We start from the raw sequence: 71,379 nt of genomic DNA, 5'->3' as shown, positions 1-71,379 counted from the left end.
AGCCCCTGTGCTGGCAACCAGGGAACCTTGTTATCCATCTGGGTTAGTTCTGCTCTGGCTCAGCCCTGCAACACAGTGCCTTGGGCAGTGCCTTTCTGCAGCTGTTTACTATGTAAAGGGATTGGATTGCTCCTTCTGTTGAGTCTGACATAGGGTGCTTGGCGCCCATTGACTTTAATATGTTCTGTGATTGTCTTTGGATCTAAGATTCCCCTGATGGCTATTACTACCTATCAGCATCACAATATGTGTGTATGCGAAAATGCTGCCCCCCCACCCCATGGTATATGAGAGGGAGTTCTCTTAGCTCTCCTAACCCTTGTTAAACACTATTATAGACTAGTCTTCTCCTTCCTGGGGAGCGGCTAGAGCTGTGCTGAACACCTAAATGCCAGTCCTGTTCCACCTCTCTCTTTGCTGGAGGTGGGAAGTGGCTCTGTAATGGTTGATAGTGCTCTGTGGATCTCATTGGATGGCACTGGAGAAACACTTTCCTGCTCTCAAGCCAAACTCTCCAACATTAGAAATAAAGATGTAAAGTAGGTTTTGCCCTATGGCTGGCCAGCATCTTTCCCTGATGTCTCCTTCATGACCCCGCTGTTTGCTCACGGAACCCCTGGCAAATCAGGACAGTGGCTTGTACGTTAAATGCTGTCATTCATTGGTGTGCCTCGATTTTTAGGTGCCCAATGTGGGCACACAAAATCAGTAGCGGCTTCTGAAAATGTTGCCCTCTGCTAACAACTAAAAAGAGAAGTGAAAAGTAACAGTTGTGCTGCTAACTCATCCAGCCTTTCCTCAAGCTAATTGGAGATGTATTGAAATGCATGTAAAATGGATCATTTCAGTTCATATTTTAGCTTGTGGGAAAATGGTGGAATTTAGAGTCAGATTCTGCAAACCCAGGTCCACATAAGTAATCCTTACACCAGTGAATAGGCCTACCCACAAGAGGAAAGTCCCCTTGTGTGAGCAAGAGGTTTTCAGGATCATGCCCCTGCGACACAGAGGCCCATTGGTGGTTCTCTACTCTGTGTCAGCAACTCTTGTAAGGCCTGACATACTCAGTGCACCTCACACACTGTTATGATATATATGCAAAAGGTGGCAGTCATATATCATTGGAAAACTAATTATTCACTGATCACTGATATTCTTGAGTGATGTATGTACCATTAACCTACACAGAATTATACAGATGTGCTGGTAATATGTGACTCAAATGTGTTTAAACCAGGTATGTCAGGGGAAGTTGATAAACAGATTTTTCCAGACAAAGGAAAGTGGCTGACACCTCAAGGCAGGTCTGGCCAAGGACAGGGGGTTATTCATTTGTATCAGAGCTTGCAGGAAGATCATTTGCATTATAAAAATCACAAGCGGGGAAAAGCCAGCGAGATGTCTGCACCAGCCAATGTGGTGTCTGTACTCAGTGGGGGAAAGGAACTTGATCATAGATTCATAGATACTAAGGTCAGAAGGGACCATTCTGATCATCTAGTCCGACCTCCTGCACAGCGCAGGCCACAGAACGTCACCCACCCACTCCTATGAAAAACCTCACCCATGTCTGAGCTATTGAAGTCCTTAAATCATGGTTCAATGATGTGATCCGGGAATACACTTCAGAAGAATACATTTCAAACTTTTATTGGATTATCACGAGAGAGGGAGAGAACCCTGAAGATATCCTTCACCAGAGAAACGCAAGTGCTTTATGATTGGATCCTGTCTAAGGACTAGCCAGCCATGCTGGAAGAATGACTAAGGTGAGAAAAGACTCTAGTTTGTTAAGTTGAGTTTCAGTCTTAGTAGCATATTTTCACATTTGTTTGCTTGTAACATTTCTATCCCTATTAGTTCTATTTGGCATCTATGTCCCTATGTTAATACATTATTTTACTTTTACTACCAACCAACTCAGTGCTGTGATTGAAGGGAAGGGCATGTTAATCCCAGTTAAGTGTACTGTCCCGTTAAAGGAGCAGTGAACTTTGTGGGTACCACAGTAAGAGAGGCTGAGCACTGCAGAAAGGCTGTTTGGAGAGAACTTGGGTGGTCGGGTTGTTGAGGTCACTGCAAGGAGTAATGGGGCGGTGGGAGCCTGGGTGAGATCACTAAACTTGTAGGCGGGCTGTTGGTGTCTGGGCTGTGAGTCACAATAACAAAGCATTCTAGGCACCCAGAGGTGCAAAGCAGGGGCTGACTGAATCCCTTACTGGCCGTGAGGATCCCTGTAGCATCTCAGCCCCTTCAAAATAGTTTATGGCCCACCAGCTTGGCTGGAGCAAAATTGAGGCGTGCAAAGGTGAGTTTAAGCCCTAACCTGAATTGGCAGGATCTTTCTGAGCCTGGTGCACCTTGATATAGTCCTAGCTTACACCTCAGTGCTGGGGAAGAATTAAGAGGGAGAGTAACTATGACAGATGGTGACAATAACTAGGAAAAATATAATTATGAACAAATATTTCAAATCCTGCCTTTCCACTCCTGGGTCAAATTCTCTGCGGGAGCAAACTGACCTCAGTGGAGCTGCACCTGTTTACACCAGCATATAATTTGGCCCCACCTCCTCAAATAGCTCAACCCCTTCTTATCATTGATTGTCCCCAAACCCTCACACTCCCAGAGTGATGTGTTTTGTCTTGTCTTTATTTTTCTTCTCTGCTTTTGGTTTGGATCCTTCGGAGGCAGGGGCCGTGTCCCAATCTCCGTTTGAAAAGCACCGAGTCCATTGGTGGTGCTGGAGCAATGTTACCTAACAGCAATAATTAAAATATCAGACTAACAATCAAACTCTGCTCAAAGGTATTCAGGATCTTCAGTGTTAGGGATGCAGAACTGGGCAAGTTCCTTCATTCTGATTATTTCTAGTGTCCCTCTCCCCTTGCTTACCAGTTTCTTCCCATGTTTGAGAAGCCTTGGCCCTGGGAATTCTTTTCCTTTTGCTTCTGTGGAGACTGCATGGGCTGCTGTTTGATGGTTTAACCCAATTAGGAGCTGAACTGTATGAGATTTACTGCTTCCATTTCATTGAGAAAAAAAGGCCATTTTCATTGAAAAACGTTGTTCAACGAAAAATTTCAATCAGCTGTAGCTGAGATGTTTCCATCACACACATTACTGTTTGTTTCCAGCAACTCACTGTTCTAACTTACTGGACTCTTCTCCACTAAGATGTAATGTAAATCATTCCTCCTAAATGTCCAGTGGTGACATTAGATCTGGTCAAAATATGGAATTTCCATCTCAAAATTTATTTTCATTTGGAGTTGGAACAAAAAGTTGAAATTTCAAAATTTACTCTGGAACAAAAATTCCAAAAAAAATTTGATTCTGAAACATTAAAATGTTTCCTTCTGATAACATCAACAACTTATAATAATAATATTGAAATATTATGATATGAAATATTAAATGTAATATTAAAATTAATATAATAGAAACATCTAAATGAAGCAATAAAATGTTTTCACTTTATCAAAACAGAAATGTTTTGACATTAGGCAAAAGAGAAAGTCCAAATGATTTAATTCAACGCTTTTCTGTCAAATTTAATTGAAACGAACATGTTCCTGCAAAATGGTTTAATATTAACAAAACTGCATTTTCTGAGAGAAACTGTTCTGTCTAAAAATTTTTCGACCATCTGTAAGCATAATTATTCATAAGAAGGCAATAGATGGCTGTAGAAAAATGTCTTCTCCATAGAAGACTAGATACAAAACTGAATGTAATGTAGGTGGAAGAGCTTACATGTATGGGATTCTGATGGGGACTAGCAAAAAGGGAACGCTCTTCACCCAATATTCTTTCCACCCTAGACCTATAGTGAGTTGTTAACATACTCTGCCTTTGTTCCTGCTTCGTCTAACCTTGGATCTTTTATACAAGTCTGATGCATTTATACTTTGTGTAGAGAGGAAAATGTTAATGAGGGCTTGATCTTAAATACTATCCTGAAACTAGGTTTCAGAGTAGTAGCCGTGTTAGTCTGTATTTGCAAAAAGAAAAGGAGTACTTGTGGCACCTTAGAGACTAACAAATTTATTAGAGCATAAGCTTTCGTGAGCTACAGCTCACTTCATCGGACGCATCCGATGAAGTGAGCTGTAGCTCACGAAAGCTTATGCTCTAATAAATTTGTTAGTCTCTAAGGTGCCACAAGTACTCCTTTTCTTTTTATCCTGAAACTATTTACATTATATTGAAATTTCCATTTGTTTTATTCTACATTGGCCAAATGTGATGGGGTGGACTAGGCCCAAATGCCCCCTCCTGGACGCCTCAGGGTTCTGCCATACCCATCCCAGGGAAGGAGCTGTGGAGAGATCCTCCAAGCAGGCTAGAGTGGCTGCCAATCAGGGCCCAGGAGGCCCATATAAAAGCAGCTTGGAGCAGCAGAAGAAAGGATTGCATGCCTGGCTGCTTGGAAGAGCAGCAGGGCCACAGATGGTTTGCTAGTACAAACCAGGGAAGCATTGAGGGAGCTCCTGGCTGGTTGCTAGGACTGAGCAGGGACTGAGCCTGGAGAGGGCTGCAGGAAGATAGTGTCTCCAGGGAGGAAGCCCTGAGGATACCACCCATACCAGGGCTGGACTACTTAAAGCCAAAGCCCAGGGACAGCTAGAGAGAGAGAGGAACCACCAGAGGGATACTGAGATAGGCCCTGGTGGACTGTATACCCCTGAAGGGGTTTGTGCTGGTTAACATGCAGACAGTGACTTTGCCAGAGAGCTAAGTTGCTGAAAACCCACTTGAGGACCGCTGAAAGGGGTCACCAGAACTAAAGAACGCAGATACGCCCAACCAGAAGGGGGCATTCACGAGAGGTGGGTGCCAATCCCATTACACCAAAATATTTAAAAATCTTGGCCTGCAGTTAGATTTCTAAGTCCATGTTTAGGTAGCTAAATTAGTGGCTTAATTTGCCAGTGAGTGGCCCATCCCCCAGCTGCTGTTGTCATAAATGGGAGCTACAGGATACTCATCACTTCTGAAATCAGGCTAGTTGTTTAGGTGCCTAAATGTGGACTTAGAAGCCCAACTTTAGACTCCTACTTATGACAGACATGACTTTTAATGTATATCCTAGGAAATACATGGCAGAGCTGTATGATGAGCTTATTTTATAATAGCTATTAACCAGAAATAAAAGTGGGGAAAAAATCTGTAAGGAAAATAAGCCAGATCAAGGAAAAATTAGTGTAACAATGAGAATATAATAATAGTTAATGCTTTTAATGTAAAATTATCCCAAACAAAGTGGGACTTGTAATTGTTGCTGGAAGTTGGTCTGATTGGAAAAGCAGGACAGAGATAGTTAATTAGTCATAATGGTTCTTGGATATCTCAAGAGGCCAGTCCTTTCACATCTGACAGGCAAGATGGATTTTAAAAGCTAATAAACAGCTTACTTTCACATCAGTAAGCCATTTGGTGGTTATGTAAATGTGTTCCTATCTCAAGATTGTGTCCCAAAGCAGAAATGGAGACCAATGTCTGCTCTCAACTGAATGGAGACAGACATCTGCTCTGTACATGATTACACATCTACTAATCTGACCTACGCTATGGACCAAGTTTTGCTGTCAGGTGTATGTGGACAATTTCCCCTGGGTTCTGATGGGAGCGGTGCTGGGCATGTCTTGAAAAGAACTTGGCTCCCAAGCATGACACAGAGTTTCTCCGGGCTGGATGGGACAGTGAGACTAAAGCGTATTGTTTCACCCACAAATCTGGGGAATTGTGTCAGAGACACAAAGGGGAGGGGGCATTGCAGCTTCTTATCTGAACTGAGGAGAAGGATGAGTATCACGGAGAACACTGGCCTTTGAGGGAAGCATTTCTGCTGAAACACTAGAGTTCGGAGAGCTTTATGACCTAGGAGGACTAGGAGGAGGGTTGTTATTAGTCTCTGCGTTCGTTGGTCTTTCCGTTCCATACCAATGTCTAGTCTTTCGGCCGTAGGCCTGGGAAGGTAAGTAGGCCTGTGTGGGAGGCCTTTCTTTTTAAACTTGAATAGTCTTACTGCTTCTTGCCTTGTTTTAATGTTCTTCTTAGAGATAAGGAACCAGGCCCTCGGTGCCACTTTGGGGGCTTAAAGAGCTGAAAAGCCATCATGACAGACCAGCAAAGGATGCCTATCCAGTGGGAATCCCTGACTGACGTACAGCAGTGTCCAACATCCCCCTCCACCCACCTCACCCCCCATTGACACAGGGCACTGCTACAAGAGTGCTGTGTCTGATACAAGAGTTCTCTGTCTGTGTATATGTGTAAATAGATAAGGTGCCAGTAGATGGCACTCGAGAATATGTAGCATAGTTCCTGGGTTTAGTAGAACAATAAAACTTGTACACTGTTCCTTTGTGCAGCAATTTATATCCGCTCCAATGTATTCACCAGCTGGTGTGCTGCTCACTTGGGTCCATAATTACTTGGCATAGTTCAGAGCAGCCAGCATAAGCCAGCCTCAGAATCTGGCAGTAACAACTGGTTCCTTTGTGACTACTTGTGATGGGGTGTTCACCCCACACCAGCTCTGAAGGGGTTAAGGTAGTGCAGATAAGGGCCAATTAGCTGTATAGCCTGCACCTGGTGGAGAGTCTGGCTTGACTGAAAATGACTGATAAAGCCCTTTTGGGGAGGAAGCTGGCTAAGGTATAAAGCCAGGAAGTTTGCAGCAGAAAGGGGCTGCAGTGTGAAAGCCAGCAGTCTCCCTCTGGACTTGGAGAGGGAAAAGGAGGAAACCCAGGGAGAGGGAGGAGCCCTGGGATCCTGGCATTGAGGGAAGGGCTTACCCAGAAGGGAATCTGTTGGAGGCAGAGTAGGAAGTAGCCCAGGGAAAGAGCAGTGAAGCCAGAAGACAGAGACTATACAGAACTTAGCTGCGGATTGTAGGATCCCTGGTCTGGAACCCAGAGTAGTGGGTGGGCCCAGGTTCCCCTGCCAGCCACCAGGAAATGGCAGAGGACTGTTGGAGATGACAGGCGGACAGCTGGTCCGGAGGGACTTTGGTACTCCAGAAGGGGGAACTATATTGTGACCTAGCCGGAGGTCTGAGTCATGAAGAGAGGGAACACCCTGAGTCTCACAGAGAGAGAGAGAGAGAGAGGGGCTGTGGGACAAGTGAATGACAGAAGGAGGTGCTCTAACACTGTGTGAACCCTGTTACACCCCTTGCCCCTGCTACATCCAGTGTCTAGTGCACTGAGCCCCTTGTATCTGTAAAGCCAAGTGTGAATGTTTCAATTGTGCTAGCCTGACTGAGCCATATTCATCCCTGGTATCACCAGCCCAAGTTATGAAGCTGCACCAAGCATTCATTTAGCCCATTTGCTGTAATTATTGCTTGCTGTCTATTATGCATAGAAGGAGCCACAATTAATTTTGCCTAGTCCAGATCTGGAAAGAGACAAGCAAATAGTTGTGGTTGGAACAATAATACAACTAAATATTAAATTAGTAATAACTCAGTATAAAGTGTCCGGAGGCTTGTCAACATGCATTCTGCAACCTGAAATCGGCTTTATTCATAGCCCCAGTGCTGTTGTGCCTCTACCTTCCTCATTTGGATACTACAGTGAATTACAGCTAATTACAGGAGTTAAGACAGGAGCATACTATTCATGGCGAGGGAGTGAGGATGGTATAAAAAGTCATTAAATGGTGCTGTGGAAACAGTCTGAGCAAGGGAGAGCTGTTTATGGAAATATTTGGTGAATAATCTAGCAGGCTAGGTCCTCAAATGCTGTCAGGCGGCGTGGCCCCGTTGAAATCAATGGAGCTCTGCTGATTCTCACCAGCAGAGGGTCTGGCCTTGTGTCTCTTTACGATAGCACGTTGGTTTTGAACCTGTTTATTTGCACGATTCTCTCGTATGATTTATCCACCCTTCTTGTAGACGCAGAGTAATCCCCTCCCCTTTATGCCACTCTGGAGCTGGGAAGTCAGCACGACTGGCCAGCATGGGGCAGGCCTTGGGTAGCATACAGGTGTCTCTTCTATTCACCCCCTGTTGGCAGTTTTGTGCCTGTGTAGCTCCGCTGATGTTGGTGGATTATGCTGACGTACAATTGGATTGGTGCCGTGGTGGGTCAGGGCCTGCCTTTACAAGAATCCATCCGTATCGAGGGAAGTGGATAACAGATCTGATCGCTCTGATCGTGTTCTTGCTCACTGACTTCCCCAGAGACCAATCAGGCAATGCCTAGTGCGCTTGCTGGTGTTCCCATCGTTTGGGGCTAGCTACCTGCAGGCTGGCAGGGCCCAACAGCGTTACGACCACAACTGGTCAGAATTTTTCAAATGAAAAGTTTTTGCACGTGAAAACCAGATGTTTCCTCATTGGAGAGGGTGGATGCAGCCATGGTAATGCAGCCTCGGGGGAATGTGGGTAGCATTGCAGGTGGGGGCCTCATGCAATCCTCTCCCACAGATGCTGGTGCCAGGGAGGCCATGCCCGAAGAGGAGAGAAGTACAGCACATTTATGAGTCCTACCTCCTCTCTATCTATCCTAGGTACTCTCATGGCTCCTGTTACCGTAACCTCACCATGTTCTCCTCCTCCCTGTGAGGTGAGGCAGGGCTGTTACCCCCTTTTTACATGGAGATGGGAAACTGAGGCACAGAGCGACTAAGTGACTTGCCCAAGGTCACACAGGAAGTCTGTGGCAGAGTGGGGAATTGAACTGTGCTGTTCTGAGTTCAAGGCTAGTGCCCTACCCACTGGACCTTCTTCCTCTTTTCCACCTAGGACAAAGGAGAGCTCCCTGCTACAACCTGGGCCCCTGTGTGAAATGAGCATCCATTGTTCCCTTTGCCTTCTTTCTTCTCTACGCTCTGTTGAAATGTAACTGTTTGTGCAATCTGGTTAAAATCAATGCCTCTTCATGCATGTTTGATGAAGTATAAATGTAACCGGCTATGGGGCGTGAACTGTGGAATTATTTACCAGAATGAAAGATGGCCTTTAACATCAATTGGTTAGTAAGTTGCATTATTTTTTTACTTGAAAAAGTCACTGAGTTTTGGCAGCCTTGTTGTTGGTATTGAAAGTCTGATTCCTTAAATGAAAGAGACCAAACAAAAGAAAACCCTGCCCCTGGGAGGGAAGAGCTCTTTCCACTTCTCAGACTGCTGGGTGGGGGTGACAATCTCATTTGAAATATCCTGAATATTTATGGTTTGCTGTGCAAAACAAACTCCGATGTCAGATGCTCTTCTAAAAGCCACATCAGTTGATCACAATGTCGTGGCTTTCATTTTAAATGAAGAATTCAGTCCTGTCTTCCACCCCCACTTCCTGATGACTTTGGGCCTAACCCATAGCCAATGTATTCACAATAGGAACTGGGAAAGTTCTTTGTTTCCCCTTGTCTGGGGGCAGGATCTACAACCCTTATTCGTGTGAAGAGTCCTGGCACAGTAAATGGGATGATTACTTGTGTGCATAAGAACTACCGAACTGCCTTGTTTTTCGATCCAAAGGAAACAGTGTAAAATCAAAAGCTGGTACTTCCACAATAATTACAAAAGCACTAATCCAGAATACAATGGAGTAGAGAGACTATTAACCACTCAGTCCAGCATAAATCATCTCCAGGGAATCATAACCACAACACATCCAGCTCTTGCAGCACATAAGAACCTTCTTGCTTTACCCTCTGATGAGAGGGTTCCTTTCTTATACAGGTTTCAGAGTAGCAGCCGTGTTAGTCTGTATTCGCAAAAAGAAAAGGAGTACTTGTGGCACCTTAGAGACTAACAAATTTATTAGAGCATAAGCTTTCGTGTGAGCTGTAGCTCACGAAAGCTTATGCTCTAATAAATTTGTTAGTCTCTAAGGTGCCACCGGTACTCCTTTTCTTTTTTCTTATACAGGACTCCAGCGTAACCTTTGTGACCTTGAAGCACTTTCTTTAATTGATTTCTTTTAGAAGCTAACACCTGTTGTGTATCAATCCACCTGCCTGATGAAACGTGAAATGAAGTCCCTGATCTCTCATGCTCATTAAGGATCTAGCAGTACTTTTTACAGGTGTCTCTAGGCCCTGCGGAACGGGCAAAATCGTGGCGTGATTTCTTGGATTTGGCCTGCCTGCAGTTTCAGTTTGAAAGGCCGTTTTTCACTCCCACTCCTAGAAATTGGTGTGCAGTGATGCAGGTAGGTGGGTGGCACCTTTGATGTGTTTAATGGCTAGAGCAGAGGACTGGAAATCAAGAGACTTGTGTTGCATTCTTCACCACTCTGCCAACTCAGTACATAAGTCAACATGTAGCAGTGGGCACCCTATCTTCACGTTGCCTAATACTTTCCATTATAATTATTTGGGCTGAGTTTTTGAAGAGTGCTAGCTCCTCCATGGTTTGCAACAAGAACTTGAAATTTGTCAGGCAGGGTAACCGTGAGGACAAGAGAGAGCTGTTCAGATTTGGACAAGTTGTGATCTGCTAAAACAGATAATTTCCTGTCTGTATTTTCTTCAGTACAGGTTGTTCCTAGCTTGTTGACCAAACCCATCAACGTTAGATTAGCACTGCACCTGTACTGTCCTGGTGTCTCACTTCATTTTAACGCATACAACTAAACCTCCTAGATGGGACATGAATAAAATGGAGAAGGCTCCTCCATTTCCCCATCAGAATGTTTGGATGTAGGGGAATGTGCATTGAGCTAAGAATCAGGAGACCATAAATTCAAGTGTCCCTTCTACTGACTGATGTTAATAATTCTGTGCCTTTCACAGGCATTATTATTGCAACCAGCCTCATTCACCACAAAGAGTTTACACAACCTGAGAACAGAACCCAGATCTCTAACATAGCAGGCTTATGTCCCAGAGACTTGGCAACTCCATCTCTCAGAATGAATGTGTCAACTCTATGGACTCAGCTAGGCTGTCAGTAAACCTGTGGGCTACTCATGCAACCTACTGACTCAATGTTAACCGGTTTCCTCTAGAGACTGTTCCTCATAAGAGAACAGCCTACTGCTCCTGCCAGTTTCTGTATTGTAACCTTTAACTCAGATGGTAGAGGTTTGGTCTATAGGATTGAAGATCCAGGTTTCCAACCTTGCAGGTGTGTTTGTTTCACATCAGAGAATTTTTTCTTTTAAAACAACCTTAGGAATGATGTACAAGAAGCTACGTTAAATGAATGCTACTAAGGTTGTGAAGTCAAGCACTGAGGAGTAAGAAAATGCCAAAAGGTAGGTTGCTTGTGCACTCTTAACTCTGCTCATTGTGTATATGCATTATGATATGTGGGGCATTCAAAAATTTTCTAGCCTGTCAAAGAAAAAATATAATTTGTGTTTAATTGTTTTTTTTATTTTTCAATCTAATCCCCCTTGGCATCAATGCACTTGGTCCAGTGCACCTTAGCTGTACCTTAGCTATGCCCTTCTTTTAGAAGTCCTTGTCCTGCATGTCCAGAAACTCCTTGAATGCTGCAATCACTTTATTATTTAAACTCTTCCTACAAAGGTCTTCCTTCAACCTGTGGAACAGACAGAAGTTTGAGAGAGGCAAATCTGGTGAATATGCTGGCTGGGGAAACAGTTGAAAGCAACATTAGGTTACTGCCACCTGGGATGTATGGGGTGATGCATTGTCCTGGAGAAACGAAGTTCCCAGACTTCCCTGGAAATGTCAAGTCAAGCTCTCTTCTGATTGGCATTCAATGTTCTGGTCACCAACTTTGCTGACACCTTTCTCACGCCCAAGTCTTCACTGGGGACGGCATGCACGGCCCCAGAGCTGATGTCCATGATTTCAGCTACATACCTGGCTGTCAATCTTTTGTCATTTGTCACCACCTTGTGGACTGCATCAATGTTTTCTGGTGTGGTGGCCTCTCTGGAGTATCTTGACCTTGGCTCATCCTCAGTGATGATTCTCCCTCACATAAATTCAGCAGCAAGTTTTGTACTGTGGCATATGAAGGGGCATCATCCCTCCGTGTTGCCACCACCTCCTCATGGATTTCCTTCCTGATGGAGGTACTTGTTCACTTTCATTCTTCTCCAGTCTTCAGATCTTCCATGGCTGGCTCACTTTGACATGCCCCAGTATAAATTCTGCACCAATGAAAATATGGCTCCTCACAAAGGAACATGTCCAAGTAGCAGCACTTTGATCTGAGAAATCTATTGGGCCCTGGTGTAGCATTAAATAGGTCAGGGGAGGCCCTTTATGAGTGACCATCATACAGTGTCTAATTACAGGATCACATACTGTTCCTTCCACGGGCGCAGGAGCATGGGCCGCAGCATCTGCAGAGTGCCAGGATGGGACTACGGGATGGGGGAATGGATAGCAGGTTTTTAAGAGGGTACAGTGTATTGTGGGCAGCAGGCAAGAGACTGAAGGGAGCAGCAGGGCAGCAGAGCAGGTGGTATGTCCATTGGGCTGATCAGACACAACTGGTCACAGCTTTCAGGGTGTTAGGGGCTGTCATGGGACTCAGTGATCCAGCCTGAGCAAGGGACACTCAGTAGCTGTGCTGCCCCAGGAATCTGGCTATGCCTCCTGACCAACTAGCAGCATGCTTGGCAAAGGACTTCTTCCTGTTGGTGGCCATTACAAATGCAGGAGAGGGTTCACTCTGCTTACGGCTCAGTGGTCAGAATAAAATAGACAGGTTACATGCCTGCAGCTGTACTTGGAGCAAGGGGCAGCCTCAACTGGTCAGTCTTGAGATAGACAGGACAAAGGCCACAGTCGCCTGGGATTATGGGATAGTGTTGTTGGACTCTTAGGACCCAAGCTTGGGGAAGCTGGGCCCAAGATCTGTCCACATTGCAAAACAATGGAGTTCGGACCTGAGTCCCCATGAGGCTCAGGCTCGAACCCTCCACCCATGCATGGCTCTGTGGCCTGGGATACAATCAGACTGGATTGTGTGTCGATGGAAGGGGGTGGGGTCTGAGCCTGGGCTTACAAATGTGGTGTGGACATACTGTGAATCAGAATCTGGCCCCTGCAAACTCCTGGCGGCAGGAGGAAGTAGTCTAAACCAGCCGTTTTGCTAGTGCAGCTCATGTCCTCCTTGGTGCCAGCTCAGCTGCAATAAGCGGAGAACAGTGTGGGCGGATCTCCATTCCCCACCCTCTGACCACCCACCCAGGCCTGGTGGCAACTGCTCCCCATTCACCCAGGGCAGTCTCTGGTAATGTGGGTAGCTGGGAGAGGAGTAACCTGAGCATCCCCTGCCCAGCTACTCTGCTGGGCATACAGCTCCAGCCCAGCATGATGTTGCCTCCACACTACACTAACTGGTTATTAATTTTTAAAATATTCGTAATCAAAGGGTGACAAAATCTTGAAATCTAATGGCCAAACAAGACAATCGGGCTCTATTCCAGAGCTCCTTTACTCCCAAACGAACCCCAGGACTCCCAGCACACGTTACTACTCAAGGAGAGGGTTGCCAGCTGTCCAGCTTTTGACTTGAAAGTCTGATCTGACTGGCCACCCAAAGTCCGGTTAGTGCGGGCGGGAGAGATGCTGAGTCATCACCCGCGCCAGCCCCTACTCAGCCGGAGCTGCCTCCTACCTGCCTTGCTGGCTCTGCTGGCAAGTCCCTCCTGATCCACGCAGGGAGGGAGGGGGAGGGGAAAAGCAGTGAGTGATGGGGGAGAGGGGCTCGGAGGAAGAGGTGGGGCAGGGGCATGTTCTTGGGGGTGGGGTGGGGGGAAGGGACGGGGAAGGGGAGGTTCCGTCACGCCTGCCGGCGTGTCCGTTCTTTAAATATTGCAAAGTTGTCAACCCTAATCAAGGATGGCAAGAAGATCCCACCCCAGGCAGGAACCTGATCCAGGAGAGATCTGGGTCAGTGCAAAGCCAGATAGCATATGGGCTACCATGGACAATCCGGATCTGAAATGTGATCAGCCAGCTAAGAAGAGCTGGAACTGCCGCACCAGGTGGATGTTGCAAAGTAGAAAATGACTGATCAGAACAGTGAAAACCAAATATTTCTCTCACTCCTAAAGGAAGACAAATGGCCAAATGCTGATCTGGAGCTGCTGGAGGAGAAAAGGAGATTGCATGGCGTGAGAATCATTGGCATCCTGGGGTGAAGAGAGCAACAACTGCATTAGGTTCTAATAATGTGGGCACGGCAAGTGAACTGTGGGAGCAGGGTCCAAGAGGAGATCAAGAGACAAACTGAAGGGGAAATGGGAGACCAGGGCAACATGCTAACCCCATCCAGCTCTGCAATCCTCTGTATTTCAGAGCTGCCAGGCAAGGAGAGTCTATTAACACTACCCTGGAAACAAAAGGACTTGGCTTAAAAAGCCCATCAAATGCTCCTCTCGCCAACCTGGGGCCAATTACATCGGCAATAACAAAAGAACTTTTCTCACCCTAAAACATAGCTTTTGTTGACTGGAACAGTGAGATAGCTCTGCTGCAACTCGGCAAGCTGTAAATCCACTGTGGGGATAAGCACATTTCTCTGTTGGGAGACAGGAAGTGCTAAAGCCTTGCTAGAGACAGATGATGATCAGAAAGAAACAGGTCTCTCAGAAGAGAAAGATGATTAGCTGAGCTTTGCCCAGAGCAGGCAGAGGCTTTGCTATCTTGCTTTGCTTGCATATCCTCCGCTGGGATGGGCTCTCTCCATCCAAAGATGTTTTATGTTATTTTGATATCAATTATTTACATTTTATATGTAACCCTTCTGCCAGGGGGAGCCAGCAGCATCAGGGCTGGGTTCAGGATCTAGGGGTTCCTTTTCAACAATACAACACAAAACTGGCTCAAGCCCCCACCCAGTGACCTGGGACAATTACACACCGCCCTGTGGGTGCCTCTAAGAGGCAATACTTCCCCTCTCGCAAGCACAGAGTCCGAGTGTAGCAAAAACATTTAATAAAAGGAGGGAAGTAACTCAGCATTAATTTGGGAAAACACCACAACCAGGGTTCATAAACACAAACATGAGCAAAACACCCACCCCACGTAAGTTGGGCAGTGTCCTTTCTCCCTCAAGTTCTTAAGTCCAGCAATCCAAAAGTCCCTTTAATGTGCCTGTCCCTTCTCTGCACCCCACTCACAATTGCTGTCCTTGGCCAGTGCAGCCCCAGAGTTCAGATGTTAATCCGCAGAGTTCACCTCCCATCCTGTGTGGAAAGAGAGGGGCACCTTACACACACTGCTGCTTGGGCACTTGCTCGTTGCCCCAGTGGCCATTTGCCACACCTCTGCGGGGCTCTACTCTGGCCCTCTCTGCCAGCCACCCTGCTGGCCGCTTGCCACACTCTCCACCAGCCACCTGGCTGGCCACTCACCAAGATGTCTTCAGGGCCCCCCACTTAACACAGCTCTCGGTGATTTCAGCTGTTAGTGGGGAGCCTCACTGCTGGTGCACACTGAGCAGGCTTTTGCAATAGAGACACTGTCCTAAAGTAGGTCTAATACTTAGACCTAGGTATCAGTGACTTCAGCTCTGCAGCGTGTAACAAGATGCTCAATTGAGTCTAAATTAGCTCTTTTATTATACCATGGAGAGAGGAAGGGTCAAATGGTGTCCACTCATTGGGCTTTGGAATCCAGGTCCCCTGCCTAGCGAGTGCCGTTCAGTTGAGGGTGAGTCCCTCCATCAGGGTATGCCAGTTACGTTCTGCTGCCCTCAGTTCACACAACAAGGATAACAATGCTTTATTACTCCTGCCCCAATAACCAGGAGACTGGGGATCCAATACTAGCCACAAGCGATCATTTGGGCAAGCAATCCCATTGTGCTGAGCACCTATGCAGGTTAAGCACCCTTCCTGTTAGAAATGTGCATCTTATTTCGGGTTTGACCTTCTCTAACATCAGTTCCCAGTCACTTTAATCTTTCCTTGATGGATTAAAGAGCCCTCTAGTATCAGATAATATATGCTGGGGTTTTTGAATGTGCAGCCCACTCCATTTTGGATCCCACTGCTATCTGAGTAGATAACCATGGAAAGTTCATTGTATGAACTAAGGTACCATTAACTCCCCCCTCCCTCCATATCTAGCAGTACCCACAGGTGGGCAGAGAGCACTGGTGGGTGAGGTAGAGTCATTGGCAGCATGGCTCACTATCTCCACAAAGGCAGTGGAAAGACCCTATAGCCATATGGAAAGTTCACAGACCAGGCATCTGCTGTCTGCTTCTTCCATGGACCCACATTTTTTGTAGACCAGTGGTTCTCAACCCTTCCAGACTACTGTACCCCTTTCAGGAGTCTGATTTGTCTTGTGTACCCCCAAGTTTCACCTCTCTCAAAAATTACTTGCTTACAATATCAGACATAAAAATAGAAAAGTGTCTTTCTCATTTTTACCATATAATTATAAAATAAAATCAACTGGAATATAAATACTGTACTTGCAATTCAGTGTATAGAATATAGAGCAGTAGAAACAAGTAATTGTCTGTATGAAATTTTAGTTTGTACTGACTTTGCTAGTGCTTTTTAGGTTGCCTGTTGTAAAACTAGGCAAATATCTAGATGAGTTGATGTACCCCCAGAAGACCTATGTGTAACCCTTTGGCTACACTTACCCCTGGTTGAGAACCACTGGCGTAGACTTTGTTCCTCTCTTCCCCTCCCCTTTGATCAGAAGATGCAAAGCAAGTTCCATGAGCATCTTGTGAAACTTCCACTGGGGGCTTGGCCCCACTCCCCCAGGGATTTTTTTCCCCAAGGGAGGACAGCAAAATAATGCCAAGCCCAAAGATGATGAAATACAAGCCACATGCTTTCTGCAGACTCAGTCCTACTCTCAGCAGAGTCCACGGGAAAATTCCCAGGTCTTTATTGGGAGCTGGTTCAGGTTATGCAGATGTTGGTTCTTCCTCAGTAAGGCACGGGCACTATGGAAGGGAGTTTTCTTTTTGATGTTATGGGTTTAAAGGTGACTTGCTAAGTGGAAATATGATTGCACTTGTGCTCTTTTTGCGTCTCTGTGGTGTATATAAAAGGCCTAGAAAGAGTTTGTAAAAACTGAAAACAAAAAGAGCCAGGAAAACAAAGACGCTGCTTCTTTTTTTGCCTTCGAAATTCTGGTCTTTTCTATGCTGGAAGCCTCTAGGGTGACTTGAGGACTGGTAAAGTATTGACATAAGAGTTCAGAGGCTGAAGCCAGGCAGACTGAGAGGGGAAGGGACATTAGATCAGACTCTTTGAGCTAAACTGTGCTCTGCCCTTTGCAGTTTGTATAGGTGAGAGGAAGGACAGGGAAGAAGTCCGCCCTCCTGGCATGACCTGCATGAGAGCAGATTACACTAGCAGTCCTTGAAAGCTGTGACAGCTTGGTTCTTGTTCCTCCAGGCAGCAAATGGCCCATCCTTTTCCATGCTGCCACAGAATGCGGCTGGAACAAAAAGCAAAAAAGGGACACAGTCCCAAGTGGAAAACAATCCAGTGGTTTTCCCACAGGGCTCCTTCGCAGGTCACCTTAACCAACAGAGTATAAGCAATGCCAGAAACCTAAGGTGAGAGAATGGAGCTGCATTGATCTGCATTGCTCTGCACAGGGCCAGGAGAATAGATCTACTCCTCTGATCTCAGGCCTGAATTTGCTCTGCTAGACAAACTCCAAGGCATTGTTATTAGTAACAGCCTCTCGTTTCTGCGTGGACAATGGCTTGTGTCAGTCCTTTGTTGTCTGCATTTTATCCTGGGCCTGCTTCACATTGTAATTGATGAGCAGCATGGTTTCGTATCGCAGCAAAGCTTTAGTGAGAGCCCACGGTGCAATTGGACATGGCCTTTATTCCATCAAAAAAAAAAATCGTATAGAGGGAAGTGATTTGCTTTTGGTGGAAAGAAATGACAATAATATGAAGTGAATCCGATATCCAGGTTCCTGGGGGTTATTCTATGGGATGTTCGAACAATCCCTGTCGACTGGGAATGTCAGTTTCAGCCCCTCATTTCCCATACTGATTTAAAACAAGTACTTAACTTTTTTTTAAAAAAAGTGTAAGAGATCATATTTTTGGTAGTATCTACAATGTCCTAGGTGCTGTACAAACACAGAAGGGGATATTTTTCCAGACAAGCTAAATAAAGGAGGTATTAATCCTATTTTAGAGATGGGGAACTGAGGTATAGAGAGATGAAGGGACTTGCTCAAGGTCACACAGGGACTCTGGGGCAGAAGTAGGATTTGAACCCAGATATCCTGAGTCCCAGGCCAGTGGCTTAATGACAGAACTAACCTTCCCCTTCTCCTTTAGCCTCCCTTTAAACCTCAGACTGTCTGTTTCCTGCACAAATGTTAAGTGCGTTTGCTGCTACACAGATGCTTATGTTGAATATGCAGTTGTTGACATGGTCTGCAATCACTTAATGAATATTTGCGTAGCTATGCTGTCAAGTGAAAGATCCCTTCTTGATAGCCAATGGAAGGACTGTGTTTGGAGGGGCAGCCGGATCTGTGAAGTGGGGCAGTACCTGCCAGAGTGAGAGAAAAAAATATGGCAATCTCCTCCGTAGAGTGTCTTTCGCTTTAGTATAATGCTCTACTGCAGAAAGTGACCTTTTCCAGCTCAGGCCTTGATCCACACGCTCTCCAGATCATGCACAGTGAAAGTTGCCTTGTGAAACCATAGTGCCATCAGCAGCCATCGTGCAGAAGGTGCAGGGACGCAGGAAAGGGGTCCTGGGTTTTGTTATTCTTCAGAGCCGAGCAGCAGATCTCTATCATTTCCCCCTTATCACAGTGATGTCCAAACCCAAAGACTAGTTTTTAGGATGAGGGTTTCAGCCAGGGGGCAGAAGAGAGATCAGTCAGTCTCCGTGAATTCTGTGGCTGCACCCCAGCTTCAAGTCAATTCTGTTCCCAATCAATTGTGTTCACTCGCAGGGTTTCTACATGTCTGGTCAGACTCTGGCTAATTAGCCCCTACAGCACATAATGATCTGAAGTGGTCAGAACTATAATTGGGAATGTACCATTCATGGGAGCGGGGGAATCTTGTGATCTCACCAGACAAACCTTTGGAGCTGTCGGGTTGTTAGCTGGAGAGAGAATACGCAGAGAACATTCCACCTCCCCAGCTGTCTCTGCCGGTATGTCCCCAAGAGGGAAGTCCCACTCTGGGAAACCCCTGCCCACGGCTGCCTCCAACATTGAAGAAGGGCATTGAGAAGGCTTGGGCAGAATCCTGGTGCTCTATTTCTTTAGCACGGGGTGGGGGGCAGACAGCCCTATGCTACCACTAGGGTGGAGGAACCACCTGGAGATCTGCCCCAGGTGGAGGTGACACAAGGGGGTTCAGCTCCTGCATGGATTGCTCCCCCCATATCCTCAATCCTATGGAAGTTCGTCTGTGGCGATGCAGTGGGGCTCTAGGCCTGGGAGGGGAGGAACAGTTCTGTGCGATGCTCTGTCCCTGGCATGCCCCTGTCTATGTTAATGCTGACCCCTCCTGGCCAGCCAGGGGCGGGAATGCTGCGGGGAAGGAGAGGCGTGCCATGGAGCAGTGTGCACATCCTGATGCGCGGAGGTTTCCTGGTGGAATCTGGGATGTAGGTGGGTGTAGGAGCCCTCTGTATGCTCAGCAGGGAGCGGGCTCCATCCGTTCAGGGCTGGTTGGGAGGGGCTGCGGGGAGGTGAACCTCACACGTTTGTCTGTGCCCATGGCCCTCTCTGGGGAAGGGAGCGAGGTGGCCCTGTGAGTTTTTCCTGCTCAGAATAATCCCCTCATGTAGAAGATGACAGCAGGGCCACCTCTGTCCTTTGTGAGTCTGTTTGCCCTATGCCTTTTACTCTTCAGCTGTGGCTGTTTGGAGCTATTACCTGAAACCAGCCACGTGGGGGTCTTCGGTGACTCACTAGACAAATTCTCCCTTGGCAGGAGATAAAGCATTCCCATCCTAACCCATAACCCTGGTGGCATTACTGCGACTGCACACAGATGGCAGTGCCCAACAGATCAGAGGTAGATTGGCTTGTCCCTGATCCTTCAAAGCGTTCTGCGTTCAGAGGTTCCCAGCCTGAGATTAACTCTATCCATCCCCGCCTCACTAGCAGCTGGGCCCCAGGAGCTGTGGCACTTCAATCTCTGCAGCATCACTACATCATGTAGTAATAATCAAGTATATCCACAGAATCCACTGCGGTCTGTTAATTACATGACATACCTTCCTGTTTCCCACCTCCCGCATACAGCAGGATTTCTGTTCAAGGGTCTGCAGAGGGCTATTTATTCCTACAGATGATGATTACATTTCTACGAAGCCGGGGCAGGAATGAGTGACCTAGAGAACTGCATGGAGCATGCTTCAAAGCCCTGCAGACTATGGAAGTCAGAGACTGAAAAGAGGAATAGAGCAGGGAACTGCCTCTGCCCTGTGAGTTGATCTGCCACTAAGATGCTCCCAGAACACAAGCTCAGCCTTCAGCAACTGGCAAGGAAAGAGCTTGGTCCACAAGCTGCAAACAAATATGCTACTGAATTAGAAAAGAGTCCAGGGTCTTGGCAAAGCCCCTGAATCCCACAGCTCAGGCACAGGGTTCCAGCAGTGCGGATACCTACACGTGCACAGAAGGAGCTTCTGGCAGCAAAGTAAAAGCTCCAGGCAGAGTCAAATAATTCAGCCATCCCCTGCTTGGTACCACTGCAGAAATACTTACAGAGGGAAGTGGAGATGATCAGGGCAGCTAGGTTTGGGCCTGATCATCCCCTCTAATTCCACAGGTGCAGACTGGGAAGGACTGCCAATAGTGCAATATGCCACCTCCTGTTCTCAAACCTGAACAAGCCCCTTTCTGTGTGAACCCTGCCACACCTGGAGTATTGTGTCCAGTTTTGGTCCTCCCCACTAGAGAAGGAATGTGGACAAATTGGAGAGAGTCCAGCAGAGGGCAAGAAAATTATTAGGGGGCTGGAATGAGTTTTCCCTGCTTATGAGGAAAGGCTGAGGGTACTGGGGTTATTTGGTGTGCAGAAGAGAAGAGTGAGGGGGGATTTGATAGCAGCCTTCAACCACCTGAAGGGGGAGTCCAAAGAGGATGGAGCTCGTCTGTTCTCAGTGGTGGCAGATGACAGAACAAGGAGTAATGGTCTCAGGTTGCAGTGGGGGAGGTTTAGATTGGATATTAGGAAACAGTATTTCACAGGTGAAGCACTGGAATGGGTTCCCTGGGGGAGGTGGTAGAATCTCCATCCTTAAAGGTTTTTAAGGCCCGGCTTGATAAAGCCCTGGCTGGGATGATTTAGTTGGGGTTGGTCGTGCGTGGGGGTTGGACTAGATGACCTCCTGAGGACTCTTCCAACTCTGATATTCTATGATGCTGATTCAGCTGCAAATGCTGGAAGAGGACAATGCTGGCACAGAGGCAGCCTTTGTTCTGGCATCTCCTAACTCTTGTTTGACTTTGTGACCTTCATGCTTTTTTTTTTGTATGTAATTTCCTAGGTTTTTATACAGCTATGGCTTTTATTTGTACTTTATTTTACAAACAGAAACTCAAGCTTGGATTTTAGCACCCACTTCTCTTAAAATGTAGGCTCTGCCTAGTAGCCATAAGCCAGAACATAGCAAATAAGGGTGAAAAAACTAATTGTATAAGCCCTCTTCCCCTGGATTTTCTTCCACTTGGTAGGGAAGCTTTGCTCCAATGCTGGCTCCAGCACCTGCAGTTGGCTTCTGTTTCTCCTCCTCCTCTTACATCAAAGCCACCCCTGGTGGAGGCAGCTGCCTGGTTTGTTCTGCCTCTTTGTTTCTAGCTGCTTTCACTGGCCTCCAAACTCTCTTTGAAGTGAAGGACCTGAACATCTGTAGAAGCAGTTGCAAACCCGGAGAGCCAACCAGCTCTCTGCAGACCAGCAGCAGATGCTCCAAAGGCTGGAAGTATTCCATGGACCACAGTATAGAACTGTGAGGTGGGGCTTGTCTTCACATCCAGTGGTGCAGCTGCGTCTAAGGGAAGGCATGCCTATGCCAAGGGGAGACCTTCTCCCCTCGGCATAGTTAATCCACCTCCCTGAGAGGCAGTAGCTCTGTTGGCGAGAGAAGCCCTCCCATCGACACAGTGCTGCCTTCACTGGGGGTTAGGTCGGTATAATTTACATTATGCCGATATAGGTATGTAGTGTAGACCTGGCCGTAATTAAGGCTGGGGTTTACAAAAGTATCTAAGCAATTTAGGAACACAAGTCCCACTGGCTTTCAATAGGACTTGTGCTCCTAAGTCACTTAGGGTATGTCTACATTGCACATGAAGCCCAGGCTCTGACTCAGGTTTGAGCCCAGGCCCTGTTTCTGTCCACACACAAATCAGTCTAACTCTGGTCAGCAAGCACTCAGGACCCAGGTCCTAGTACCCTGCTGAGGAGGAGTGGGTCAGTGCCTGAATCCCACTGTGACTCAAGTCTGAGCCCTGCCATTTTGCAGTGTGGACACAACTCAAGCTGCAGACCTGAGTCACAGTAGGACTCAGGCTCTGACCCCCACCCACTGCAGGGTCCTAAGACCCGAGTTTACATTCGCTGGCCCAGGTTTACAATGTATTGTGGACACTCAAGCACAGGTTTGGAAAAACCAAGATCACAAGCATGAGTCCCACAGACGCGGGCTTAGTGTGCGGTGTAGACACATCCTTTGGAAAATCCCACCATAACTCTTTAAAGCAGGGTATGGCATGAACTGTGCGTGCTCTTCAAACATCCAGAACCAAAGCCTGCCCTCCCTGCGGTTAAGAATCAGAGAGACAAAGACCTCCCCTGAAAGGGGATCCAGCAAAGGAAATGGAACTTCTCTTTCAAATCATTTTCCAGGCGAGGGGAAAGTTTTATAGATGAGGATATGTATGCAAATATATTTTAATATCTTCAGCAGTGCCACTGAGGTTGCAACCCGCTCCCAGGGTTCCCATTTGCAGAGGTTGTATATCTGAGTTTTTCATGTGAATTATTTATAATTGGTACCATTTTAGTGAGGCCACGCAGCATACAACCATATGGATAAACTGATGCCCTTTCTGAAGGTCCTCCTCAATTCAATAAGTAGTCCATTAATATGCAGCTTGTGTGTGCTTAGAGCAATAACATTTGTAATCAGATAAAGTCATTCTTTTTGATGCAGCGGATTCTCAGGAGCGTATTTATCCTTAGATCCCCTGGAGAGTTGCTGGTACAGTGTTATAAATAAAAATGGTTTATTTGAATAATATTGTCTAGTGATCCTGAATTCGTGCATAAATCTTGTGTTTTCCTGACAGTTTCAAGAAAATCTTTTGTCTGTTTATGTAAAATATCAAGACAATTTTGAAACTTTATATGACTTCAAGACTGTGATTTGGTATTCATCATCATCAGCTGGGTTAAACCTCCTTGAAATTGGTGAGTTTAGCAGCTGCCTTTCATTAAGGATAAAATGTGGGATAATAGGGAACTCAAACCAAGACAGAGATTATGTCGCTGCCCAAAACAAAGGCCCATGTGAGTCTGCTCAAGAATTAGAACTATTTGGGTGGATGGTTTTCACTGGGTATTGTTTGGAAGTGTGTGGAAGGAGAGAGAGACAAGAGGAGATAGCAAGGAAGTTCCAGACACAGCCTCAACAAAAGCTGGGGAGCATGGCTCTGAGAAAAGCATACAGAGAAAACTTTTTGGGCAGAGTGCTGCCTGAAAGAGGCTTGGAATTGTGAGCAAAAAAAATAGTCTCCTATTGTTTGATTCCTCCTGTACTCAGGGAAAAAAGACTTTGTACATTGTTTGTAAATAAACAGGATTGCATCAAAAATACCTGACTCCATCATCACTTTCTCCTCCTAACAGAAACACCTACAGGGTTTGTTTACCTGCCGTGTCCACAGGTTCAGCCGATCACTGCTCCCCCTGACCGCGGTTCACCGCTCCAGGCCAATGGGGGCTGCGGGAAGCAGTGCGGGCTGAGGGATGCGCTGGCCGCCCTTCCCGCAGCCCCCATTGGCCTGGAGCAGCGAACCGCGGCCAGTGGGAGCCGCAATCGGCCGAACCTGTGGACGCGGCAGGTAAACAAACCAGCCCGGCCTGCCAGTTGCTTTCCCTGAACAAGCAGCGCCCCTAGTTTGAGACCCACTGGGATAGATGATTGATAGATGAAAAATCAAAGATGGGATGATATTACAGTGCAACACGTTAAAAAACCCCCATCTGGAATATTCCCACTTTTCTCCTAGGCATGGTCCCCCACAGCTCCCAGTGGCAGCGGTTCACCATTCCCGGCCAATGGGGGCTGCAGGTTGCTCACCACTGCCCTAGAGGGACTCTCTACTATTTGTCTGGAGTTTGGTAGAGTCTTTGAGAGAATCTCCATCAATCGCCAGAGATTTTTGCTGGGCCTTTTCTCCCATCTCTTCCTTTTGCCTCCTCTCTTTCACCCCAGTCTCCATCAACCTATTTGCTTCCTGCTTTCCTGTCCCCATTCATTATCCCACCTATTCTCTCCCCCATAAAATAACCCCAAAATCTTCATCTGAAACACTTATTGCAAAATCATGCAGAACACGCACAGGCAGAATTCAGCACAGACCTTCAGGACTCTACCTAAAGGGCTAACACCAACAGCTGGCATTGGGGGTAGGCTGACATCTTCTGTGGACCAGATGTTAGAAGAGGAAATGTGATACACTGAAACTGTGAGGTAGCTGTACATGAGTAGACCTATTCTATAGACCAGGGGTTCTCAACCTTTTTCTTTCTTAGCCCTCCCCCCCAACCAACATGCTATAAAAACCTTATGACTCACCTGGGCCACAACAACTGTTTTTCTCCATATCCAGTAGAGTAAAAGCCAGGGCTGGCATTAGGGGGTAGCAAGCAGGGAAACTGCCTGGGGCCGCACACCACAGGGGGCCCCACAAAGCTAAGTTGCTCAGGCTTTGGCTTCAGCCTTGGGTGGTGGAGCTCAGGGCCCTGGGCTTCTGTCCCACACGGAGGGGCTTCAACTTTCCACCCTGGGCTCCAGCAAGTCTAATGCCAAACCTGTTTGGTGGACCCCCTAAAACCTGCTTGCAGCCCCCACAGGGGCCCCGGACCCCTGGTTGAGAGCTACTGCTATAGACAGCACAGCCAACCACGTAGCCTTACTGTATCTCAGAAAGAATCTGTCATATTAGACATATGGGTTGTATTCCCAGCTTGTATAACCCTTCAGTACTGTGTGAGGACTTGCTCAGCGATAACCAGAGCTGGATTTAGTAGCAGACAACCCATGTGACCGCTTGGGTTGCTGGGCTTGGGAGGCACTAGGCTTGGAGTGCTGTTTTTGTTGTTAGCAACAAAAGGAAAAATAGAAAGTTTGAAGTAACATGTTTCAGGTATTCCATATGTGGATTCATTGTTCACTAACCACCTAGAATGTTCTGGACCTCTGTAGAATCTCGTGGAACCTTCCAGACATTCTGAGAACTACATTTTCCTCAAACCACCTAGAACGTTGTCAGCCAGGCCCTCGCGGGTATATACGGAGCCGGAAGTCGCCAGTCGGTGAGATATCAGAATGAAGTGAAGTGAGAGCCCAGATGCGATATTGTGAACCTTGTTTCACTGTATTATTGTAAACGACTTTTTGAATTAAAGGGCTCGGGTTGACATTCTAAGGCTGTCACCTACAGTAACACTATTTAATAGTGGTCCACCCAATGGTGGTGCACAGTTCAATTTCTTGATGGTAGTACATTTCATTTATTCTTAAAATTCAAAAGTTTCTGTAAGCTTAGAGGAAATGAATATTTATTTGCTTATATATGGCATAAATAAATACAGATTTACAGACCCTAACATGCAAATGTACCATCTTATATGGCAGGAATAAATCATGCATACAAACTGTGCATTAAAGTTGTTAAATGGGCTACAAATGCAATAAAAAATAAGGTATTCAAAAATTTAACAAATGGAGGGGAGGTGCCGAAGACGCTTCTCGCCTTGGGCACCATTCGGTCTAGGGCTGGCCCTGGTGATAACGGTGGTGAAAGGCACAGAATTATTAGCACTAGTAAGTAGAAGAGGTGTGTCTGGGTCTCAGGGTCATCTTGTTTCCATCTTCTAAGTAAGAAGGTCTTTTGATGATGAGAACCTCCATTTTGACCTATTTTGTATGGGTTACAAGTAGACCCTTTTAGAGCAGGTTAGGAATGTTTTGATGATTGTTTTTGTCAAAAATGTGGATTTGTTGAAACCAAAACTGCTCACAAAGCCAGGTTGGGTTCAATGAATTTCCTGACACGGAAAAGAGTTTCAAAATGTTTTGTTTCAACATTTTTTAAATGAAAAATTCTAGCTTGCAGGTTCAAAACAACTTTTCATGTAGAAATTTTAGCTAATTAGACTGATGACTAAATGTTTTCAAAACAAGAAAATATATTTTTTGGTTTTCAAATATTTTGAGATTTTGACTTTTTGTTTTGATTCAAATTGGGCAAAACATTCAAAGTCTCAAAAATATTGCAGGATGGGAAAACTGGTTCCCACTCAGTGCAAGTCCCATTGATATAGCCCTATGTGTACATAATGCAAGGGTGTGGTTTTTTTAAACTGGGTTTGCAGTCATTACCATATCTGAAGCACAGTGTGTGTACAACTGTGATTATTATAACCCAGGGCTAGGTTTTATTCTAATGACTCCATACACAATCTTTGATTAATCACTTCCCTTTTGAGGCCTCTGTTTGTCCATCTGCAAGATGGGGAGAATAAAAGCTATTGTTGTAAGGTGCTTTGAGAACTTTTGAGGAAGGCTGCTATGTTAGTGCAAAACACGAGTATCATTTTATGAACACATCTTTCATCCAACCTCACTTTGCTTTTCACTGACTCTCTGCTTGATGATTCCCTTTGCACTGAAAATACAGTAAGATAATTCTGACAAGTTTTTTCTTTCGGGAACTCCATCCCGCACAGGGAGTTCCTTAGAGAGTTTGTAGCAGGAAAACAATTTGCCACCCAGTGCAGGTTCCAGCTCACTGAAATGCTGCCTTTGCAATATTCAAGGCCTCTTGAGAAGCTCAAACCTGCAGCAACATAACGTGGCAAGCACTGATCGTGCAGGGACTCTAGTTTTCCATGATAAACAAAATTCTCTGATTAAAAAACCCACAAAAACCTGCGTTTTCCAGGGATTAAAATGAAATCGGACAGCCAGAGCGCTGCCAGATTCTCTGTAAAAACGCAAACATGTTTTTCTGTGGCAAACAGATTTCTAGGATCCCTGCTGATCAGACATTTTTATCAACGGGTGCTGTGAGAATTTAGGTTTCAGACTTTTTCAAGAACAAATCAGAGTGAAAAGAAGGAGGCAAAAAGATGCAGCTCTCAAACAGTATTCAGATACACGAAATCCTTGATAAGGACATATATAGGGAACTTCTCTTGATCCATATTTTAAAGGGGAACTTGAAGACTTATTCCCAAGAGTTGGTTTCAGACTCTAATCACGGGAGAAACAATTTCGTAAGCGCAGGTTTGAATGGGGAAGGCTGTTTAGGGTTCTTCTGAAGATGGAAACACCCTAAGCAGTGATATCAATGTATTAATGCATTCCCTCTCATTTACCTGTGCCAGATTTTCCTTGATAAAAAAAATCAAATAATTCGGAGCACATCCAGCTAGAGGATTTCATGTAGATAACCAGCAGCTTGGGAAGCTAGTGGGTTATAAATATAGATATTGACAGAGAGATATTTTAGTGGGTAGTTCACAACCCACATTTCTTGGCTAAATGTTAGCTACTGTAAATTTTCTTGGTGTTAATTCAGTGCCTAACTTCAGGGATTTAATTAAGATTTAGAGTCACATTGGACAATGCTGCTTGTTGTGTATTTATGCAAAGTTGGCCTAAGTCTAATATTCATATTTCTCATCTCTGTGCTGTATTTGCTGTAACTTGTGACTGTAACTGAAGCATGATAAAAGACAAGCAGATAATCTTGTGGTTAAATCTCTGGCCTGGGGGCTTACAGCTTCTTCAACCTCAGGCTGGTTCACCACTGGCTGAAATGTGAGGAAGGAAGACCTTGTGGTTAGGGCAGTGGATGTGGAACTGGTGTCAATTCTCTGCTCTGCCACAGATTCCATGTGTGACCCTGGGCATGTCACTTAATCTCTCTGTGCCTTTGTTGTGTCATGGTTAACATGAGGATAATAATATGCCCTTTCTCCCACCCTTTGCCTGGCTTGCTTATTTCAATTGTAAACTCTTTGTGGGAAACAACTGCTCCTTGCTATGTGTGCATACAGCACCTAGCACAATCAGGCCCCCATCTCAGTCTGGATCCCTGGGTGCTAATGGAATACAATGGTAATACTAATTTTACAGCAACTCAGGGGCTGCTCTAAATTACACCAACGGATAATAGCCCACCAAGAGACTGTCTCCTAGCTGCAGGTCAACTGAATGCTCTGGTTGCATTGAGTTGGGAGATGGAATAAGAGCCAGCTATGACACCTGCACATCTGGATAGGGCACCCCCACTCCAGGGGAACCCCCAGGTGGGGAGTGCAAAGGTAAAGTGGCAAAGAGGCCACCATATCTCACCTTGAAATTAAAAAAGATTCTAATGAAACAAGCCTGCCTGTTTGAAAGCATGAAAACTCCGCTAATAGCTGGTTTGAGCCAGCTGCCTTTAGTGTTGCCTTTGGTGGCTAAAGCTGCCCTGTGTTCACTTACCTTTTGCTGCCCCTGTGCAGTTCTTCAATTGATCAAAAAAGAGTCAGCTCTAATGTGGACCCATGTAGAGTTAGTTTCTATTGCTTAAGTAAAAAGGTTATGTCTATCTCGAAAGGATGATTTTTAAAGGTTACTTGAATGTCACATGAATGATTTTGATTTTCTAGGAATATTAGTTTCACTCTTAGGTACCTTTCTTTTAATCAAAATAATTATTTTGTGACATTTTCAGAGACTGGTGCTATTTTTGTTCACTGGGATTTGGAAGGCTAGGAATAGCACTTAAAAACTTGAGATCACAAAAACGTTTCTCAAATGCCCTCCCTCCACGGTGCGCGTGAGAGTGCATTTTCTGGTGCTTCGTTCTCGCCTCTTAGGTCTGCAATGTCTTTGTATGTTAGGGCCCTTGCTTCACTTTATCTGTTATATTAAGCAGTGCTAGGCCCCCATTGTGTAAGACGCTGCATGCTCACAGTAAGAGACGCTCTATGCCCTGAAGCGCTTACAGTCTAAATAGACTAGGCAGACAAAGGATGGGAGGGGACACAGAAGTGAAGTAACTTGGCCAAAGTTCCTCAGCAAGACAGCAGCAGAGCTAGGACTATGACCTACCTCTCTGTCCCTCAGACCAATGCTATGTCCTAGCCATTAACTCACACTTCAGCCTCATTCCAAGACTACATTTCAATCCGTAATTATTTAAATACAGAAAACCCATAACCCGATATTAAATGGTCCTCCACAATATTCACAGGACCTCTGACAATGGCAGTCTGTCTTCAATGCACGTCTCAAAGCGTTTTAACCCCAAAGTAGCTACTTCTCCTGGTTTTAAAAAGACTGTGTGATGGGCGGTACTCACTTCTTGATCATCTCCTAGTGGCTGGGTGTGGTATTGCATTCCCTGTTTTTGCCCCGGTGCCTCCTGCAGGCTGCCAGCTGACCTTGGTGGGTCTTTTGTGGCTTGGCCTTCCAGCCTAGTCACAAAGTCCAAATGAACCCCTTCCAGGGTATTAAAGAGTCCACTAACTAACCATCTATTTGCCCTCGCTAAGGCCTTCAGCCCCAGCTCTGGGTCCTTTAAATTTGACCCTTTAGGCTCTAAAGTAGGGTCTGTCCTCTTCTTGGGGTTTATGCCACTTTACCTGTGGTCAGTAGGGGAATCTGGGCCTACCCACTACTCCAGATTCCAACCCAGCTAAGCATTGCTCAATTTCAGTTTGCTGCTGCTGCTTTTTCCCCTCGGGCTGTCACTACCTGGCTCCTTTCAGCTTCATCCTTATCTCAGGGTTAAGGTTCTTGGGTCCTCTTTCTCCCTGCAAACCCAGCAGTGCCAGTGCAGCCAGAAACAAACCCTGGCTATCCCTCAAGTGCCATTGGCCAGAGCAGAGCACCCTTCCTCACCCCTGAGGTCCCATCCAGGAGCTGACCTGCTTGGGCCCTGCAGCTCTTTTTATCTGAGTCTGTTGTGCCCTGATTGGCTGCTTCCTTGGCTGGGTGTAGTAGCATCGCGGGAACTCCTGTAGGGAGCCGGGAAGGCCAGGTGCCACCCTCTCACAGTCTGTCATAGTCTTGAAAACCAAGTGAATAGACAAAAACAGCAAATGAATGATTGACGTACAGAATGTTGGTACTATTCTTTATTTTGTTTTATTCAGTAACTCCAACCAGCCCAACTGAGATCTGAGCCCTATTGTGCTGGATTCTGCACATACACACAGTAAGAAACAAGTTCTTGATCTGTGGAGCTTGAAGTCTAAATAGACAAGACAGACAAAAGGTCCCTTTCTTTACTGTAACTAGATGTCACTTAACAAGCTTCTGGACATAAGGTGTCGTTACTGTTTCATTTTTCTTTTCCAAGGTAGATTACATTGTTGGTTTCCCGTGTATGAGATGTGAAAACTACTTTGAATACCTTGTAGTACATTTGAAACCATGCTGTGTATGGAACATGGTATTACTTTTCAGCAGGCTCCAGCAAATTGAAATATAATTTTACCGGCTACCCGATTGCATCTCTTTCTCTTATTAGTTCAGCAATATAGGCATCACTTCCAAAAGGTCTTCAGCCTTTCCTCTATCTTAGTGCTGGGTATTTTGCATATGTGTTTGTTAACACACCACTCTCAATTTGCATATGCCTACAGAAAACGTGTGCATGAACCAGGTGAATGTTGTCTTAGTTGATTACCTGTGGATGACTTAGTTTATTTATGGTTGATCCGGAGTCCATTGTGGGCAGATAACATAATAAAGGGTTTAAGTTAATGTCTATAATGCACCCAGCTGCAGTGGTGAGAGGCATATAAGAATCAGCTAATAAAACTTGCATGCACAAAACTGGAGGCTGTTTTTGAAAATTTGGCCCTAAATGTTACAACATGTAATTTAGGCTCTGTTTCAGGAAAGCATTTCAGCATGTGTTTAAGTCCATCCCTATTTACGACAACACTTAGCACAGGGGTCTCCAACACAAATGACCATGAGGACTAGTACATTGACCCGAGGACTGCACCACTGACCCCAGTGCCCTGCCCCTGCCGCCACTCCACCCCGTCCGTGAGGCCCTGCACCTGTCCCGCCTCTTCCCACCCCTTCCCTGCCCCCATTTCAACCCCTTCACTGAAATCCCCACCCCAACTCTGCCCCCTCCCTGCCCCCAAGGGTGCAGGGTGCGAGAGGGGGCTTAGGGCAGGGGTTCAGGTTGCAGGAGGGGTGTGGGGTGCAGCAGGGGGTTCAGCAGCAAGAGGGGTTTGGGGGGGCGGGTCCAGCCCAGCACGCACCAGGGGCAGGGCAGGCTCCCTGCCCGCCTGTCCTGCCCCTGCGTTGCTCTGGGAAGCGGCAATGGGCCAATGGGCGCTTCAGGGGAGGTACCTGGAGGAGCGGCCAGGGCAACACACAGACCTCTGTGCTCCCCCAGCCCAGGTCCCAGCTGCTTCCCGGAGTGGCACGGGGGCTTGGCAGGCAGGTAGGGAGCGAGCCTGCCCTGCCCCCGGTGTGCGCTGGGCCGGAGCCGCTCTAGGTAAATGCTGGTGGAGCAGGGGTGCCAAGGGGAGCTGGCAGGCAGCAGAAAATAACCCCGTGGGCTGCATGTTTGAGACCCCTGACTTAGCACATACTCAACTTTCAGCACATACTTATGTCTCATTTGAAGTGAGTCTATGAAGAAATGGTCTCTGCCCCCAAAAGAAGTCTCACTTGATGGTGGACACTATAGATCTGTTTCTGCAGCCTGAAGAAGTTGCAGTTGTTTACTCGCTAGCCTAAAAAGACCAACAAAAAGGGAGAGAGTTCCCTTGGGTAAACTTCTCACCCAGAGAATGCCAAAAACCTCAAGTCTGTGTTGGGAGTCTGGTATTACTCCTGTTTCAGTAGAGACCCAGCTAACCAGAATTCAAATGACGGTCAAGTTGTTTGACACATCTCCCAGTGCATTTTACGGTGAATAAGCATTGGAAGATGGGTTAAGGAGATGAAAAGCCTCTTTCTGTGCTGTGGTGAAGGGCTCTAATGCTAACGCTTTGGGATATGCCTCTCCTGCCAGTCAGAAGCTGAGCAGTGACATAGCAAATCCGAGGCAAAGAGCGGGGAAGACGGAGTCGGGGGGAGCACTAGGACACCTGCAGCAACACCGCTGTTTGTTCTTCCATGGCAAACTCTGAATCAGACTTGGATGGGAAAGGGAGGGGGCTGGGATTATTTAACTCAGCTGGAAATGTTATGTATTCAGCAAAAGCCTCATTCAGGCCATGGTTGATGTTGCCAAGGCTGAGCGATGGACTCTGGTACCCTTCCTCACCAGGAGCAGTGCCTTTTCTCCAACAGTCCACCCCTCGCTCTAGAAAGCCACCCGAAGACCCTCTTTTCCCGGAAGTACTATAACCCGCTGGTCAGTGTTTGTCGTGTGTCCCCAATTCCCAGAAGATGCGAGTCTGTCACAGCCCCACCTACAGAGGTAGGCTCTGTAGCCCGAGCTGCAGAGAGTCATGCTTCCAGCTCTGGAGGTCCCTGGCTTGGCCCCTGGTGTTGGCGACAGTCATTTGTTCCACCTACAGAACTCAACATGTCTCCCACATCAAGCCCAACAATGCTCCAAAAGGACCTTGCATGGCTGAGGAGTCGGTTTGACTTGTCCATCACTGGTGCATCTTCAGTGGGTGCTCTCAGTGGTGTCCAGCGTGGGGCCTGGCATATTTCACACGGGTCAAGGAGCCCGCATCAACACTTTCCTATTTCCCACAGCCCGGCAGGGAAGCAGGCCATGGGGCTGCCAGAACTGCTCCCCACCCTTCAGTTCAATGCAGCAGGTGGCCAGAAGAGGGGAGCTGCTGACCAGCTGCAGGGGGCTCCTGGCGCCCACGGGCATTGCTCCGGGGAGGTAGGTGTGGAGGGGACACCCCCATCTCTTCCCTGGAGCGACAGGCCTGTTCCAAACCCTTCTCCTTTTTCCCCAGTGTGCAGCGAGGATACACAGCCCAATGCCTTATCCAAATACCCATTTTTTCTCTCGAGGGCTGCCGTTTGGAGCGTTCAGGGCCACAAACTGGACACTGCAGCGGTCTGTAATTCAGTCACCAGGCCCCTGTTGCCCTGTGTTTGCTTGATTTGGCCCAACAGCTCTCCCAGAATAAGTCAGAGAGGAGTTTTGCTGTGGGGAACAGGAGCACATGATGATTTATTCCTCCTAACAATTAACGCCATGGATTTCATATGTTCAATGGCTCCTTTGCAGGTGCTCCACCTTGTTACACTCATGAATCTCTCTAATCAGGTAACAATCTATCTCTTCTAGCAACAGGCATCTCTGTAAAATGTTTCTGGAAATCTTTTGTGGCCTATAAAGCAGCTTTTTAGTTTTCTTTTTGAAATGTAGCCCACACCTCCTGTGCCTTAGTCCAACAGCATTGTCAATGCCTTTCTTGAGCAGGGACAGAATTCTCCGCTGCATTGCTTTTGCTTTATGTAATTCCTTCGACATCAAAGAGCGTGCACCAGCGTAAACTGGAGTAACACCGTGGTGATTCAGGCCCGAGTAGTTTCAGAGTTGGTGCCCTAGATTCTGAGGTGACATAAATTGCTGTAGACGTAAATTACTACGCTGCTTTACTGGCACTGAGGGGCCAGAGCTCTCATTTTGAGATACGTTGCTGTAAACCTAGAGTAATCCCAGGTAGTTTTCCTTCAGACTGGGTGTAATTAAGACCAGAATGTAGTGTTGGTCCATGGCCAGCCTTATGGATGGGCAGGGGCAGCTCTACCAATTTTGCCGCCCCAAATAGTCGCTGCTGAATTGCCGCCGCAACAGCGGCGGAGCTGCCGCCAAATTGCCACTGCGGGACCCAGACTGCCGTCCCCTTCTCATTGCTGCCCCAGGCACCTGCTTTGAAAGCTGGTGCCTGGAGCCGGCCCTGTGGGTGGGTGACCTGGGTGACTGCCCAGGATGCTGTGGGCAGGGGGGCACCTTGGCCGGGCTTGTATCTGGGCTTGGTGGAGGAGGCAGGTGTATCGGGCTGGCTCCCAGCTGCGGGAGGGATTGAAGTTGTGTGGGTCGTCATGGCCTGCACAGTGTCCCGGCTTGACAGAGGGGATGGGTACGTTGAGCTGGCTCCCAGCTGGGGTAGGGGCTTAAGTTGTGGGGGCTCCCCAAGGTGCCATTTTCCCTAGGGCCAGCCCTGCCTTGGTCTGTCTTGGGCAGGAGGGGAGCGGGGAACGAATGAGAATCTACTTCCTCTTTTCACATATATTGAGTCAAAAAAAAAATGCGACAGTCTGATTTTGTAGTTTTGTTGTGACAGGTTTTTGAAGGGATGCAACGTAGCTTCTGCATTTTACTTAGGAGTTGGGTTCCTCTTCATCCCAGGATTCCCTATCTGGGCTATATTTAGCTGCTGTAGCAGAAATGCCTGTACAATGGTTTAATTCTGGTCTAGTGAGCTGTGAAGTCAGAGCTGAGAAACATGGTTTTAGCTGTGATAGACAGAATACTGTCCAAGAAGGAAGGTTTAAAATAATCTGCTCTACTTTGCAGAAGCCAAAAATAAGCAGATGAAGCTCGTGGCGGAAAATGGCAGCACCAGATGCAAAAGAAGGAAAAGCCCGTGCATCTGGCTTCAGTGTGCTATAAAATCAGAGCAGGAAACTATAGCCCTGTCCAAAGCACAGCAAAACCAAAGGGGAAAAGCTTCTTTTCTCTGTGCTCTATTAGGTAGAGAATAGCTCATGCTGACCTGGATTAAGCTTGGGAAAAGCCTGCTCATTGAGCCCCTGTCCAGTGTGACCTTTCCTACCCCCCCCACACACACACACTGGTGTCAGCACTTTGTGAGTACTCTGCTAACTAGAGTCTGCCAAGCCCGTCTCAGTAGTAGCATTGAGTGATGCCTGAATGTATTGAAATGCCGGCGCTTATTATAAAAGACACCAGTGCTTTGACTGATATTTCCAGAACTCTGTAGTGTTAGCGGGCATTCCTCTCTCGTAATTTTCTTCCCTACTGAAATCGATGAGCAGATTTTAGCTTGCTGGATAAAGAGAACGAGCGCTGAACAATAGCATCTCTGCTAGAACAACTCAACGTCTTTCAAACCTTTGATCTTTGTGCAGTAGAGTTTGACTTTCCAAAGTAGTGCTCGTTACAGGACAGACTGTCCCTGGCCTTGGATTGTCTGGGCAGGGGGACCGAGTGCAAAGAACTTTTCCTTTCCCTCTGTCCCAGTGCATGACACGTGGGGGTTAGTGGCAATCAGGGAGCGGAGGAGAGGCAGCCTCAAAAGCTTTAGGGTTTGTACCTGATCTCATCTGAACCTATGAACTTCTTGGGGTTTGCCCCTTGCTTCTCATAATATTGTTATGCTAAGAGGTACTGGTGACTCACCAACTTCTTGGAGATTGGATGCGACTGCACCCTTCAATTAACGTCACTTCTTTTGTTCTTGCTTCCTTGTGCATTCAGAGACCCAGGACTTTGAACATTTCTTGTAAAGAAACAAGATGACATCAAAGAAAAAACCAGACTCCGTCAATGTTTCCTTCCTAGTGGGACATCTCCAGGGCCCTGAACTTTGACTAGCCACTCAGGTCAAAATGATGTACGTCAGAGGCCAACCACTTGTCTGGTATAAAACCAGATGGTCCTGCTTTTCTAGGGTTTGTCCCCCATCTGGTACTTAGACAAACCCAGATGTGGTTTTGTCTGGTATCAGATGGAGGATGCCATTTTGAAGAGTGCACTTCTCTGCCCCTGCTGGCATGACCTCACATGCAAGGCCAGCTGGCAGGGGCGGAGTGGCATGCTCTTGGAAAGGGCACCCCCCCCTCATGTGCCCTGACCTCACATGCATCTGAAGTTGTGGGGCTAGGGGAAGGATAGCGTTGACAGAGGCAGGCCCATGCTGTTCCTAGAAGTACTGGACTATCCTATATTCCGGGAATGGCCACCCTAGCACCTCGGTACTTCCTGGTCTCCTACAGTGGCACATCACAGATTAGTTTCCTGAGGGCTGATTCTGGCGGTTGGTATTGGTGTGGAGGGGGCTGGGCGGTGCTAGTGGCCTGTGATATACAAGAAGTCAGATTAAAGAATCTGGTGGCTCCCTCTGGCCTTAAAATCTATGACTAAGAATCAGAGACATGCTGCATTTCACTTTTGCATGCAACATTATTGGCCACTTCATGAAAATGTGGACTTTAAACCGAGCTCTGACCCCAGCTGGGTGGATCTCTTGTTGCTCTGCTTCGTTTTATCTGCAGGGACTGAACTACCATGCTACAGGAGCACAACTTTGCACGACAGCATCATCAGATAACACCACAATCCTGTAATGCTGCATAGCAGGGCTGCAGGGCCACGCTGCAGAGCTGTCCTACTTCACAGTGGGTCATCAAGCTGCTCAGTTCAATTAGCTGCATCTAACCCATTTCCCCATTCACACGCTGTCTGTGAGCAGATCCTGTTCTTTGCAAATATTTCTGTAAACCCCAGAGCTTGAAGGATTAGTGGACAAAGATGCTCTCTGCCCTACTTCTCCTTCCCACTCCCCCACGTCCCCCCATGCAGGAGAAAAGGAAAAGATACTAGCTTTGGCAGTCTTAATGTACGTGAAGGATCATTCTGCCCCAGTACGTTTCTGTGAAGGACTGGATGCAGTATATTGTTGGCAGTTTGTGTTGTGTTTTGGGGAGTTAGATTATGTGGTGGATGCAAATGTATTTATGAAGGACAGGAGAGAACTTGTGGAAGGTGTGGCCTGTGGATCACCCTTACATAACAGGTTGTGGGCTCTGGGTGGGAGATTCCTGTTCAAACAGGGCATCTGAAGGGTTTTTCCTGATTGACTAAGTGTTTTGCAGGGAAAAGCAGGAGCCCTCTGCCCTGTGCTCCTACAATGCTGAACCCTGCATGGAGCTGGACCAGGTCCTGCAGGTTTTATGGGAGCTGACAGCTAGAGAAGCGCCATCGGTGAATGCTTTCTTGGCCACTACTGAGCCTCTCTGGATCCTGAGTGGATTCAGCTGGATGAGGATGGGCCTATGAATAACACCTCTGGACCATCGATAATGGAGACTGTGGGAGCAGCCAGACCCTGTTACACTGTTTGGATTTTGCTAATAGTTATCTAAGTATATGGTTAGTGTGTTTTTTCCAAGTTATGAGTAGTTTCTGATTCCCCAAGGACTCCTCAGTGCTGGTAAGTTGCGGGGGGGGGGGGGGGGGGAAGAGAACATCTTTGGAGTTCAATGTAAAGTTTCTAAAAATTTGGGGTAGGTAAGGTTTTAGGCAGGGCCTCGAGCTAGATGTTTGCTGAGTTTAGATTTTATTGTGCCTGTCCCTGGTTACTGTCACTGGCCCCTGGCAGAAAGAGGGGTTACATTTCTTGTTCAGGGAGAAGAAGGTTTTACAAACATCAGTTTTTGCCAACTGTTGGAGCAAGTAGTCCTTTGAGCAGTTAATATTTGCACTGTGTTCTTTGTCACCTACGTCACATGATAGGGTTTCTGTGTCCTGATTGGATGGCCTAACCTATATAAGCAAGAGCAGTGCCTGAAGAAACCATTAGGAGGGGAGGAGTATTTTAGGGAGAAAAAAAGTAGGTCTAGGAAATGCTAAAATGTTTAAAATATTTCAGTCCCTTTTTATACTAGAAAAGCATTATACTTGATGTATTTGGACCCCAGGTTTAAAAACGCTGGATCTCTTCCCGACGGAGGCAGAGAGATCTGATTTGTTAGCAGTGAAGTGGGTTTTACATCAATTTTTTCTTGTCAAAGTCCCACCAAGCAATATAGTATAGCCAGAAAGAGTTTGAAAAGCTACTAGCTAAAGACACAAAAACTGTCAAACTTTTTTTTTTTTTTTAAACTACATTAGAAGCAGGAACCCTGCCAAATGATCAGTGGGGCAACTGGACAATCAAGGTGCTAAAAGAGCACTCAAGGAAGAGAAGGCCACTGCAGAGAAACTAAATGAATTATTTGCATCGGTCTTCACTGCAGAGGATGTGAGGGCGGGCCCCACACTCGAGTCATTCTTTTTAGGTGACAAATCTGAGGACCTGTACCAGATGGCGTTGTCCATATGAGGAGGTTTTGGAACAAATTGATAAACAGTAATAAGAGACTAGGAGCAGGAGCAGATTCCCCCAAGCAATTCTAAAGGAGCTCAGATATGAAACTGCAGAACCATTAACTGTGGTATGTAGCCCGTTGCTTAAATCAGCCTCTGTATCAGATGGTTGGAGGGTAGCTAATGTAACACTAATTTTTAAAAAATGCTCCAGAGATGATCCTGGCAATTACAGTCTGGTAAGTCAGTACTGAGCAAGTTGGTTGAAAGTATAATAAAGAACAGAATGATCAGACACACAGATACACATGATATGTTGGTGGAGAGAGAATACGATTTTTGCAAAGGGAAATCATGCCTCACCAATCTATAAGAATTGCTTGAGGGTGTCACTGAGCATGTGGACAAGGGTGATCCAGTCCATATAGTGTAACTGGACTTTCAGAAAGCCTTTAGCAGGGTCACTCACCAAAGGCTCTTAAACAAAGTAAGCAGTCATGGGATAATAAGAAAGGTCATCCTCCTGGTTAAAAGACAGGAAACAAAGGGTAGGAATAAATGTTCAGTTTTCACAGTGGAGACAGGTAAATGGGCGGAGGGGGGGCTTAAGGATCTGTACTGGGACCTGTGCTATTCAATATATTCATAAATGATGTGGAAAATGGGGTGAACAGTGAGGTGACAAAATTTGAAGACAATATAAAATTGCTCAAGATAGTTACATCCGAAGCTGACTGCAAAGAGTTACAAAGAGAGTTCACTAAACTGGGTGACTGAACATGACACAGCTACAACACTGTATATGGGTGACTACATGGCAGATAAATTTCAATGTTAAGTGCAAAGTAATGCACATTGGAAAATATAATCCCAACTATACACACAAAATGATGGGGTCTAAATTAGCTGTGACCACTCAAGAATGAAATCTTGGAATCATTGTGGATAGATCTCTGACAACATCCGCTCAATGTCCAGCCACAGTCAAAAAAAGGGAACAGAATGTTAGGAACTATTAGGAAAGGGACAGAACAGAAAATATCATATTGCTTCTATATCCATCCATGGTATGCCCACAGCTCGAATATTGTGTGCAGTTCTAATCACCTCATCTTGAAAAAGATGTATTAGAATTGGAAAAGATCCAGAGAAGGTCAACAGAAATGACTAGGGGCATGGAACAGCTTCCAGCCAAGGAGAGATTAGTAAGACTGGGACTGTTCAGCTTGGAAAAAATATGTCTAAGGGGGGATATGAGAGAGGTCTATAAAATCATGACTGGTGTGGAGAAAATGAGTAAGGAAGTGATAGTTATCACTTCACATACCACAAGAACTAGTGGTCACTAATGAAATTAATAGGCAGCAGGTTTAAAAACAAAACAAAACAAAAGAAAGTACTACTACATCCAATGCACAGTCGGTGTGGAACTCATTGCTGTGGGATGTTTTGAAGACCAAAAGTATAACTGGGTTTAAAAAAAAGAATTAGAATTGCCCTGTTCTGTTCATTCCCTCTGAAGCACCTGACATTGGCCACTGTCAGAAGACAGGGCCAGGTGGACCATTGGTCTGACCCAGTATAGCCATTCTTATGTTCAGATGAGCACTTTCAGGGCAAATATGCATATGCAAATAAGATCATTTTCATGCAAATATGCTCATTTGCATGTAAGAACCCATAGTTATTATAAGTAGGGTATAGGAAATGGGCAAGATAACTTTCAAGAGATGGGAGCTGTAAGACTTCTTACAGAAGCCATCAGAACCACACTGGAGCAGTGGTGTGTACAGGTAGCTAGGTCTTGTGTATTAAACATGGTTATTTGGAAGTCAGTTGTGCCAGGGTGATGTCCTCAGTCTTAAAGTTGTGTAGAGCATGAGGACACATGAGTCTCACAAATCACAGCTCCTTCCCAAACCTTCATGTCAAGAAAAAAGTGCTGCATACATGAAAAAGGAAAAGCAAATAAGGGCCCAGATATGGCTGGGTTGTTCCACATGTCGGATTAGTGAATGTGTTTGGTATATGATTTTCCATTCTCAGGCTTAGTGGGGAAACAGAGGTAACACAAAAAGAAAAAGGAGTACTTGTGGCACCTTAGAGACTAACTAATTTATTAGAGCATAAGCTTTCGTGAGCTCCCATTTTCCTTCTGCCGTTCCTGGTTACTGAGGAAATTAAACAAGAAATCTTGACATATATTGTAGTCGGAAGCATGCTTGCCATCACAAGAAATGGGGGAGCAGGGAGAGTGTCATATACAGGGAATGGGCATATGGCCTTTCTAAGCATCTCTGTAAATCTAAATAGATAAGGGTCAGATTGCAATGCTAGCTACTCTGCCATGCACACGGGTGAGGTGGTGGAAGGATCCTTTTAGTCCCCTGCATGGACTATTCACACAGCTGCTCACAACATAGAGGAGAGAGCAGCTTCCATGATCCTGTACCTCGGTCTCCCACACCGTTGGGTGGATAGGAGTGGGTGGAGACTTTGTTTAGCTCCTCCCCTCCAACACATCTGCCAGCTCCGAGAGCAAATGGGACCGAAGTTTGACTGAGTCCCTGCTTGGCTCTTTGGGCAGCACAATGGTGTGGTACGCTATCCCTTACTTGTGGCAGATGTCACAATACCCATCCAGCCCTCAGTAAATGATAGGAAAGTATTGTCACACTTTTAGAAAGTGTTTTCTCCAGCCCATGATTTTTAAACAGAACAACAAAAGGCAAATCCATTGCTCTAACTAGGGGTAGTCAATAGACAGACCATGGGCCAAATCTGAACTGCCAGATGCTTTTGAATGGACGCTGACATTATTTATTATTATCATTGTTGGGGTGTTTTTATTTATTTATTTTTTTTTATTATTTTCTCTGCAGTCTGGACCTTGACTACACCTCAACCATGAAATTTGGACCCTGACAAAAACAGCTGATAACTAATAAGGATCAGCAGAGTGCTTGCTTATATACTGGAGAGCTCAAAATGAGCTGGAGGCTCTGTTTCAGTGGTAGAGACTTCAGCATGCCTCTCGTCTTGATTATTGTTCAAATAACTCAGTTTGAAAGGGATTGTCCTACTTGGCAGCTAAATCTCTCCAAATATTACTTCCATGGTTACACAGTTGCCAGAGCAAAAGAATCCCCCCCAAATCCCCTCCTTGTATTGCTGCTGTGTTGTTGGCGTTATCAGTGTGATTCTTATGAGGGCCTGAAAAAAGGAGAAATTAAAAAAAAAAAGCCTCTAACAAACACTAAGCAGCATTTGTCATATTGTGACAAATGGCAGCAAACCCCTTTAAAAAAGAAAACATTATCTTTCCGTGCAGCAAGTGCTACTGACTCTACAAAGATTAACTCCTATTATACTGCCTGGCAAATCTGCTTCTAAGAGAAAAGTGTCCTTTTAAGGGGAATTAGTAAAGCATGCCTGACTGGCACGTGTGGGGGGAGGAGAGCTGGTCTTTTTATTGACTAAATATGGGACAAGAACTAAAAGCTCATTTTGTTTGTACTTAAAATGCATCCGAACAGCCTAGATATCATTGCCGAACGTTCTATTCAGAATTCCTTTGAAAGTAATAACATAGTTTGGGAAAGGTTAATGCAAACAGTGGTTCAAATTGTAGTGGAAATTCAGCATTTTTGTCACACACAGTAGCACATAATCTATTGTTGTTGAAAAACTTTTAGTGAAAAAGCTCAAGCATGTGAAGTCTGGAGAGAAGAGCATTATAATGCAGAGGGTTGGAAATTAACCAAGAGTGACTCAAAGACTCTGCATGTGGCTCAGATTTACCTATGTACGCGTTTCAAAAAAGAAAATGTTGGAAGAAGCTGTAGCAGCCTGGACATACCCTCTCACAGTAAGAATGCAGGGCGTGATATAATGTAGAATGGTGCCATGGTTTGAGTCACCGGCAGAAATTGAACCCAGGACCTTTCGGAGTGAAAAGCACAAAGGTGAAATCCTGGCTCTAGTAAAATCATTAGCTTCAATGGGACCACAATTTCACCCTTGGCATCTACTGGAATCAGTTGCTATTTTTTTTTTCCATCAAAACTTTCTTTTTTTTTGACCAAAACAAAAAGTTTCCCATAAAGTTTTCATGGTTATATAGTAGCTCCCCTCCAGACACACACATGCTTTTTTTTTTTTTTTAAAAAACGGAAAAAAAATTGAAATTTCCCATGAAACTGACATTTTTCTGCCAGCTTGAGTGTCTACTGTTTTTGCTAAAGAACTGAGTAAATTAGCTGAGAGGCACCACTGAGCTCATAAACCTGTGTGCATAATCTAGCTGCCACCGGAGAGGGACAAAGACCCCCACCCTGCATTAGCCTGGGTTACAAAAAATAATCACATTATTGTGTTAGCAGATGTAGTTGCAGCTTGAAAAATTAAACACTGTTAAAAGGTGGGTGCCTTAAAACATGATCAATCAAGTCATTAAACTCTAATCTGATCTTCTCACATGCCTCTTTAAAAGTCTAATTCTACAGCGTGAATTTCCAAGCAACAAAGCTAGGGAAGAAGCAACATTCAAGCCCAGCTCCGAAGTCCCCAGTATTCGGGGATGTTTGGAACAAAAACTGATGTTTGGCTCACACTTTTCCTTCAGATCATCTATACCTTTAGGACACCTATTTGTGAGAGAATGCAGAAATGTGAATTTCAAAGGGCCAGCCACAAAGCCAGTGTTTCTCTTGCGTTCCATTGTGGTTTGAGAACATAAGTAGTACATAGATTAATGTGGGGTCGGAATTTTCCATCAAAATGCTTTTTTGATGGAAATTGCAGTTTCAGCAAAATCTATTCAATTTCAATTTTGCAGAAATTTTTCAGTTTTCTGATGGGTAAATCAAAGCAAAATGTTTTGGATCGATTTGAATGAAAACATTTTGTTGAGCCAAATTAAAATTAATTTTTGGTCATCTGTGTCTGCTCAAGTGATGCCTTGCAGCTATCTCATGTACCCATTCTCTTCTGTGGGAGGAGCTCTTTGACTGGACTACATTTCCCATGGTGCACTGCAGTCTCACCTCTGTCTGAACTGCCATGGTGCCTCATGTGAGATGTAGTCTAGCTAGGGTATCCCAGACCATTTTGGAGAATAAGTGTATGGGACAATCAAGAGTACTACTTCTATGAAACACTGGCTGCTCAGGTGGACACAGTTCAATGTCTGATTGAAACAAAACTAAATATTTTGACACTTCTAAATGAGTTTTTTCAGCAATTTCTATTTCAAGGAAAATTTGGATATCTCCTGAATCAGAACAAAAACAAAAAGTTGAAATATCAGAATTTCTTGCGGGATGGAAATTCAGATTTTCAACTAGCTCACACTTTGGTCTTGTGCTGGCCCTCTGCACAGGGTGAACTTCCCCCCCAATAAATAGCCCAGTGATCAGTCCTTTCAGCGCATCATACCGTATGTGAAATTCTTCATTTTGAAGATAGCGCTGTTGAGTTGTGACCAGTAAACTTTGCCCAAATACCGTGTATCTCATTCCTATAGGAAACTGGTTGGGAGATTCATGGACTTAACGCTAATTGAAAAACATCACTCAAGGGAAGTAATCATGTTCAGTACTCTAGAAACAAGGCACCCACCTGCTGCTTCGTTAGTCAGTCTCATTCTTTTGAAACAGTAAGATGACATTTGTTTTTTGTTTGTTCTGTTCCCTCCCTTTGTTTTGTACGGAGCTATGCTAGCCCCTCGCGTGCAGTGAAGTGAAAACAGATGCTCCATTGTTACTGATGTGGACTAAGAATGGGTTTTGTTAGCACACATCCCTGCCTTGGTATTGTCATGCTGTCTTTATCTCATTTCTGTATCCTGTGGTGGAGGTAGAACAGTATGTCCCAGCACCCTGTCATGCACTCCCTGAAGACTAGCATAAGGGCCAAGAGAGTGGTGGAGGAAAATGACTAGAGGAATTATGTGCAGGACAGCAACAGCGGCTTTGCTACGTGAGTGTTGAGCAGGCCCCTGTGCTCCAGGCCGTGCATAAGAACTGCTTTACTGCAGGTGATCACACAGAAGAAAGTAGAAGAAAAACCTCACTGTTGTCCATGGCTTGGTTAGGGAATAGCGACACACTTACAAGTTGGGCAGGCAATCGCTGAGCAAGTGCAGTGGGGAAAGCCAGCAAAGAGGGATTAGGCTATGGAGAGTCCATTTGAGTCTGAAGATCATGGCCTTAGGCATCATTTTAGAGCAGAGGTGGGCAAACTACAGCCCACAGGCCACATCTGGCCTGCTCTGGGTGAGAGGGCTGTGAGCTCCTGGGGCAGTGCAGCTGCAGAGCCCGGCCTGACTCGGGGCTCTGTGCTGCACGGTGTGTGACTGGCTCCAGCAGGGTGACGCGGCTGTAGCGGCACCAGCCACCGGTGCTCCAGGCAGTGCGATAAGGGGGCAGGGGAGTTGCATAGAGGGCAGGGTGGTCAGGGGGCAGGAAACAGGGGGGTTGAATGGAGGCAGGGATTCGGGGGGGGGGGACAGTCAAGAAGGGGGGGAGTTAGATGGGGCAGCAGGGGGCAGTCAGGGGCAATCAGGGGACAGGGGGTGTTGGATGGGGCAGGAGTCCTGGGGGGGCCGTCAGGGAGTGAAAAGCAGGGGGGGTTGGATGGGGTGGGGGCCAGGCCATGCCTGGCTGTTTGTGGGGGCACAGCCTCCCCTAACTGGCCCACCCCTGTTTTAGAGAAAACGTGAACCATATGACCAGTAATGGGACAACTGAAGGATCCTGCCGTTAACTTTCTATAAGGAGCTACATCTAGACAGATACCAAGAAGAGAAGAGGGGAGCTGAGAGGAAGGATGGCCCAGGGTGCTAACTTGGGAGACCTAGGTTCAATCCCTTCTCTGCCCCATGTGACCTTGAGCAAGTCACTTTCTCTATGTCCCCCCTCTATACAATGGGGATAGGTGCCCTGCTTTATGGGTGCTGTGAAGGTCAATACATTAACAAACGTGAGGTGCTCAGATTTTACTGTGATGGGGGCCCGATAACTTTCTAGATGAACAACATATAAGAAGGGATTTTTCTTAGCTATATTGGTGTTCGTATTCATTTACGACCCTGCCTTGCTCTCACTGAGTCTCCCCAAGAAGAAAAGAGTTCAAGTATGTGTTGTCCACCTTCCCCACATTTAGATGCTCGGAAGGTTGTGGTAATAGTCAGAATTTCTACATTTGATCAGGGCCTATACCTCAGCATGCTACAACATACTAGCTCTGTGTTGTGGGTTACATTGCCCACTAGTCATTCATGCACAAGGAGAAGATGGGGCCCTTTTACTAGTGCTGCCAATTGAGAGATTTTCTTTGGCTCAAGTGGTAGAGGCTCCCATTTTTGAAGATGAAGGATCAAGTTTCTAGCCTTGGTTGCCCAGGGGCATGTATAGGTGTGTGTGCACATATGATGTACCTAATAGTCTCTGAAGTCTGCGTTATGATAGTAGTTTATAGCTACATAGAGTAAATGGTTGTCAGTAGATTTTTTTTGTCTCCTTTTTCTGAAGGATCAGAGATGGCCACAGCTGGAGATGGGATACTGGACAGGGAGGGCCAGGGCTGTGAGGAGGCACTGAGTGGAGTCTCTCTCTCAGGTGCTTGGCTGGCTGGTTCTTGCTCACATGCTCAGGGTCTAACTGGTCACCACATGTGTGGGAAAAGGAATTTCCACCCCAGGTCAGATTGGCAGCAACTTTTGATGGTTTTCATCTTCCTCTGTCACATGGATCATATGCTAGGATCACCTGGGTATGTCTCACCTAATCAATTCTCTGCCATCTCAGAGGCTGTGTGTGCCTCAGTCCCTCTTGTTCTCTGCCTGTGGCACACAATGGTTTAGTCTCCTCTGGGCATGTACAACTTTGGGTTGGTGCCTTGGTGTGGAGGTGGCTGGCTGGTGAGGGTGACCTGTGATACATGGGAAGTCAGAGGGTCTGGTGGTCCCTTCTGGCCTTCAACTCTAAGATGACACGCAAGAATGTGTAGCATTGTTCCTGGCTTTGATAGGACTAAAAACTTGGGGTGAGCACTGTGATTGGCTTCCTCTGTGCAGCTCTTTCCAATCAGCTCTTAACAGTCTGCAGCATGCAGAGTCATTGCAACACATCCTTACCCATCTTCCTGTCATGTGCTGGTTGCTCACATTAACGGTCGGCTGTTCCTTTTTCTATGACTAACACTCTATTGGGCCATCAGAATTGTGCCAGGGCACAGATTAACTGTACAGGGGCAAGTTCATCCCTGGCATAACCCCCTGATTTTAATGGCATTATGCCAGAGATGGCTTTTGTCCTAAGAGCTCTTTCATTTGTGAGGGAAGATGTGGGGTGGCTACTGCCACATCTCCAGAATACCGGACATTCTGGTACTTCTGGGGACGGCGCAGTCTCTGGCACAGAAGACTGCCATTTTGAAGAGCGTACCTCTCCACTTCTGCTGGCATGACCTTACACACCCATGCTGCATGGAGGATGCCATTTTGAAGAGCGCTCTGCCCTGCCCCTGCCGGCGTGACCTTGCACGCATTGCACTGGTGGGGGTGGAGCAGCACGCTCTTCAAAATGGTAGTCCTCCATGCTTGTTATCAGACAAAACCACAGCCGGTTTTGTCTCAGTACTGGACAGGGAACAAACCATAGGAAAACAGGATGTGCATCTTAAAACTGAACTAATGGCCTGCCAGGAGAAGGGCAGCAATGGGGAGAGATGAGGGAACAGAAGAGAGTGAGAAGGGGAGGTAGCACATTGAGACCCCCTTGAGATATGAGGGAGGGGTATAGGATAGATTTGGAAGGGAAATGGACACAGAAAAGGTGGGTGAAGAGAGGAAATGAGGGGGAGCTCAGAGATGGAGAGACAGTGGCAGAGCAGGAGGGGGAAAGGAAATTAGGTGTGGGTGAAATGGTGTGGATACAATAAGAACAACATGGCTGAGATCAAGGGGGGGGGACTCCCCTGAGTTTTCCCTACTTGCTCTTCCCCTTTGGCAGGGCTCTTCACTAGACATTGTCTCAAGTTGCAGTGGGGGAGGTCTAGGTTGGATATTAGGAAACACTATTTCACTAGGAGGGTGGTGAAGCACTGGAATGGGTTACCTAGGGGCAGGGTGGAATCTCCATCCTTAGAGGTTTTTAAGGCCCAGCTTGACAAAGCCCTGGCTGGGATGATTTAGTTCGGGCAGGTCCTGCTTCGAGCACGGGCTGGACTAGATGACTTACTAAGGTCTCTTCCAACCCTAATCTTCTATGACTGAGTTGCCCAGGCTCACTATTTCAACATTCCCAGTGGTAATCCACTGGTTGGGAAAGGCAGTCCCTGCCTGCAGCTTTCTGAACAGTCCTGTGTTCTTAAGATGCTCATGTCATGCGCCTTCCCTGATCAGCCTGCATTGATGTTGGTGACACATCTCCAGTGTTCCACCAGTAGCCCTCTCTGTTGATGTACTCAGTGGCTAGGCGGTCTGGTGTCAAAATAGGGATATGCATGCTGTCCATCGTTCCACTGCAGTTTGGGAACCCCATCGCTGCAGATCCATCTACTATGTCCTGCAGATTGCCGAGAGTGATGGTCCTGCATAGCAGGAGGTGATTAATGGCCTTGAACACTTATCACAATAGCCCCAATGGTGGATTTCCCAGCTCCAAATTGATTCCCAATAGACTGGTAGCAGTCTGGAGTCCACAGTGCGATCGCCACTTGCTTCTCCACTGTCAGTGCAGCTCTCATTCTGGTGTCCTTGTGCAGGAGTGCTGGGGTGAGCTCAGTGTGCAGATTCAGGAATGTGGTCTTGCACATCCAAAAGTTGTGCAGCCCCAGCTCATCCCAAGCCTGTGTTACAGTGTGATCCCACCAATCAATGCTTGTTTCTTGGGCCCAGAAGTAGCGTTCCACCATTTGCAGTTGCTCTGTGAATGCCACCAACAACTTTGCATTTGTTCTTGCTGTGCCCCACAGCAATCTGTCCTCCAAGGAACAGGCATGTTCTCCACCCATTTGGTTCTTCTTTCAGCTCTTCAAATACTCCATGATCATGCACTCTGTGATTGCAACACTCATGACAATACTGCAGAATTGTGCAGGCTCCATGCTTCTGTCAGAGATGGTGGACAGCAAGGAGGGCCACATGGGTTTGTGGAATTTGAAAAAGAGGTGTGAAAATTATGGAATACAGACTCCCTCTACACTGGCTCAACTCTGCTGGCTGGCGAGAGGATGGAGAAGGTTCATAGTCTGGTCCTCACCCTGCACTTTTACATTGGCTAGAACCAGCAACAGCTATGCTGGAATGGAGCATTCCTTGCACCCTTTGAGGGTGTGGCTGTGTGGAGACACATGGGGTGATGGACTAGAGAAGACTCCTTGTACCCTCTCCCCAGCCACAAGACATGGCCTCTGCCCATTGTTGTTAAACCATGTGAGTAATAATGCCCTTTTGCATGACGGCCCCCACCCAATCTCCAAGCTGTTGTGAAGGTAACTGCTAGTCTGTAAGTGCCGACTGTTCTGCAAAACCAATACACTTGGGCAAGTCCTAAGAGCCCGAGTCAAATGCAGACAGTCTCTTGCCTGAGTCCATCTCTTCTGATTCATTTTGAGCACAATGTCCCTTTGATTGTTCTGGCACTAGCACCTGCTTTGAAATGGTTTTAGAACTGTAACAGTGAGCACTTCTGACCTCGTGAGAATGACAGAAGAGGCTCAGGAGACTACGGAACAAATTCAGCCCTGGAAATTTAATTGGGATGACAGTGCTCAAGAGTACACCTGGGTGAGTAAGGGTTGCATGACTGTGCCCTGGAGATAATTATGCAGCTGGCATTCCAGACCTCCTGGGGGGAAAATGCCTGGAATGCTGCACACCCCACTCTTCAAAATGTGGATTACCTCTCTAGAGTCCCCTAACTTTTCCACTAGATCATACCCTCTGGAATTGTTTCACTATGTATGTGTGCAGCCTCTAACACAATGGGGCCCTGAGATGTGGCTTCTTAGCGCCAGCTGTCACAGCTCATGCTTTTAGCACTGAAAGTCTGTGCTTCAATCCCAAATGTGCCAGCCAAGATGGTGGACGTGACACTATATCTTTAAAAAACGTGAACAGCAATCTACTGTGCAGTAGACCTAGCCAAAGGGTTGGGGAAAGGAAGAGAAAATACTAAGGCCATGTCTACACTTACTGGTAGATCGGCACTGCTGAGATTGATGCAGCGGTGTTGATTTAGCGGATCTGGTGAAGACCCACCAAGTCAATGGTAGAGCAATCTCCCGTCGACTCCGGTACTCCAGCTCCCCGAGAAGAGCAAGGTAAGTCGGCAAGAGAGCATCTCCCATCAACACAGCACAATGTAGACACCGCGGTAAGTTGACCTAAGCTATATCAACCTCAGTTACATTATTCATGTAACTGAAGTCATGTAATGTAGGTCGATGTATTGTGGTGTAGAGAAGGCCCGAGGATGGACCCAATAACCAAATTGTTGCTGCTGTAGAATCCTTGCTCTAGATTCTCAGCTGGTGGAAGTGAGCTGATGACGACTTCCGGGGAGCTCTGTTCATTTGCACCAGCTGAGAATCTGGCCCTTTAGTCTTTTCATTTCCTGACTTTGTTACGTTTGCTCTGCTACATTAATGAAGTTTCTGCATCTTATAGCTCTCTGCATCTCTAAGAGTGCTTTGGGAGCCTTCTTAAGGAAGAGTGCTCCAGAAAAGTTAAGACAGAGTTTTATAGTTTGCTGTAATTAATTTTTCTTCACTCTCCCATATAAAAAAAAAAGAGTTTAGAAATACATTAACAGGATGTTCCAGATTTCTCCTGGGACTTCCTCAATGCTTGTTATCTACCAGAGATCACTGCTATATAACTTCCAATTTCCCTAGAAAATAAAGCATTATTTATAAGATGAAACAGAGGCAGGCAATTCTATAAAAATGTAGAGCATATATAGAGGTCCCTAGATCCTGCCCCTGAAGGTCAAAGTATCTTAAATGATGCATAAAGCTGGGTGTTGTATTCTGGTCCAAATACAACTGGCCCAAATTTGCCTATGCCTTATGAATAGTCAAGAAAACAAATGCTCAGTCCAGAACACACTGAGGGTCTGTTACTGACCCCAAGCCCTCTTTACACTGCTCTGGCAAAGTGAAAGGGTCTTGAAGTGTAAATGTAATTTAAGCCCATTGGAAGGCTCCTTTACACTGCTGGAGTGGTGTAAGGGGCCTGGGTGTAAATGAAAATTAGACCAACAGTTCCACCTTTGAGAAGAAGCTTGACCTTGTGATTAAGGGACCAAACAGGGTTCAGTTCCCAGCTCCACCACAAATTCCTTATGTGGCTTTTGGGGTCTCTGTGCCCTCAGGTCCCCAGCTGAGGAAGGGTATAGTAACCCTTCCCCTCTCCCACCCTTGGTCTCTCTTGTCTGTCTAGGTCAGGGGTCTCAAAGTCCTGGCCTGCAGGCCATCTGCAGCCCGAGAACCTCCCCACTGCGGCCCATAGAAACTTTAAAAAAGTTATTTCATCTGGGCCTCATGGTGGCCAGCCGAGGGCAGGAGCAGGCAGGAGAGAGTCATGTGCCCCTCCCCCTAGTGTTGATCCATCCTGCTGCTCCTGGGACCCTCCCAGGGATTGCACTCCGCAACGTGTCATTCACCTTGGGCAGCTCAGCTCCCTGCTAGCAGTTCCCTATCCCTGCTGTTGCCCCAGAGGAGAGATGCATGCAGCTATGCTGCCACCCGTCTGCTGCAGGTGCCACCCCCTGCAGCTCCCATTGGCTGGTGGAGACGGGCAGAAATATCACCACTAGTTGCTGGTGAGAGTCAGCCAGGGCAGCATGAGACCAAGGGAGTGAGGGAAAAGGGTAGGAAACGGGCTGGGAGATGGCATGAGCCATCTTCAGTGACATGACTGGCCCTCCAGAGGATCGGAGGATTGGAACTGGCCCTAAGGTAAACGGAGTTTGAGACCCCCCAGTCTAGGTTCTAAGAGCCCAGGGCAGGAACTCTCTCTCGCTACACCTAGCTCAATGGGGCCCCGATCTTGTCCACAGCCTCTGGTGCAACCCTGAGACAAAATAGTTCTAATAATCCTATTATGAAGTGGCAGTAATCAATCCTGTTTAGCAAGCAGGCTACAGGCCATAATGGCCAGAGTGGGAAGCTGGGCCGAGCACCATGGGACAGCACCAGCCGTTGTGGGGGGTGAGTGCAGGGTGAGCTTATTCTCCAGCCTGCCCCCCTCCCCAGGCCTCTTCTGTCCTCCCCACTGGGCTGGGATTAGGGTCACACGGCTGGAGTGGAAGTTGCTGTCGTGGGTGGCCGGTGCCTCCTCAGCACGTTGGCATACTGCACCCATTTTATTGGGAGGCCACATCTGCCCTGGCTTTGGGTATTTAAAGCGTTTGCTCAGTCTCTGGAAGCTGGCTTCCTACAGAATATTTCTTCTGAGGAAAACGTAAATTGACCAAGAAAGGAGCGCTGTGGCAAAGGAGGACAATAAATATTCTCTCTCTAAATAGTGCTCTAATAAATTTGTTAGTCTCTAAGGTGCCACAAGTACTCTCTCTTTTTAATAAATATTCTCTCCTTTTACTTGCATCTTTGGTTTTTCAAGCAGAGATTTGCTGGATTACACAATCACCCCCACTGATTATTTTTAGTTTGCTTTTAATTAATCTCACATTTAATATTCACACAGTTGTAGAGCTGGCAAGCATGGAACAGGAAAAAAAAATGCTTTGAGCCCTGGAGGAAGAGCACAAACAGCAAAGGAGTAAAGTAGATTCAAGGCTACCTTTGGGTATGGAAAAGGCTAGACCATGAAGACCAACTTTTAAGGTAGTTGACTATCATTTTACCAGCACTAATATTCATCCTCTACAAGACCTATATGATGGCTACATAACTGAGATCAGCACTGAGAGTAGCCTTAGCCATTTCCAAGAGAGTTGGTGGTGGGGGAGCCCAGGCAAGGGTGGTACCGTTCTCCTGCTGTTACTTGGACTGTCCAGCAGATTTAGGCTGGCACAGGAGACATGCAAGCTGCATAAGGCTGCCCCGTGTCATGTGCTGGACACGGCACACATGCCTTTGGCAGACCTGTCATGCCTTTCTGTGCCTGTGCTGAAATGGGGGGGGGGGAAGGGGTTGGGCAGACCACAGCAGGTCCTGCTCTGGCTGCTGGGGCTGCTCCAGCTCCTGACTGCAAGCAGCCAGTTAGGCTTTCTGGCTCCCCTCTCACTATGCCCCCAGTTGTGAGCTGGCCAGGGAGGAGGGGGTGGGGGTGACAACAGCCAGGAGGGAGGGGATGTAATAGAGCCAGACTTACCTGGTGGCACCTCCTGCTGGTTGTCCTTGGGAATTAGCTCATCAGCCTCTGGAGTGCCCTCTGCCATCTAGTGATCCACCTTACCACCAGCGCAATCCCTCCCAGGACTTGGTGCCTCCTCCCACTGGGGTGCTTCCCCCAGCAGTAAACCCCAACAATCCCTGAGGGTCTCCCCTTCCCAGGGAACCTCCACCTCACCTCACCTCAGTCTTGACTACTGCCAGTCATTGCTTAGCCCTGTTCCCTGGGGCAGACTGCAGTGTATCAGCCACTCATCACAGGCAAGGGGGTTTGGACCTGCTGCCTCTGTCTACCTGTGGGCTACCCCCTTGCAACCCCAGGACCTAATAAGCCCTAATCTAAGCCTCAGCTGGGGGGTTGCTAGGCCGGGCCTCCCTACAACCAGGCCCTTCCCTCTCTGACTGCAGAGAGAAACTCTGGCTAAGCTTCAGCCTAGCAGCCCCTTTATAGGCCCAGCTGCGGCCTGATTGGGGCATGGCCCAGCTGCAGCCATTTCCCCAATCAGCCTAGCTTCTCTTGCCCTCAGCCCTGGCTCTCAAGCCCCACAGGGCTAGGGCTGGTAACGGTAACCACCCCGCTACAGGAGAGAGAGGTCAGTCTGTTCAGGCTACACTGCTGGCTAGAGCTCTCTCCCTCCCTGGGCTGCTGCTGGCTGGAGCTCTCTCCCTCCCTGGGCTGTTGCTGCTGGCTGGAGCTCTCTGCCTTCTGGAGGGCTGCTGCTGGCTAGGACCCCTTCTGGGAGCTGCTGCTGTGGGGAAAGGGGGCCTTGCTGGCCTGCCCACCCCTCTGGAGGGAGAAGAAGCAACAACCCCCCCCCACTACCACCGTTGTCACCCCTTCTGCCTGGGTCCTCACCTGGCTGGCTGCTGCCCACTTGCTGCTGCTGCTCCTAAGCTTGCTGCCTCGGGGAGGAGGAGGGAGGCTGCTGTGAGGAATTGTGGAGGGGTAGGTTATTGGACTGAGTGACTTGAGCAGCTGTGCTCCTGGGGTGGTGGTAGTCTTTTGCTGCTGTGGGGGGATGGGAGAGAGGTGTGGAGTCCTCCCTCAGTCCTGCTGCCCCCCCGCCACATCTTCCTTCACCATCACCACCACCACCCCCCCTTTTTGCCACCGCCCCCTCCACCAACCCAGCCGACCATCAATACCTGCTGCTCGCCCCTCAACGGGGCTGCTTGCTTCTTCGCCCGCCACCATCTGGGACTGTTTCCAGCAGCAAGCAAGGACTGGAGTGAGCCCCACAAGCGCTTGTGGGTGCACTCCCCCCCTTTTGTTTGGACTTGGTCTCCCTCGCTACCCCCCCAGCCCAGTTTTTTCCTCCCTTCCTACCATAGCTCCCCGGAAGGTTTTTCCCTGGTTGTTTGCCAGTCCCACCCTGACCCCAACCTAGGTTCCTGGGTTTGTTAGTGTGCCTGCCCCGCCCCAACTCTGGCAAGTTTGTTACTTTGCCTGCCCTGCCCTTCCCCAGGAGTTTGGTTCCCCCCTCGTGCTCTACTTGCCCCGCCCTCTGTTGTTCGCTGTTCCCCCTGCCTCCCACTGACCCCTGCCCCATCCAACCCGCAGTTTGGTGTGCCCATGTCCCATTTCGGAGCGCTTGTGCCCCCCCTTTTTTAAGTTATTTACCCTGATCACTGCACTTCCCCTGATGCAATTGTAGTCCTTCCCCGTCCAAGTGCAGCCGGAGGAGCCAGCACCCCGCCCTGCGCCCGTGATTGCCCCCCTCTCCTTTGTTGTCCCCGTGTTGTCCTGTTGTTAGCACCCTCCTCCCCTGCCTGCAGGGAGGAGTGGTTGCTTCTTCCCTTCCCCCGGTGCCCCCCTACAGTTCCCCCACGCCCTGCCCAGGCTGGTACCCTCCTTCCTGCATACAGTCTAGCATGGAGGAGTGGTTGGCCCTGTCCCATCTTCCCTATTCCCAATACCCTGTTTGCTGGACCATCCTCCCCTGCCTGTCTTCTAGTGGGGAGGAGCAGTTGTCCATTGTCCTACCCCCGATTTAGGGCCTCCTCCTGCCTCTTTCCACTATGGAGGAGGACGACGACGCCCCTGCCCCTGCCCCTGGCCCCACCCTTGCCTCTGCTCCTGCCCCTACTGCTCCCATAGTTCCTCCCTTGCCCACCCCAGCGGCTACCCTCTCGGCCACCGCTAGCCTAGACTCCGCCGCTGCCATGGCTGCCCCTTCTACCGCCAAAAAGGGCAAAGGCCCCGCGCGGAAAACTAAACCTCCCGTTGGTGGGGCTGCCCTCCCTGCCGCGGCCCCGACACACCTCCCACCATCATGCCCTTCTCTACCGCCTCCCTGCTGCGGCCCCGATATCTGCTGCATCCCCTTCCTCCCCAGCCGTTCCCTCCACCAGCTCTGGGGGTGCTCCATCCCTAGCCCCCAGAGCATGCGCCCAGGTGGCCGCCCCTCCCCCCCACATGCCGCCACGCCATCTGCCCTGACTGCCGCCTCCGGTATCATTTCTGGCGGCTGGGGCCCCTTCCCCTCGCTGACCAGGAGGCATGGCGTCCGCTGCCTCCTGGTGTCTGCCTTGCCCCACATTGAAACGTACGTGTGGGTGTTGGCAAGGGTGGTAGGGCCCACGGCCGTCGTGGCGGCCTCCAAGATGTACGGTAAGACTGTTTTCTTCCTAGCATCAGAGGCTGCCGCTCAGGAGGCAGTAGAGAAGGGCATGGCGGTGGGAGGCGTGTTCGTTCCTCTAGAACCCTTGGACGACTTGGGCATACGGGTGATGTTGACCTCCTTCCCAACCGTCCTGCCCAACATTGCCCTGTTGCCTGCCCTCTCCACCCTGGGGAAATCCATCTCTGTCATCAGCCCTCTCCCGCAGGGCTGCAAGGACCCCGCCCTCCGCCACGTTCTGTCCTTCCGCCGGCAGGTGCAGATTCAAGCGCCGCCAGCAACACATGGTGGGGTGGTGCTCGAGGGGTCCTTCTTGGTGCCCTATCAGGGGGCCCATTACCAGGTCCATTATTTGACGGGGAGGCCCGGTGCTTTCTCTGCCGGGTGATGGGGCATGTCCGGAGGGACCGCCCCCTGGCCCGGCCCAGAGGAGCGTCCGGGACCCCCGAGACCCGGGAGGGCACCGACCCTGTCACTGCCAGTGATCCTGGCAGCCCAGCTGCCACTGCCCCTCCTGCCGTGGAGGAGAGGGCAGCAAGACCTCTGACGGCTGAGGGGGAGAGCCCGCCCCAGGGGGAGGTTTTCCTTCCTCCTGTTGTTCCGCCCTTGCAACCCCAAAATGATCGCCCTGGCCCTGCCCCTGCTGACTGGCCCTCCATCTTCACTTCGGAGGGCTGAGTGCTTGTCTGGGGGAAGCACAGCGCCCATAAATCACGGGCTCGATCCCTCCCCTCCGACGAAGAGGGAGAGAAGGCCCCCCGAAAGATGCTGCGGGGGGGGGCTGATGCTGTTAATTTTCTGCCGCGCCCCCTGATGGAGCCTAGCAAGAGACGCCGGCCATGGCAGCAGATGGAGATGCCACCACCACCCTTGTTGAGTCCCCTCCCAAGGAGGCCTCTGTAGGAGTTCCCCCCGGCCCCTTTGCCATCTGTGCCCCCCGCCGCTGTCGATAGCGGGACTATTACTGCCCCAGCTCCTGATGGTAAGGACTCTGAGGCTGCGGGGACTGAATTTACTTCCATATTTGAGGAGATCGAGGCCCTGGATCTGACCCCGGTCACCCAGGGGGAGGACGACCCCCCCCACCAGCGGGCCTTGATCTGGGTGGCGGCTCAGTTCCACCACCCCCTCCTCCTTCTCCTTGCCCCTCACTCCCAACTGTAGCCCCTGGTCTGGTCCTGGGGGCGCCCCTGGCTCTCTCTATTTGCCCGGCCGCGGATGGCACCTCACCTGAGGATGCCGAGCCCCCGGAGGTGATGGCCAAGGCCAAGCGCTTGGGCCCCAAGCCTGTGGGCGTGCCCTCTACCACCTGGATGGAGCGGTTGGCTTCCCCTCTGGAGGGGGGCCCCACTAAAGTTTCCGTAGTGCCTGACGCCGTGGCTGCAGGTGACATGTTTCTCGCAGTTCCCATGCCTGGCATCAGTGAAGGCCCCTCTCTAATCCCTATCCTGTTGTCCCACAATCCTGGCCGAGAGGAGCCACACCCCGATAGCCTGGCTGCTGGGGACCATGAACCCATCAGTGTCCCTGCTCCTGTTCCTGCCCCTGCTCCCAGCCCCTTTCCTGCCCCGGTCCGAATATTAGCCCTTGTCCCTGCTCCCGCCCCTTTTTCTGTCCTCGTCCCTGGTCCCATCCCTGCCCTGCCCCCGATCCTATTTCCATTCCTAATGAGTTGCTCGCCCCCTCCCTCCTTCCCCGCTCCCATGTTATTGCCGCCCCCAAGGTTGTCTCGTTTCCTCTGTCTATGGACAAGTCTCGGGGCGGTTTTCGTGTCCCCTCTTCCCAACATCATGGGGGCTGCATTATTCCCTCCACCACCCCCTCCTGTGCCGGGGATTGGGACACAATTGCGCCAAGGTTCCGCTCCATGCCTGCCCGTCTCTGCAGGCTGCGAAGATCGTTTAGGGGTCTCACCAGAGGACGGCAGCAGGTTGGCTGCTGTGTCCCCCTCTGTGCTAAGAGAAGAGCTGCACCGTTTCCTGCTGGACACCCGTGGCTCAAAGGGCAAGGTGCAGCTCACCCTCCAGTGCTGGGGGACTTCCATCGCGTCCTCCGGGCCGTGAAGGGCCTTTTGGGGGAGGGGAGAGGGACCGGGAGACAGGGCCTCACGGCCTACCGGCGGGCCCGTAAGTTCCGCTACTCCCTGATGACCTTCGGGGTCGAACATGGGTTGTTGCGGGGCCCCCTGAAGGCTGTCGATCCCCCTGCCCGTGCAGATTTGCCCCAGCCCTCCCTATGAAGGATACCGTCTTTGCTACGCTGAACACCAGGGGCTGGAGCGTGGGTCTCCGCAGGAGCCAGGTGCTCTCCTTCCTTTGGGAGGGGAGGTGCTCCCCTTTCTTCGGGACGGGGGGGTACTCTGTGATCTTCCTGCAGGAGACCCACACGGCACCAGCCGTCAAGGCTAGCTGGCAGCTGGAGTGGGGGACGAGGTTTACTTTAGCCACCTTGGCGCCCGTTCGGCTGGGTTGGCCACCTGTTCTCCCCCGAGCTACGGCCTGAGGTGCTGCGGGTAGCCGAGGTCGTGCCGGGTCGCCAGTTGCATGTCCGGGCCTGCGTGGAGGGGCTGATATTAAACCTGGTCAACGTTTACGCCCAGAACATGGACCCGGAACGAGTGTGTTTCTATCGGCAGGTGTCAGACTTCCTCGGCACTCTGGATCTTCACGGGTGTCTGGTCCTGGGCGGGGACTTCAACGCCATCCTCGAGGACTGGGACCGCTCAGGAGTCGAGACATCCCAGGCAGCCACGGGCGTCCTCAGGGAGATCGTGGATCTTCACTCCCTGGTGGATGTCTGGTGCGACCACCACCTGGACGACAATGTTACCTTTACTTATGGTTGAAGGCCATCTCGCTGCGGCTGGGGTCCGTGGTGATGGACGTGGTCCATCCTGACCAGATCTACACCATCCCAGGCCGGACCATCTTTGACAACTTGTATTTCGTCCGGGACCTCTTGGAGCTGGGGCATAGGGATGGTCTGTCTGTCCGCCCTCCTGTCCCTGGACCAGGAGAAGGCATTCGACAGGGTGGACCATGGGTATCTCCTGGGCACCCTGCGGGCGTTCGGCTTCAGGCCCCAGTTTCTGGGCTTTCTCCAGGTGCTGTACGCCGATGCGGAGTGTCTGGTCAGGTTCAACTGGACCCTGACCGAGCCAGTCAGCTTTGGGTGGGGAGTACGGCAGGGATGTCCCCTCTCGGGCCAGCTGTAAGCTCTGGCGATCGAGCTCTTCTTCTGTCCCCTCCGCCAGAGGTTGACGGGGTTGGCGCTTCGGGAACCGGAGCTGCGGCTGGTCCTGTCGGCATACGCCGATGACGTGCTCCTCGTGGTCCAGGACCTGGACGACCTGGTGCGGGTGGAGGCCTGCCAAGCCATTTACTCAGCGGCCTCCTCCGCCTGGGTCAACTGGGTCAAGAGCTCTGGCCTGGTGGTCGGGGATGGGTGGCAGGCGAGCTCCCTCCCACCTGCGCTTCAAGCCATCCGGTGGAGCGCGGGTCTGCTGCTCTATCTTGGCGTTTATCTATCCGCCACGCATCCTTCTTCGCCGGAGAATTGGCAGGATTTGGAGGTCAGGGTGGGTGAGCAGCTGCAGAGATGGACTGGACTGTTCCGGTGTCTCTCCCTGCGAGGGAGGGCACTGGTGCTGAACCAACTGGTCCTGTCCATGCTCTGGCACTGACTCAACACCCTGAGCCCGGCCCCGAGGATCCTGGCCAGGCTCCAGAGAATGGCTCTGGAGTTCTTCTGGCCAGGGCCGCACTAGGTCTCTGCAGGGGCTCTGAGTCTTCCCCTGGAGGAGGGAGGACAGGGCCTCGTTTGATTGCGCATCCAGGTCCATGTCTTCCACCTCCAGGCCCAGCAGAGGCTCCTTTACAGTGCAGGTAGTCCAGCGTGGAGCACGTTGGCGCGTGCCTTCCTCTGCCACCTCCAAGGGCTCAGATACGACTGGCAGCTCTTTTTTCTCCATCCGAGAGGCCTTCCACGAGACCTCTCTGAGCTGCTGGTCTTCTACCAGGACCTCCTCCAGATCTGGAAGCTTTTTTCGGTGACCAGGTCATTTGTGGCCACCGAGGGAGCGGACCTCCTCACGGAGCCCCTGCTATACAACCTCAATCTACGTGTGCAGGTGGCAGAGTCTCCCTCAGTGTGTCGGAGGTTGGTCCTGGCAGAAACCACCAGAGTTAGAGACATCCTGGACTACAACAGGGGGGATTGGGTGGAGCCCCACGCGCTCAGACGACACATGTGGCTTTCCAATCTTCTGACCCCTAGGCGCATACTTCAGGAGGTGAAGGCTGCCTTGTCCCCCGATTCTCTCACTTTCCTGTGGCAAGCCCTGCAAGAGGGCATTCCCTACTCACCCCTGGCCCTCCGGATATTTTTCTTGGGCCCCTGTTCCGCAAGCCCTCCCTGGCCTCCTTGCTCCCACGCTCCAAGCCAGCTGCATACCCTGCAGCCAGTCTGGTTTCAAACTGTGCCCAGAAATCATCTGTACATGCTCGTGCTCCATATGTTGCATTTCCTCACCCTCGTGTCCCACCCCGACACCAAACGGCGGAACTATCTTCCACCTAAAGAGGGTGAGAAGCCCCGGTAGGCCAGCCTTTATTCCACCTTGGTCCCACGGACTGCCGGGGACATCGGTTGGCAGCTCTTTCATGGAGCCACGAGCATGGGCGTGCACCTGGCGCAGTTCACCCCTATATCTGAGACCTGCCCCTTTTGTGGTGTGAGGGAGAACCTGGCGCATGCCTATCTCGAATGCGCCAGGTTGCAGCCCCTATTCCGGCTCCTCCAGAACCTCTTGTTGAGGTTCTGGCTGCACTTCTCCCCACATTTGTTCCTCTTTGCACACCCTATCCATGGCCCCACGAAGTCACGAGACCTCCTCGTCAAACTCCTCCTGGCTCTGGCCAAAGTCTCCATCTGCAATACCAGGAGAAGGATGTTAGAGGAGGGGGTGCTTTGCAACTGCGGGGCTATTTCTGTTCCTCCCTAGTTTCACGCATCCGGTGAGAGTTCCATTGGGCAGTGTCCGCTGGCTCCCTCGACTGCTTTGAGGAGCAGTGGACGCTGTCCGGGGTTCTCTGCTCAGTGTCCCCATCCGGGGACCCCACTACTGCCACCTGTGATAGTCCTTCCTGCGTGGCCACCGGAGCTGCTGCTGCGTTTGTTCTGGGGAGCTGCTGGTCCTGGAGCAGGAAGAGGACTAATAGGACCAGCGGCTGCTGTGGGAGTGCACAGAGACTCTGGAGACCACTGTGGAGGGGGCCACTGAGGCTTGAGTGATTATCGAACTGTGCTTTTGTGGTGGGGGTCCTGACTGTGTGTGGGGACGTAGGGGGTGTGGTGTGGAGCCTGTCCCTGGTCCATCTGTGTGTCCCCCCCAACCCCCGCCAGCCACATGCCATCTATCTCAAGCTCCTGCGTCTAGGACTCAGCTGCTTGCCAGGCCTGCCACGTCCGTTTCCACCATTTGGGCCTGCAGCAGTAGCCCGGTGACTTTTTGCAAGCGCACCTGGGTGCACATGCCCCCCCTTTTGTATTTCCCCCCTACAATTATAGCCCTTTACCCCCCCAGCTTTGCCTAAAGCTGGGAGAGCTCAGTTTGTTTGCCCGCCTTGCCCTTTTCCCTCTGAGGTTTGGTTTGTTTGTCCCACCCCAGCCCTACAGTTAGCCCCTTGGTTCCTTTGGCCCGCCCCCAGCCTGCTTGCTCCCTTTCCTTTGTGCCCCCCCCCGCCCTGATTGGCCCTTCCTTCGTGTGCCTGTGCCCCCTCCTCCTCCGTTTTGGTTGATCACTGCACCCCTCTGATGTTGTGACTTTCCCTTCCCTAGTGCAGCTAGAGGAGCCGGACTTCCATCCTAGGTTGGTGACTTGATAGCCCCCATCTTGCCTCCCCCCATTTTGGTACCCTCCTCCCCTGCCTGCAGCCTAGCTGGGAGGAGTGGTTGACCTGCTTCCCCTCTTACCCCTTTCTCCAGTGTTTTCCCCCTCCTTCCCAGCTCATCATGATGGGAGATACTACAGGTGGGATCCCTGAGCTGGACCCTTCCCACCTCTCCCCCTCCTGATGCCCCCCCCAGCCTCTCCTTCAACCGCTGCTGCAGAACCACCGGCTATCGCCCCCACTGGGGCACCGGCAGTGGCGGGCAATGGGGTGACCTCCGCCATGTCTCTTGCCCCCTCCGATTCTGGGGGAGCTCCCTCAGCCAGCGGGTAGGTCTGGGCCAAAAAGAAAAGAAAGAGCCCGCTAAAAAGACTAGGCCCTCCATGGCAGGGGCTGCCCCCACTATTGCAGCCCTGCCATCGGCCGCAGCACCCCTCCCTGCTGTTCCCTCCACCAGCAACACAGGTGACCCCCTCCGGCCCCCAGAGCGTATGCCCGGGTGGCGGCGGTCCCCCCAACAACTACTACGTCATCTCTCCCAGCCACCGCTGCTGTTACCATCCCTAGCGGCTGGGGCCCCTTCCCCACCTTGACCAGGAAGCATGGTATCTGTTGCCTCCTGGTGCCCACCTTGCCCTACGTGGAGACCTACGTGTGGGCATTGGCGAGGGTGATGGGGCCCACGGCCATCGTGGCGGCCTCCAAACTGTATGGCAAGGTCATCGTCGTCCTAGCAGTGGAGGCTGCCGCCCAGGAGGCAGTGGAGAAGAGCCTGGCGGTGGGAAACGTGTTTGTCCCCCTGGAACCGCTGGAGGACCTGGGTGCCCATGTAGTCCTGATCTCCATTCCTTCTTTCCTCCCTAATGCTGCCCTGCTGCCTGCCCTCTTTATTGTGGGGAAACTGCTCTCCATTATCAGCCCTCTCCCGTTGGGCTGCAAAGACCCCGCCCTCAGTCACATCCTTTCATTCCGCCGGCAGGTGCAGATACAAGTGCCGCCGCTGGTGCGTGGCAGAGAGGCGCTCAAGGGGTCTTTCCAGGGGGCCCGTTACCGGGTGCATTATTCCATGGGGGAAGCCCAGTGCTACCTCTGCCGGGCGATGGGGCACGTCCGGAGGGACTGCCCCTTGGCCTGGCACAGAGGAGCGCCCGGGACCCCTGAGCCCTGGCAGGACGCCGGCCCCCTCATCGCCGGTACCCCTGGCTGCCCAGCACCCAGAGCCGCCCCTCCTTCTCAGTCCACCATTGCTCCCGCTCGGACCCAAGGGGTACTTCCTGTAGTGTGTTCAGATGAGCAGGAGAGCCCCGCCTCTGCTGCATGCACTCTGGCGGGGTCCATAGAGGAGGGTGAGGTGGGGGTATCTCCAGGCATGGGTGAGGGCCTGCCCCACGGGGAATCTGCCCCCCCCTCGTGCTGCCCCACCATTGCCTTCCAGAGTCCCTGAGTCATCATCCTTGCCCCCTGACCTGACCCCTGTAACTCGGCCCACAGATGATGCCATGGAGGACTGGACCCTAGTGCGGGACAAGCAGAAGAATCGAGCGCCGCTCCTTCCATCCGATGCGGAGGCCCCCCCAGAAAACCAGGAAGGGGGGCACCACTGCTGAGCCTTCCGCCCTGCCCACAACCATGTTCCATCCACCGGTGCTAGCTGGGGAAGACGTGGCAGCTCCGGAAAGAAGCACCACCCCTCCATCATGGTCCCTCCCCATGGAGGCCTCCGATAGTCACCCTTCCGCCCCCTTAACATCTGAAGCCCCTGCAAGCCCCAAAGCAAGTGTCGCTCCGGGCACTGGCAGGGAGGGCCCTGGGGTGGTGGGAGGTAACTTCCCCTCCATCTATGAGGAGACCGAGGCCCTGGATCTGACCCCAGTCATCCAGGGGGAGGACGACTCTCTGCCAGCGGGCCTCGACCTGAGCGACCTCACCCCAGACCCCCCTTCCCCGTGCCCCCTCCCCACGACCACTGCCTCTGAGGGTCCCCTGGACTCTTCGACCTGCCTAGCTGCACGTGGCACTCCGCTGATGGCCGCCAAACCTGTTGAGGCGATAGGCAGTGCCTTGCGGCCGGGACCTGAGTTACCAGGGGTATCCCCTGTTGGTGTGGGGCAACCAACTTCCTACCCGGGTGGGGGCCCAACTGAAAATTGCCACTTCCTGATGTTGTGGCTGTCACACCTGCCATTGAGCCTGAGCCTGGCATCACTGGGGACCCCCTCCCTGTCCCTCAGATCCCTGAGTCCTGAGGAGAGTCACCTGCTGGCGGCCCGGTTACTAGGGCCCAGGATCCTGCCTCTGCCCCTCTCCCTGACCCTATTCCTGCCCCCTGCCCTGCCTCTACTTTTGACCCCGTCCCTATCCCCTCCACCACGATGCCATTGCCACCCCTGGAGCCGTCTCCTTCCCTTTCCCGGAGGGTGACCCCCAGGGAGTGGCCTTTGTGTTTCCCCGTCCTAACCCACTAGGGGCTGCTATCTTCCTTTCGCCGCCCCCACTGAGCTGGGGTCTGAGGCAGGCCGTGTGGCACTGGCCCATCGGGCATCACGTCAAGGGTCCACGCCTTGCCTGCCCATCTCGGTGGGCCATGGGGCTGTGCCAGGGACCCCACCGGAGGACGACTGGGGGCCAGTGACTCTGCCCTTCCCATCAGCTGTGAGAGGAGCTGTGGGAGCTAGAAGATGTCCATGGCTCTCGCAATAAGGTGCAGCTCCCCCTCCTCAATAGGGGGATTTTCATCAAGTCCTTCGGGCCGTGAGGGCGCTCATGGGGGAGGGTAAGAGGACCGGGAAACAGGGCGCCGCGGCTTATAATCAGGCCTGCGGCTTCTGTGACTCCTTGCTTACCTTTGGGATAGGTCACTGTTTGCTGTGTGGCCCACTGGGGGCCGTGAGTGTCCCTGCTGGCAAGGATCCCCCCAGCCCTCCTCATGGCACCTATCACCTTTGCAACACTGAACACCTGGGGCTGTAGGATGGGTCTCTGCAGGTGCCAGGCGTTCTCCTTCCTTTGGGAGGGGGGTACTCTGTGGCTTTTCTGCAAGAGACCCATATGGATCCGGCTGCCGAAGACAGCTAATCGGCTGGAGTTGGGGGACAGGGTCTATTTTAGCCATCTCACAGTTCGTATGGCTGGAGTGGCAACCCTGTTCTCCCCCGACCTACGGCCCCAAGGTGCTGGGGGTCACCGAGGTTGTACTGGGCCACCTGCTGCACCTCCGGGTCCGCATGGAGGGGCTGGTAGTCAACCTCGTTAACTTCTATGCTCCGGCAGTTAGCCTGGAGCGGCAGCAATTCTATCAGCAGGCGTCTGCCTTCCTCGGCACCTTGGATCCTCAGGAGTGCCTGGTCCTGGGAGGGGACTTTAACATCACCCTTGAGGAGCGGGACCGCTCGGGGACCGAGCAGAGCCCGGCCGCCGTCGCCATCCTCCAGGAGATAGTCAAACACCACTCCCTGGTGGACGTCTGGCGCGACCACCACCCGGATGACACTTCCACGTTCACCTTTGTCCGGGTGGACTAAGGTGGAATATAGGCTGGCCCACCGGGGCTCCTCACCCTCCAAAGGTGGCAGGAGGTCCCGCCATTTTGTATCGGGGCGGGACACGAGGGTGCGGGCGTGAAGGGTGTGGAACACGAGGGTGTAGAGATGTTTTCTTGGCGCGGTTTGAAAGCAGACCGGCTGCATCTCGTGCAGCTGGCTTCTAGTGAAGGGGTGAAGGGGTCGTTTGGGTCCACGGGGCAGGGTCCAATTAAAAGATCCGGCGGGCCTGGGGTAACGGGTGGGCGGGGCGGGGCGTACCCTCATGCAGAACCCGGTCGAGATGAACCCAAGCAGCGGGCAGCAAAGCGGCCTTCACCTCCTGAAGTATGCGCCGGGGATTACAAGGTCCGGAAAGCCCCATGTGCTGTGCGAGCGTCAGGTGATCCAGCCAGTCTCCCCGATCATAGTCCAGGAGGTCTCCGACTCTTGTGACCTCTACCAGGACCAAACTCTGGCGCACCGAGCGGGACTCCGCCACCTGCAAACGGAGCTGGGGGTTGTGTAGCAGGGGCTCCCCGAGGAGATCTGCCCCCTCGGTGGCCGCCACGGATCTGGTCATTGTAAAGAGTTTCCAGGTCCGGAGGAGGTCCTGGTAGAAGACCGGCAGCCCGGAGAGGTCTCGCGGAAGACCTCTCGGATGGAGATAAAGGAGCTGCCGGTCGTATCGGAGCCCTCGGAAGCGGCGCAGGAAGGCGTGCGCTAGTATGCTCCATGCCGGACTACCTGCACCATAAAGGAGCCTCTGCAGGGTCTGGAGGCAGAAGACATGGACCTGAGTGAGCAGACATTTTAGGCCCTGCCCTCGCTCCTCCAGAGGTAGATGGAGAACCCCTGCAGGGACCCAGTTCAGTCTTGACCAAAAGAACTCCTGAATCGATGTCCGCAGGTTGGTCAGGAAAGCCGGGGCTGGGACCAGGGTGTTGAGCCGGTACCAAAGCATGGACAGGACTAGTTGATTAAGCACTAGCGCTCTCCCTCGAAGGGAGACGCACCGGAGTAGTCCTGTCCATTTCCAGAGCCGCTCTATCACCCAGCCCTCTAAATTCTGCCCGTTCTCCAGGGAAGAGGGATGCGTGGCAGAAAGGTAAACGCCCAGATAGAGCAGCGGACCCGTGCTTCACTGGATGGCCTGAAACGCGGTTGGAAGGGAGCTCGCCTGCCGCCAGTCCCCTACCACCAAGCCAGAGCTCTTGACCCAGTTGACCCGCGCGGAGGAGGCTGCCGAATAGATGGCCTGGCAAGCCTCCACCCGCGCCAAGTCGCCCGGGTCTTGGACCACGAGGAGCACGTCATCAGCGTATGCCGACAGGACCAGCCGCAGCTCCGGCTCCCACAGCACCAACCCTGTCAACCTCCTTCGGAGGAGACAGAGGAACGGCTCGATCGCCAGAGCGTACAGCTGGCCTGAGAGGGGGCACCCTTACCATACTCCTCGCCCGAAGCTGACCGGTTCGGTCAGGGTCCAGTTGAGCCTTACCAGACACTCTGCGGAGGCGTACAGCACCCGGAGAAAATTCACAAACCTGGGTCCGAAGCCAAACGCCTGCAGAGTGCTCAGGAGATACCCGTGATCCACCCTGTCGAACGCCTTCTCTTGATCTAAGGACAGGAGAGCGAACGACAGACCATCCCTACACCCAAGTTCCAATAGGTCCCGGACCAGATACAGGTTGTCAAAGATGCTGCGGCCCGGGACAGTGTAGGTCTGGTCTGGGTGGACCACGTCTGCCAGCACGGACCCTAGCCACAGGGAGATAGCTTTTGCCACGTTTTGTAGTCCGTGCTGAGGAGCGAGACGGGACGCCAATTTCGTAAATTGCGGAGGTCCCCCTTCTTCGGCAATAAGGCCAGCACGGCTCGCCTGCACGAAAGAGGAAGGACCCCGCTCTGCAAAGACTCGGCCCAGACGGTGACTAGGTCTGGGCCCAGGACGTCCCAGAACACACGGTTGAACTCCACGGTCAGCCCGTCCATGCCCGGAGATTTATTGGTGGGCATGCGACGGAGGGCTTCCGAGAACTCGGCCAGAGTGAGAGGCAGCTCTAGCCGGTCTCGGTCATCCGCGTTGACCGTCAGGAGCTCCTCCCAAAGCACTCTGCAAGCATTAGGATTGGTCGGATCCGGGGAGAAAAGGCTTGCGTAGAAGGCTCTCGCCCTCCTGCACATCTCCACCGGATCCGTGTGGGGGATGCCATCTTCTGCCAGTAGGCAGATGATATGTTTCTTAGCCCCCCTCTTTTTTTCCAGGGCGTAGAAGAAGCGGGAGCCACGATCCATCTCCCGAAGGAGACGGATGCGGGACCGAACAAAGGCACCCTGGGCCCGATGGTCCTCGAGGGTCCGGAGCTCCTCCCGCTTCTCCCGGCACATTCCGCAGAGGGGTGGATCCTCGGGGATGGCGGCCAGACGCCTCTCCAGCTCTAAGACCTCCCGTTGCAAGTGCTCTATCGCCGCATCCCTCCGTCGGCTGGCGCCCCGGGTATAGTCACGGCAGAAGAGCCAGGCGCGCACCTTTCCTAGGTCCCACCACCGCCGTGCCGAGGGAAAGGCAAGCCGCTGCCCTCGCCAGGCCAGCCAGAACTCCCGGAAGGATGCCACGAAGCCCGCATCCTCCAGCAAGCTGTTGTTAAAAGGCCAATAGGCTGGCCCTGGCCTCTCTGCGCAGAGGGAGGCTGTCACTGTGGCTATATGATGGTCAGAAAATGGGGCCGGCCGGACGCTGGAGGAGTGGGCTCGTGAAAGATGAAAGCGTGATAAATAAATGTGGTCCAACCGGGAGTGGCATGACCGATGGGCCTCCACCCGGACAAAGGTGAACGTGGAAGTGTCATCTGGGTGGTGGTCGCGCCAGACGTCCACCAGGGAGTGGTGTTCGACTATCTCCTGGAGGACGGCGATGGCGGCCGGGCTCTTCTCGGTCCCCGAGCGGTCCCGTTCCTCAAGGGTGATGTTAAAGTCCCCTCCCAGGACAAGGCACTCCTGAGGATCCAAGGTGCCGAGGAAGGCGGAATCCTGCTGATAGAATTGCAGCCGCTCCGGGCTCGCTGCTGGGGCATAGATGTTGACGAGGTTGACTACCAGCCCCTCCATGCGGACCCGGAGGTGCTGCAGGCGGCCCGGCACAGCCTCGGTGACCCCCAGCACCTCGGGCCGTAGGTCGGGGGAGATCAGGGTCGCCACTCCAGCCTTACGAACTGTGAGGTGGCTAAAGTAGACCCTGTGCCCCCAATCCAGCCGTCAGCTGTTTTCGGCGGTCGGATCCGTATGGGTCTCCTGCAGGAAAACCACAGAGTACCTCACCTCCCGAAGGAAGGACAGCACCTGGGACCTGCGGAGACCCATCCTACAGCTGCGGGTGTTCAATGTTGCGATGGTAAAGGGTGCCATGAGGAGGGCTGGGGGGATCCTCGCCGGCAGGGACGCTCGTGGTTCCCGGCGGGCCGCGCAGCAGTCCGTGACCCACCCTATAGGTGAGCAAGGAGTCACGGAAGAGGCGGACCCGCTGGTAGGCCGTGGCGCCCTTCCTCCCAGTCCTTTTACCCTCCCCCATGAGGGCTCTTGCGGCCCGGAGGATTTGATTAAAGTCCCCCCATCGCTGGAGGGCAAGCTGGACTTTGTTTCAGGAGCCACAGACGTCTTCTAGAAACTCCCGCAACGCCTCTCGCAGTGCATGGGGGGCTGGGGTTATTGTCTGGTTGCTCCCCGACTGGGCCCTTGGTACAGACCCCTGGCCCAGCGAGATGGGCAGACAGGGTGCAGACCCCCGACGGGGCTCCTGATGGGTTGACCTGAATGCTGGGGTGATAGGGGGCGGCGGAGGGAGGATAGCAGCCCCTGGTGGGCCGGGACAGGTAAACACAAAGGCCGCTCCCTGGGAGTCATCTGTTGGAAAGGGGAAGGAGACAGTCCCAGGGGCGGCAATAACATCTCGGGAGGTGGACGGGATAAGGGCAGGGGCAAGGTTAGAGGTGAGATTTTGGGTGGGGAGAGGGCTCTCAGTGATGCTGGGCACAAGCTCTCTGGTGGATTTGGCAGCCACGGCATCAGGAGGTGGACTTTCTTCTGTAGGGATCTCTCCCGGGAAGGAGGTGGAATGCTCCTCACCAGCGAGGGATGCCCCTGGTGGCTCAGGTTCCAGCCGCGTGGCACTGGCCGTCGCCTCAACTGGCTCGGCGGCTCTCAGCGGGGTGCCCTCTGCAGCCGGTTTGATGGAGGAGTCCAGGGGCTCCTCGGAGGTGAGAGCAGAAGCAACGGTTAGGTGGAGGGAACATGGGGAAAGGGGGGCTGGAGTGAAGTTGCCCAGATCGAGGCCCGCTGGCATAGGATCGTCCTCCCCTGGGTGACCGGGGTCAGACCCAGGGCCTCAATCTTCTCATATATAGACGGAAAATTGTTTTCCGCTACCCCAGGATTCTCCCCGCCGGCACCTGACGCGACGATTGCTTCGGAGCACACTGGGGTTTCAGATGGTGCCTCAGGGGTCTTGGAGGGGAGGGACACCCGTGGAGGGGAGATACCGCCTTCCAGTGCTGCCACATCTTCCTCAGCCGGCTCTGGTGGATGGGACACACCCGTGGGTAGAGCGGAAGGCTCGGCATCGGTGCCCCCCTTCCTGGTCTTCCGGGGGGCCTCCGCGTCACATGGGAGGAGCGGAGCTCGAGCCTTCCGCTTGCCCCGCTTCCCCTGGACTAGGGCCCAGCCCTCCATGGCATCATCCGGGGGCTGGCTAGCAGGGGTTGTGTCAGGGGGCAGAGGCGATGGCTCAGGGACTCGAGGGGGTAACGGTGGGGCAGCACAAGGGAGGGAAGATTCCCCTTGGGGTGGGCCCTCTCCCATGCCCGGCGGTGTCCCTGACACACCCTCCTCCACAGGCCCCGCCAGATTGCAAGCAGCGGGGGCGGGGCTCTCCCGCACGTCTGGGCATAGTTGGGGAGGTACCCCTTGGGCCCGAGCGGGAGAAATGGTGGACTGGGAAGGAGGAGGGGTGGTTTTGGGCGCCGGGCAATCAGGGGCGCCGGCGATGACGGGGCCGGTGCCCTGCCGGGGCTCGGGGGTCCCGGATGCCCCTCCTTGCTGGGCCAATGGGCAGTCCCTCCGGACGTGCCCCATCGCCCAGCAGAGGTAGCACCTGGCCTCTCCTGTGGAATAATGCACCCTGTAATGGGCCCCGTGGTAGGGGACTAGGAAGGACCCTTCCAGTGCCTCTCCGTCGCGCGCCGCCGGCGGCAGTTGAAGCTGCACTTGCCGGCGGAACGAGAGGACGTGACGGAGGGCGGGGTCTTTGCAGCCCAACGGGAGAGGGCTGATGACAGAGATGGGCTTCACCAAGGTAGAAATGGTGGGTAACAGGGCGGCATTGGGCAGAAAGGGAGGGACGGAGGTCAGGACCAGGTGGACGCCCAGGTCCTCTTGCGGCTCTAAGGGGAAAAACACGCCCCCAACTGCGAGGCCCTTCTCCACTGCCTCCTGGGCGGCGGCTTCCGATGCTAAGAAGAAGACGACCTTGCCATACATTTTGGAGGCTGCCACAATGGCCGTGGGCCCCACCGCCCTCGCCAACTCCCGTACATAGGTCTCCACGTGGGGCGAGGCGGGCATCAGGAGGCAACGGACGCCGTGCTTCCTGGTCATGGTGGGAAAGGGGCCCCGGCCGCTATAGATGGTAGCGGAGGCGGTGGGCTGGAGAAATGACGTAGCGGCAGGCGGGGGGGCTGCCGCCACCTGGGCGTATGCTCTGGGGGCCGGGGGAGGGACACCTGCAAAGCTGGTGGAGGGAACAGCGGGAAGGTGCGCCCCAGCTGGAGATGGGGCCAGGGCATTGGGGGTAGCCCCTGCCATGGAGGGCCTGGTCTTTTTAGCAGGGCCCTTCCCCTTCTTCTTACCCTGGCCCTTCCCGCCGGCTACGGGGACTCCCCCCGAATCTGAGGGGGTGAGAGACGTGGCAGCAGTGGAGGTCACCCCGGTGCCCATCGCTGCTGGTGTCCCAGCGGGGGCGATGGCAGATGGTTCGGCAGCAGAGGTAGAAGCTTCGGGGGGTGATGGAGGGGTAGGCGGGGGAGGGGGAGCTCGGGCTGCTGGAGGGGTCTCCCCCGTCTCATCCCCCGCCATCATGAGCAAGGAGGAAAGAGGGGACACCAAAAGGAGGAGGGGAGAGGGGAAGCAGGTCGACCACTCCTCCCCGCTAGGCTGCAGGCAGGGGAGGAGGGCGCCAAAAGGGGTGGGCTGGACGGGGGGCAATCAGGGGTTGGGGGTCAGTCACCGACACAAGGTGGAATTCTGGCTCCTCTTGGTGCACTAGGGAAGGGGGGGATACAAGAACATTGGGGGTGCAGTGAAGAGGGTAGAAACTAAAATGGGGAGTTGCACAAGCACATGGGAGGGGGCATGGGCACACGGAGCAAGGAGCTAAGCTGTCTGGAGGTAGAACAGGGAAACCAAGGGGCTAGCTTCAGAGGCTGGGGTGGGGCAAACAAACAAAGGCTGCAAAAGGAAATGGGTGGGGCAGGCAAAGAAACTGAAGCTAGTAAGGGTTGTTTAAAAATAGCCAGAGCCTCGCGAACCAGCTGAGCGGCAGCGAACCAGCGGAGCAGCGGGGACAGCAGAGCAGCTCACAGCAGGAGTTTGCCTGGGACTGGTAAGTATCCGAGTGTGTGTGTTTGCTTGCTGAGGAAGTATCCGAGCGTGTGTTTGCTGGGAGGGCAGGGAGAGAGCCTGAGTGAGTGTCTGATTGGCTGCTAGCCTG

At 50.7% G+C, this 71,379-nt stretch overlaps 1 long non-coding RNA gene across 1 annotated transcript; it reads left to right on the top strand.

Annotated features, from left to right (window-relative positions):
- Nucleotides 1-31,566: 31,566 nt before the first annotated feature.
- LOC122460269 lies at nucleotides 31,567-44,478 on the top strand. The gene is made up of 3 exons (XR_006281479.1): nucleotides 31,567-31,749; nucleotides 42,640-42,643; nucleotides 44,467-44,478. It is a non-coding gene; the product is annotated as an uncharacterized LOC122460269 (long non-coding RNA).
- The last annotated feature ends 26,901 nt before the right edge of the window (nucleotides 44,479-71,379 follow it).

Source organism: Dermochelys coriacea, chromosome 5 (assembly GCF_009764565.3).
Source record: "Dermochelys coriacea isolate rDerCor1 chromosome 5, rDerCor1.pri.v4, whole genome shotgun sequence".
Taxonomy (NCBI): domain Eukaryota; kingdom Metazoa; phylum Chordata; order Testudines; family Dermochelyidae; genus Dermochelys; species Dermochelys coriacea.
The sequence above is the reverse complement of the archived record's forward strand: the minus strand, read 5'-3'. Positions and strand labels throughout refer to the sequence as shown.